This window comes from Petaurus breviceps, unplaced genomic scaffold, assembly GCF_028583685.1.
Source record: "Petaurus breviceps papuanus isolate PSGF00001 unplaced genomic scaffold, PetGlider_PUasm1.0 189, whole genome shotgun sequence".
Taxonomy (NCBI): domain Eukaryota; kingdom Metazoa; phylum Chordata; class Mammalia; order Diprotodontia; family Petauridae; genus Petaurus; species Petaurus breviceps.
This window is the reverse complement of record NW_027185809.1, coordinates 30,834,665-30,906,753: the sequence shown is the minus strand read 5'-3', so window position 1 is coordinate 30,906,753 and position 72,089 is coordinate 30,834,665. Positions and strand designations below refer to the sequence as shown.

The 72,089-nt window shown below is 40.5% G+C and overlaps 1 protein-coding gene across 16 annotated transcripts; it reads left to right on the top strand.

Moving 5' to 3' along the window:
- Positions 1-15,579: 15,579 nt before the first annotated feature.
- ABCD4 (ATP binding cassette subfamily D member 4) lies at positions 15,580-57,733 on the top strand. Of its 16 annotated transcripts, none has more exons than XR_011169047.1 (20): positions 15,580-15,710; positions 23,578-23,696; positions 29,486-29,613; positions 31,190-31,329; positions 32,062-32,178; positions 32,935-33,060; positions 34,727-34,777; positions 36,832-36,926; positions 37,178-37,299; positions 37,779-37,870; positions 40,054-40,143; positions 40,537-40,736; positions 41,740-41,831; positions 43,078-43,114; positions 43,675-43,724; positions 44,363-44,415; positions 44,999-45,075; positions 49,623-49,738; positions 49,956-50,109; positions 57,125-57,259. XR_011169047.1 is itself a non-coding variant. In XM_069092208.1 (20 exons), the coding sequence occupies exons 6-20, from the start codon at positions 32,114-32,116 to the stop codon at positions 50,022-50,024; spliced, it is 1,335 nt and encodes a 444-aa protein (XP_068948309.1). In that variant the 5' UTR covers positions 15,580-15,710; positions 19,789-19,915; positions 23,578-23,696; positions 29,491-29,620; positions 31,190-31,329; positions 32,062-32,113; the 3' UTR covers positions 50,025-51,593. The 16 variants fall into 16 exon arrangements, 15 of the variants coding, with proteins under 15 accessions (XP_068948309.1, XP_068948306.1, XP_068948308.1 ...); XM_069092208.1 differs by lacking the exon at positions 57,125-57,259 and adding an exon at positions 19,789-19,915 and having other exon boundaries at positions 29,491-29,620; positions 49,956-51,593; XM_069092205.1 differs by lacking the exon at positions 57,125-57,259 and adding an exon at positions 19,789-19,915 and having other exon boundaries at positions 49,956-51,593.
- Positions 57,734-72,089: the final 14,356 nt, after the last annotated feature.

Sequence of the window (72,089 nt, the reverse complement as noted above, 5' to 3'; positions counted from 1 at the left end):
TAGGGGGCTACGTGACATTGAATATGGTGTTCTGCCATTGGAGTTAAGAAGACTGGGTTTAAATCCTATCTCTGATACATACTCTTTTGATTAGAGTTGACAAATCACTCAATGCCTCAGTGCCCTAGCAACTATTTTTCTGACATTTAAAATTTTTATATTCCTTCCACCTCCTCTTCCCAAAGAGCCATCTCTTATAAGAACAAAAAAAAAAAAAAAGAGGGAAAAAACCGTACAACGAAATTCACCAACGGATCAATAAGGGCCGACATCAGATACATCAGTTCATGTTCTTAGAACTCCACCTTGGCAAAGAAGGTGCAGTCTCTTATCTTTACTCTGGGGTCAGACTCGGGCATTGTGATTTTATAACATTTCTTTCAATTGTTTGATGGTGGTTCTTTCCATTGACATCATATTTCCTTTTTTTTTGTCAGTTCATATCTTCCCATGACTCTCAGCACTCATCATACTTATTGTTTCTTAAACCACATTTCACAACATTTATATACTCCCAGTTGGTTAGCTAGTCATGCAGATGGTTAAGTGAAAGAGATAGAATATGAAGGCTGGTTCTCTGGTACCAATGGCCCCTAGGTGGTGCCATAGCGCACAGAGTACTAGGCCTGAAGTCAGAAAGACTCACTCATCTTCCTGAGTTCAAATACAGCTTCAGACACTTACAGCTGTGAGACCCTGGGCAAGTCACTGAACCAAAATTGTTTGCCTCAGTTTTCTCATGTATAAAATGAGCTAGAGAAGGAAATGGCAAACTGCTTCAGCATCTTTCCCAGGAAAACCCCAAATGGGGTCACAAAGAGGCAGGCATGACTAAAAAATGACTGAACAACATCTCTGGCACCAAAGTCAGCATAGTTTCTATTGACATGACACTGATACTTAATAAAAACACATTTTTAAGCTTGGATTTATTCATTGAGTAGCCCAGGTTTAAAAAAAAAAAAGCCCTGCAGTATACCTAGTACAAAGGAAAATAACAGTTTATCCACGTGAAGCCCTGGCTATTATTAATATATGTGGAAACCAGCCAGGGAGGTTGGACATTTGGACTTTTATTTTTTTTATTCAATTTTATTTTATTTTCAGGTTCACATTTTTTCCCTACCTTTCCCTTCTTTTCCCCACTGAGAAATCAAGAAAAATAAAATTTGTTACAAACATGTATAGGCAAGCAAAACAAATTCCTGCAGTAGCCATGTCCAAAAAATAATTTAAAAAAAGATGCCTCAACCTGCACTTGGAGTCCATCACCTTTCTCTCTGGAGGTGGTTGGCATGTTTCATCATGAGTCCTTTGGAATTGTGATTGGCCATTGTGTTGATCAAGGTTCCCAAGTCTTTCAAAGTTCAAACACATTTGTTTCAATAAAGAAACAAAAGTATCATATAAGAAATTGTGAATTGTTAGATACAGTTTACTTTTTCATAAGAAATATATACAGATTATCTAGTTCAACAAAGTAGTAATGATATTACTGTTCTCCCTTCTGTACTTCTTTCTGTTCTTCTGTGCATTTAAATTATTTATTTATGCTTTTTTTCATCTGTCAGTATCTACTCACCAACCATCCTTCCCTCCAGATAGAAACCCTATCTTGGAATAAATATATGCATATTTGTATATTATTGTGCATTTGTCAAGTGAAATGCATCAACACATTGGTGGTATCCAAGAATGTATGTTTCATTCCATATCTTTGGTCAATCTTCTCTCTGCCAAGAGGTAGAAGCTTCATTTCTTCATCAGTCTTTCAAAATTATGATTGGTCACTGCTTCAGTCAAAGTTCTGAGATCTTTCAAAGCTGCTTACCTTCATATTATTTGGGGAATCATCATATAAATCATCCTGCTTCTGCTCATTAACTGTATCAATTCATGCAAATCTTCTTATATTTCTCTGAAGTTGTCATTCATTATTTCTTATGGTGAAATAATATTCGATTACATTCTTATACCTCAAATGATGTTCAGCCATTCCTCAACTGATTGGCATGTATTGTGTTCCCAGTTGTTTGCCACAATAAAAAATGCTGCTATGTATATTTTTAATACAGATAGTATTTTATTTTTCCAATTATATGTAAAGATAGTTTTCACTTGCGTACATATTCTTGTATATGTGGATCCTTTCTCTTCCACCTTTACCTCCTTGAGAATATGCCTAGAAGATGTATTGCAGGATCAAAAAGTGTGCAGTTTAGTGACGTTTTGAAGGATAGTTGCAAATTATTTTTCAGAATAACCGAGCCAATTCATAGCACTAAGAATGGCTTGGTTTGTCCACAACCTCTCAATCATTAACTACTGCCATCATTTGTTATCTTCGTAGGAAACTCTTGCCTATAGCTTATAGACAAGTTGCTGATCTACATTGTAAGTCTGCAAGATTATAGATTTAGGATGGATGGGATTTTGGAGGATATCTAATTCTCTCTTTATTCTCTCCTCCCCGCATTTTTCCAATAAGGAAACTAAGGAACAGTAAAATAATTTGCTCTTAGGGTCACATAGCAATAGACCCAGGATATAAGCTCTGGTTCTATGACTCCTTTGTCTCCAAATCTAGGGCTATTTCTTCTATTCCATGCTACCCCTGATGAAATCACAAACATCTTACTTCTTTCTCCCCTCAGCCCCAAATACTCATGAGAACAAGGGGCACCAGAAGTATTAAGGCAAGATTGCTACTCGAAAATAATAAGCACATACATATGCATGGTGTCACAAAGAGCTGTTTGAAGCAGTCCCTTCTCTAGTTGTTTAGAATCTAAAACATTGTGGACCTCACCATATTAAAAAGTATATATGCATGAACAGGAAAGGGAGAAAAAAACTGGCTTAGACTCCAAGGTCCCTTTGTCCCAGTCCTTTAATTAGGCTTATGGTTAAATTATTACAGTTGCAGAGCATGTACTTTTCTGGATTAATAAAGGAAACTATAGCATTAGCCTTCCTTTTTTTGTAAACTGCTGACAGGTTGGTTTCATGGGTGGGCAAATGAGACTGAATGTAAATACTGCCTGATGACTATTTCTGTTCCACAGAGACTGTTCAAGATGAACCTGCCAACATCTACAGCAAAGTAAACAGCGAAAGATGTTTTCTGCTGGGTTTCTTATTCCTCCTGGTGGTCCCACTGTGGCCACCAAGTGCTTGCAGAAACATGTCTACCAGGTAGGGGAATGTAGCCAGCTGACCTTCCTGTCCCTAGTAATTCAACAAGAAGTCTTTCCTGATAACCCTTAACACTAGTGCCTTCCCTCTGCTGATTATCTCCAATTATCTTATATCTATCTTGTTTGTACATAGTTATTTGTATGATGTCTCCTCTTTTAGACTGTGAGTCAGGGACTGTTCCTTGCCTTTCTTTGTGTCCCCAGCACTTAGAACAATATCTGGCACTTAGTAGGTACTTAATATATCTTTGACTTGAAGCTGCCAAGGAAAAAGACAGAGAAATGGGTGTATTGAATTTTTTCTATGCACACTTAGTTCCAGCTGGGACCCTCCTCAAATCATTGGTTATTCTCTGTAACCATTTAAAATATTCTTTATTATCACACAGTAACAACCACTGAGTCATCATGGAAACTGTCTTACCAAAGTTTCCAGATGGATGAAATGGAAACAGTCAGGAAATATCTGTACATGCTTCAAAATTCCTCCATCACATAAACATACTTATTTGTTCTTTGTTCTCTAAGAGGATCAATGTATGTCTTATCTCCCCTAAAAGTAAGTGAACTCCTTGAGTGCAAAGACTTTAATTTTTGTCTTTGTGTCTTCCACATGTAACACAGTGCCTGTCACGTAATAGGTACTTAGTAAATATTTGTTGTGGATCAATATCTCTTTGAATCTTCTCTTTTCCAGGTTGACATTCTCAGTTCTTTCAACCTAACCTCATGTGACATGGGCTCAAGGCCTTTCCCCAACCTCATTGCCCTTTTGTGGACATTCTCTAACTTACCAATATCATTCTTAAACTGACATACCCAAAACTGAACATAATATACTACATGTGGTCTGACCAAGGCAGAGTACAATGGGATGGTTTATCACCTCCCTGAATAGGGACACTATCCCTTTGTTAATTGCAACCTAAGATTGCATTAATATTTTTAGCTCTCATATAAGATTTTTTATTTATATTGAGCTTTCAGTCCATTAAACCTCAGATTTTAAAAGGTGGGGAGAGACAACTAAGTGGTGCAGTGGCCCTGGACTCAGGAGGACCTAAGTTCAAATTCGGCTTCAGACAATTGACACTCACTAGCTGTGTGACCTTGGGCAAGTCACTTAATACCTTGCCTTCCCTCCTTAAAAAACAAATAAATAAATGAAGTCCTCAGATTCTTTTCAAATTGATATTTAGCCTCAACTCTTCTGTTTTGAAATTGTGAAGTTAAATTTTTTAAATTATTTTATTTTTATGGAATAAAATAAACATTTCCACAACACACGTAAAATCATTCTGTACATACTTCTGTTTATCAGTTCTTTCTCCAAATGCAGATAGCTTCTTCTTTCAAGTGTCCTTTGTAGTTAATGTGAAGTTGATGTTTAAATACTCAAATATGAAACTTTAAATTTATGCTTATTGAATTTCACCTTATTAGATTCAGCCCAATATTCTAGCCCGTCAATAGCTCTTTTATATTCCAACTCTTACATTCAATGTGCTAACTATTCCTCCAAGTTTTGTCATTTATATATTTGATAAACATGACATCCTAAGGAAGGCAGTGGAGTCCGGTGAAAAGAGCCCTGGCTCTGGAGGTAGAAAAAGTGCCTTCAGATATAATCTCTGACATGTTACTTGTATGACCTTGAACAAGTCACTTAAGTTCCTTGGGTCTTGGGTTTTTTCATCTGTCAAATGAGGAGATTAAACTAGATGGCCTCAGAAACTCCAAATAACTGAGATTTATGATCCTATGAGCTATGCCTTTATTCAAATAATTGATAAAAATACTAAACAGCACATATCCCTAGGGTTCTCTACTGAAGATTTTCAAATGAGAAAAATAGAATTTTAGCCCTGGAGGAGACTTTGAAGGCAATCTAACTTATTCATTAATTATACAGATAAAAAAATCCATACCACCTTTCCTATTGTTTTTCTCCTGATAAGCCTTCTACATCCTCCCCCATTCCTAAATCCCTGTAGGATAAAGTCCAAACTGCACAGCTTAGTATTCAAGGCCTTCCATAATGCAGCTCTAAACTTCCAGCTTTATGCTGAGCTACTTATCTAGCAAAACACTACTCTTCAGTAAATAGTTGATGCTCCTCAACCTAACTTGTACCTGCTGATCTTTATAATTTTGTTCATGGAAGTCCTTCCATCTGCTACAGTTTATTTATGTTCATCTATGGAAATCCTGCTCATCCTTGTAAGTCTCAGTTCAAATGTCACCTCCTCTATGGCTATGTCTGGTAGAAGTGATCTCTCTGTAAATTCTAAATACACTTGCTTATATCGTTTGTGTTATACTTTCGACATTCTACCTTCCATGCTTATTGTGCATGTATCTCTTCTAGTGGACTATAAGCTCTTTGAGGGCTAGGGCCCTTGTTTTATACATTTTGGCCAACTGCCACACATAGGGCTGGCAAGGAGCCCTGAGGGACACATAGGAGCCAATGTGTGCCAAGCAATTCAAATCACAATCACCATTTTCCCTCAAACCCTGAGGGAGATAGACCAGGATCCTGAGCCTAAGAGTCTTGGGAATGGTAGTGCTCCCCTCCAAGTCCACCAGACCTGCTTCTAGCCCAGCCTTCACGGTCATTATTAAGGGCAGAAATCCATGGTGGAGAGGGGCCCACCTTCCTTCTGACTACCAGTAACAGCTACCAATAGTTAGATAGGTATGGGAGCCATGGCCGTTAAAAAAGCAAGTTCAGGGAGCCAAGATGGCAGCATAGAAGCAGAAAACTACCTGAGCTCACCCCATAACCACCTCAAATACCTATAGAATATGACTCTAAACAAATTTAGAGCTATAAAACCCACAAAGTAACAGAGAGAAACAAATCTCCTGCTATAGGTAGCCTGGCAGGCTGGCAGGAAGGGTCCATTGCAGCATGCTGCCCCAAGCCAGCCCCCACCCTGACCCTCCACCCCCTAGCCATGTGGTTTTAGCCCCAGGGTGACCCCGACTAGCAGGGGCTAGAGTGGACTTCAGGAGAGTGGATCACCAGCAGCTGTGGTAGTTTCCAGAACTATCACACCAAAAATGCCAAGGACAAAGTAAAAGGTCAGTGTAGAACTCTGTTGGAACTGGGGCGATTGCATGGTCCAGTCCCTTCCCCTTGAAGCAAGAAGTGGCAGAGGTGCAGTGGCCCTGGAGTCACCACTGCATGGCTGCTTCAGAACTCCTGACCTGCAGATCGTAGGGGGACAAAGCAACTATTCATAGGGGTAATCTCTCTTGTTTTAACCTGCTTGGATCTGGATTGCTGTCTTGGGTGGAGGTCCTGGGGTGTGTGACCAGGTTCCAGAGCCTGTGGAGGCTCCTGAGAGGGAGTCCAACTAATAGCTCTGGCAGCTGCAAAAACCTCAGTGATTTGGGACAAAGCCCTCCTCTCTGGAAGCAGAGTTCAACTGTGGCAAAAAGCTAAAAAGTCAAGTAATTGAGTAACAATATGAGCAAGCAAAGGAAGGAAAGCAAACACAGCAGTCAAACCTTAGATTCTCTTTTGGGGACAAAAAAGATCAAAGCACGGAAAGGGAGGAAGACAATGAAGTACTCCTGCACCAAAAGCTTCCAAGAAAAATATGAACTGATTACAGGCCATAGAGGAGCTCAAGAAGGATTTTGAAAAGGATTAAGTAAAAAAAATGGAGGAAAAATTGGGAAGAGAAATGAGAATGATGCAAGAAAATCATGAAAAGAGAGTCAACAACCTGACTGAAGAAAATAATACTTGAAAAATAGACTAACTCAAATGGCAAAAGAGGCCCAAAAAGCCAACGAGGAGAAGAATGCCTTAAAAAGTCAAATTTGCCAGATGGAAAAAGAATCTCAAAAGCTCACTGAAGAGAATCATTCCTTAAGAATTAGATTGGAGCAAATGTAAGCTAATGACTTTATGAGAAATCAAGATACTATTAAAAAGATCCAAACAAATGAAAAAATAGAAGGCAATGTGAAATATCTCATTGGAAAAACCACTGACCTGGAAAAATAGATCCAGGAGAGATAATTTAAAAATTATTGGACTACCTGAAAGCCATGATCAAAGAAAGAACCTAGAAATCATCCTCCAAGAAATTCTCAAGGAAAATTGTCCTGATATTTTAGAATGAAAGGGCAAAATAGAAATTGAAAGAATTTACCAATCACCTCTTGAAAAAGATCCCAAAAAGAAAACTCCTGGGAATGTTATAGCCAGGTTCTGGAGTTCCCAGATCAAGGAGAAAATATTATAAGCAGCCAAGAAGAAACAATTTGAATATTGTGCAAACACAATCAGGATAACACAAGATCTAGTAGCTTCTACATTAAGGGATTGAAGAGCTTGGAATATGATATCCTGGAGGTCAAAGGAGCTAGGATTAAAACCAAGAATCACCTACCCAGCAAAACTGAGTATAATGTTTCAGGGGAAGATATGATCATTCACTGAAATAGAGGACTTTCAAGCATTATTGATGAAAAAGCCAGAGTTGAATAGAAAATTTGACATTCAAATACAAGAAGAGAAGCATGAGAAGGTAAACAGGGAAAAGAAATCATAAGAAACTTATCAAAGTTGAACTATTTTCATACCTACATGGAAAAATGATAATTGTAACTTATTAAACTTTTCTCAGTATGAGGATATTTGAAGGGAATATAAATGTGTGTATATATATATGTACATATATATGTCTATATAGGAGGGTATATGTGTGTATGAATACATATGTGAGTGTGTGTATATATGTGTATAGGTATACATAGATAGAGGGCACAGGATCAATTGACTAGGAAGGGATGATATTTAAAAAAATAAAAATTAAGAGGTGAGAGAGGAATATAACAGAGGAGATAGGGAGAGACAGAATAGGGTAAATTATCTCATATAAAAGAGGCAAGGGAAAACTGTTACAATGGAGGGGAAGAACAGGAAGGCAAAAGGGAATGGGTCAACCTTACTCTCATTGATTTTGGCTTAAGGAGGGAATGACATACACACTTCTTTGGGTATCTTACCCTACAGGAAAGTAGGAGGGAAGGGGATAAGATGGGGGATGATAGAAGGGAGGGCAGATAGGGGAGAGGGTAGTTAGAAGCACATACTTTTGAAAAGAGACAGGGTCAAAGTAGAAAACAGAACAAGTGGGGGGTGGGATAGGATGGAGGGAAATATAGTTGGTCTTTCAGAATGTATCCACTATGGAAATATTTTGCATAATTACACATGTACAACCTTAATTGAACTGCTTATCTTCCCAGTAAGGGTGGGTAAAAAGGGAAGAAAGGAAAGAATTTGGAATTCAAAGTTTTAAAATCATTATCATTATTATTTTTTATGTGCGGTGGGAAATAAGACATACAGCCACTGGTGTATGGAGATCCATCTTGCCCTACTGGAAAGTTGGAGGGGGAATGGATGAGGATATAGGAGACAGCAGATTGGGGGAGGGGGTATTTAGTGGGATCGCTGTTCTGGGGTGGCGGGTAGGGGAAAGATGGGGAGAAAATTTGTAACTCAAAATATTGTGGAAATGAATGTTGTAAACTAAAAATAAACATAAAATTTAATAATAAAAAAAGTAAGTTCATCACTCTGCAGTTATTCCAAGGTTTAGGGAATATTGGCAGATAGGAAAAAAAAATTGTGAAAAGTGTCCTATACTGTTGCTGTTGTTGTTTGTCCCTCATTTTTTTTTTTTGCCTTTTGGAGTGCAATTGGGGTTAAGTAACTTGCCCAAGGTTACATGGCTAGTTTTTTTGTGTTAAGTGTCTGAGGCTGGAACCGAACTCAGGTTCTCCCAACTCCAGGGCCGGCGCTTTACTCACTGCGCCACCTAGCCACCCCTTGCCCCTCATTCTTAAAGAGGACCAATGACACCATGAGGATGATATCTTGATTGGCTCGTGAATTGTATTTAAGTGGGGCAGAGCTGAGCAAAGTCATCAGCCTCACTATCTCCACCAGAGCCCAGTGGCAAGACAAAAGTCAAGACAACTGGCAATGGTCCAGGATGCATTGGCTCACCTTAGACATTCAAAATTAAGGTCTTTCCCAGATCTCAGTTTGTCTGAGATAAACCCATTCAATGACTAAGGGCTAGGTAAGAAATGAGACAAAGATGGCACCTATACTAAAGGGTATATGGGGAGGTGGAGCAGCATTTTCTCTCTTCTATTCCTCACCCACATTCCACAGGTAGAAGCTATTGCTTCATGGACAATATCGTGTACCAAGAGAAGGGATATGTGGGCACATGAGGCCATCTGGCACCCAGAAGGGAATGGGTCATGGTCCCAGAGATAAGATGACACAACCAATAAGTATAAAAACAATCATGAAAATGGCAGAAGGTAGAATTTGACTTCACTATTTGGTACACAGTCTAATTTCTAACATATAACCCTGCTTCTATCCAATATTACTTCATTCACAAACTGATATTTCTATGAATGGGGCATAAGAGAGACACAGAGAGAGGAGAGAGAAAGAGAGAGACAGAGACAGAGATAGAGACAATGGGGCAAGATCTATAAAAGAATATATAAATTGGTGATAGGAGGAAACTCAAACCTAGCACTTCAGAAACTTTTATTCTATATGGAACATAGAAATATTAAAGGAATTAATAAAGGTATTGAATCAGAGGATGAAATTTCAGAATTGGAAGGGAAGAGAATTGATGAAGAGAACAAAACAAAGAAAAATTACTTAGGAAGAAAAAACACAAAAAAGTGGGAGGCAGCTTGAATGATAATACAAATACCACTGTCATGTTGTGTTTTAGGTGCCAAAGGAATAAATCAGGTAGAGATGTCCTGAAAATATTTGGAGATTCAAGACCCAGATTCAAAAGGGGTGGGAGCAAGGAGAGGGTGGTTAGATACAAAGATGGCAATTTGTGAATCACCTGAATTTCTACTACTTTTAGTGGTGCTGATATCGTCATTCATACTACTTTTGAAACCTTGGTTATGTTTGGCTTTTTCTTTTCCACTTTTCATATCTAATTGGTTTTTTTAAATGTTCTAAAAATTCATTTACTTATTTTTTGCTTTTTTGTTTGTTTTTGGAGGCAATCAGGGTTAGGTGACTTGCCCAGGGTCACATAGCTAGCAAGTGTCTGAGGCTGAATTTGAACTCAGATTCTCCTGATTCCAGGGTTGTTGCTCTATCCATTAAGCCACCTAGCTGCTCCTTTAACATAATTTGTTTTTAATTTGGGGTAGAGTCAAGATGGCGGAGTAGAAACAGGACTTTGGTGGCGCTCCAGCTTCCACCTCCCCCAATTCATGTAAAAGGAGTCTCTGAACAAACTTTGGAGCTACAGAACCCACGAAATGACACAGAGAAGCTAAGCTCCTGCTGAGGACAGCCTGGGAGTGTCCTGAGGACAGCAGGAATTGGCCAGTGCTGTGCTCTGGGAACTGACCCCAGCCCTGAAGAGGTTTTAGTCCCGGGGCAGGCCTGACCAATCACCGGCTGGAGGGACTCCAGATCACCAGCAGCTGTGGTGGTTTCCAGAATTATCAACACATAGATGCTAAGGACAAAGTGAGAGGTAAGTGCAGTGTGGACTTTGGGATCCAGTAGTTGGGAGTGCATTGGCTTTTGCCCACAGAGTGAGAAACCACTGAGGAGCTGCAGTGGTGCAGCCACCCCAAATGGCAGCTTCAGCTCCTGGCCTGCAGAGCGTAGGGGGAACAAATGACCAGTCTGAGGGGTAATTGCTCTTGCTTTAACCTGCTTGGATCTGGATTGCAGTCTAGGGTGGAGGTCCTGAGGTGTGTGACCAGCTTGCCAGAGCATGTGGAGACCTCAGAGAGGGCACCCAACTAATGCCTCCGGCAGCTGAGAAAACCCCAATGTTTGGGACGAAGCTCCCCTGTCTGGTGGCAGAGTCCTACTGTGGCAAAAAGCCCAAAAGTCAAGTAATTGAGTGGCAACATGACCAGGCAAAGGAAGTAAAGCAAACAAAAGAATCCAACATTAGACTTCTATTTTGGGGACAAAAAGGATCAAAGCATGGAACAGGAGGAGGAAGACAGTGAAGTCAGAACTCCTGCACCAAAAGGTTCAAAGAAAGATAAGAGCTGGTTACAGGCAATAGAGGACCTTAAGAAGCAAATAAGAGAAGTGGAGGAAAAATTGGGAAGAGAAAAGATGATTGCAAGAAAATTATGAAACGAGAGTCAACATCCTGACTGAGGAAAATAATACCTTAAGAAATAGGCTAACTCAAATGGCAAGAGAGGCTCAAAAGGGCAATGAGGAGAAGAATGCCTTAAAAAACTGAATTTTCCAGATGGAAAAAGAATCTCAAAAGCTCACTGAGGAGAATAATTCTTTCAGAATTACATTGGAGCAAATGGAAGCTAGTGACTTTATGAGAAATCAAGATGCTATTAAACAAATCCAAACAAATGAAAGAATAGAAGGCAATGTGAAAATATCTCATTGGAAAAACCACTGACCTGGAAAATAGATCCAGAAGAGATAATTTAAAAATTATTGGACTACCTGAAAGCCATGATCAAAGAAAGAATCTAAAAATCATCCTCCAAGAAATTCTCAAGGAAAACTGCCCTGATGTTTTAGAACCAGAGGGCAAATAGAGGTTGAAAGAATCCACTGATCACCTCCTGAAAAAGATCCCCAAAAGAAAACTCCTAGGAATATTATAGCCAGGTTCTGAAGTTCCCAGATCAAGTAGAGCATATTACAAGCAGCCAGGAAAAAAACAATTTGAATATTGTGGAAATACAATCAGGATAACCCAGGATCTGGCAGCTTCTACACTGAGGGATCGAAGGGCTTGGAATATGATATTCCTGAGGTCAAAGGAGCTGGGATTAAAACCAAGAATCACCTACCCAGAAAAACTGAGTATTATGTTTCAAAGGAAAATATGGTCATTCAGTGGAATAGAGGACTTTCAAGTATTCTTGATGAAAAAACCAGAGTTGAATAGAAAATTTGACATTCAGATGCAAGAAGCAAGAGAAGCATGAGAAGGTAAACAGGGAAAAAAGAAATCATAAGGAACTTATCAAAGCTGAACTATTTACATTCCTACATGGAAAAATGATAATTGTAACTGATGAAGCTTTTCTCAGTACGAAAATAGTTTAAGGGAATATATATATATATATAGGAGGGTATATGGGCGTATGAATACACATGTGAATGTGTGTATATATATGTTTACAGGTATACATGGAGGGCACAGGACCAATTTAATAGGAAGGGATGATACTTAAAAGATGAAATTAAGAGGTGAGAGAGGAATATGATGTGAGGAGATGGGAAGAGACAGAATGGGGTAAACTATCTCATATAGAAGAGGCAAGGGAAAATGGTTACAATGGAGGGGAAGAACAGGTAGGCAAAAGGGAATGGGTCAACCTTATTCTCATTGAATTTGGCTCAGGGAGGGAATGACATACACACTAAATAGGGTAACTTACCCTATAGGAGAGTAGGGGGGAAAGGATGAGAGTGGGGATGATGGAAGGGAGAGAAGGCTGGAGGGGGAGGGAAGTTGGAAGCACCCACTTGTGAAAAGGGACAGGATCAAGTAGAAAATAGAAGTGGGAGGTGGGATAGGAGGGAGAGAAATATAGTCAGTCTTTTATAATATATCTACTATGGTAATGTTTTGCATAGCTACACTATACAACCTATACTGAATTGCTTATCTTCCCAGTAAGGGTGGGTGACAAGAGAGGAATGGAATGAATCTGGAATTCAAAGTTTTAAAATCAAATGTTTAAAAAATATATATATATATATATGCTATTATTAATACTACTTTACATGTAATTGGGAAATAAGATATAATAAGTGCCTGTGGCACTGGGGCATAAAGATCCACCATGCCCTACTGGAAAAGTCAAAGGGGGTGTGGGAGAAGATGTGGGAGAGAGCAGATTGGAGGAGGGGATATCCTGTGGGACTGCTATTTTGGGGCCGTGGGTAGGAGAAAAATGGGGAGAAAGTTTGTAACAAAATCTGGCGGAAATGAATGATATAAACTAGAAGTTAATATAGCATTTGAAAAAAAATTTTTAATTCCGAATTCTCTCCCTCCCTCCAGGCCCTTCTCACCCATTGAGAAGGCAAGCAATCATATCTAATTGGTTGCTAAATATCCTTGACACTGAAGCAATGTACTCAGTTTATCTATCCTTTCCCTAATATTCCCTTAGTCATCCCACATAGTAGTTATGTGAACCTAGACAGATCTCTTAATCTTTTGGGGTTTTAATTTTCTCATCTATAAAATGGTTTTAGTGCCTTCAGCCAAATATACTTTTGTTTTGAAGGCAATCTGAGTTAAGTGATTTGCCCAAAATATACTTTTTTAAAATTTAGCTTTGTTTGGTGTATTCTACCCCTAATCTATAGCCCATCATCCCTTTATTTTAAACCCTGTCCAAAAAAAATATATCCCAATCCATTCTTAGATGCCATTTTCCTAACCAGCTGTTCATTTTCTAAATCTTTTTTCTCTTTTAAATCTCTTACCTTTGTTTGCTAGCAATAATGAAAACACTGCCACAGACGCAGCATCTCCCAGCATAAAAAGAATTTTGAAATCACAGACCTGAGTTCTATACTTTACTACAAATATGACATGGGCAAATTACTCAACCTCCCCTAGTGTTTGTTTCCTTATTTCTAAGGTAAGTTGTAACTGATGACTTCTAGGTCCCTTTCAGTTCTAAATGTCTGATTCTGTGAATGTTCACAGCGCTTGGCACATAGTAAGCATTTAATAAATGCATATTGACTGAATGAAAAGACTAATTAATCGCTAACTATATGGCACTGTGCTGCACACTGGGACACTGCCCTGAAGGGAGTATTGAGGGAGACAATACATGTAGGAGAATAGTGAGTGGAGAAGTCAAAAAGATAAACAATACATTTCAAGGACTAATGGTAGTATTGATTTGATTACTGTATCCAGAGCAAGAAGCACTATGGAGCCTCAGCAAGGGCAATGGCAAAGGGCTGCATGGATGGCTGTGAAACATGGTCTGATGGGGCTGGGTATACTAGGCTAGTTAAAATCACTGTTCAATCACACAGTAATCAAGGCATTGAGTCCCAGAGCAGGAGTTCCAAAGCTGGGCAGATTATTTTCCTCAGGGAATGGAAGAAGTGTTTGTTGCTGTTCATCCTTTTTCTAGAAGAGGACCAATGACATCATAAGGGTGATGTCTTGACTTGCTCATGAATTGTATTTAAGTAAGGCAGAACTGCACAAAGTCATGAGCCTCCTAGCTTCTCCAGAGTCCTTGGAGTCCAGTGGCAACAGTTAAGATGACTGGGAATGCTCCAAGGTAAAAGTGGTAATATTAAGAAAAAAGGAAAGGGGGAAAAAGAGAGCAGGTAAAGGTACAGGATAGACCCTTTCGTCAGCATCCACCATCAGGCCTAGGGAAGGGGGCAAGGAGATCCATTACAGAATGTAAAGAAAGATAAGAATTGGGAGTGTATGTGGAATTCTGAGGCCCCAGGAGGAAAAACTTCTACCAAGGGTGGGAAACCTGCGGCCTCAGGGCCACATATGGCCCTCTAGGTCCTCAAGTGCAGCACTTTGACTGAATTCAAACTTCACAGAACAAATCCTTTTATTAAGGGGTCTTAGAGTCTTAGTTTATGTGTATGTGTGTGTGTGTGTTAAATCTCATTGCATGAAAAATATTATTCACCTCTGGAGAGAGAATTGATAAACTGAGTGTAGGTTGAAACATTCTCCCCCCCCTCCCCGCGGCCCCTCCCCCCGCGCCATTTTCTTTATTTTTCTTGCCTTTTTTCTTCCTCTAGCATGGTTAATATGTAATTTTTTTTTTAATGGAAAATGTTATATTGCTTGCCTTTTCACTGGGTAGGGTAGGACCTAAAAAGAGAGCTTTTGGAACTCAAAATTAAAAAATGAATTAAAAGAATAAAAAATGTAAAAATAAAAATGAATCTCATCACACATTATCTTGTCCTTGTTTTTGGCGTTTTAGATCTTATTACACACACACACCCTTTGTCCTTGTTTTTGATGTTTTCGATCCCAAATTAAAAAATGTTATCCACTTTCAGAGAGAGAATTGATGAACTCTGAGAGCAGGTTGAAGCATTTATTTTTCTACTTTATTTTTTTGTCTTTTCCTCGCTCACTTCCAGGTTTGTAGTTCCCCACAACAGCATCTCTATGACCCAAAGACTTTCCTCTCTAGGCTGTAACGCCTTCTCTATGGTCACGACCCAGGCTCCGCCTCCCATCCTAGGCCCGCCCCAGCCCCGCCCCCTCTCGGTTCCTTCCAGTCCCTTCCCCGCTCCCTAGCTCCTCCCCCCTCCTCCCCTGTCTCTGTCACCGGTTGCGCGTGCTCTGAGAGGAGCGCAGGACTCTGCCCCGGGAAGAGCCGGTGCGCTCTTCGCTGCTTGGCTGGCTTCATGACTCCTCCGGGGGCAGCACGGGGGCACACCGACCCAGCGGCCAGGTGAGCTACGCCCCGTCCCCTCCCCGGCGCCCGGGGAGTGCAGGGCACAGAGAAGGGGCGGCTCAGGGGTGCAGGATCTGGGCAGCCTGAGGCAGGGGGTTTGGGGGTGAGGAGGGGTCTGCTAAAGTGGAGAGGGATGGAAACCCAGGAGAAACAATTCCTATACTCTGGGAGCTGAGGAGACCTCAGGGTCCAGTCCTTTCATTTTACAGATGAAGAAACTGAGGCTCCAGGAGTTGGGGAACTTAGTCAAGGTCATACATAATATCACTTTCCTATCGAACTTTCAGGTAAGGCCAGAAATCCTGGGGAAGGAGGTGCTATTATTGTCCCCATTTTATGAGATTAATTGACTCTGCCAGGATTACACAGTTAGGAAGTGCCCGAGGTAGAATTCGAACTCAGTAGCCCCTGACTCCAAGTCCAACGCTGCCCACTGCACCATCCACTTAGTTACGAATACAGTAGTTAAAGTGCAGAGCTGACACTTGAACCCAAGTCCTAGCAATATTCTTTTGAATGTTCTTAGACTTCGACCAGCTTCCAGCAAAACATAGAAGAATGCTCCAGGCATATTGTTACTATGTTAATCTAGTGTTACTCAGAAACAATCTCAACCCTTGCTAAAAAGAAAAAAAAAACCTTTTAATTACTTTAATGAGCTTATTAAAAAATTTTTAAAATCCTTAAGTACCCCAGGGTCATCTGTCATTCTGAAGAATTTTGGTTTTGGCTATGCAAAAGTATCCATTCACAGAGTGCCAGCTCTATGTCAGTCATTCTTAGGCCCAGGGGAAATAAATCAATCCAGTTCTTTCCTTTGAGGAGTTTTTTTTTTCTTTTAGTTTTTTTTTTCCCTTTTAAATTTATTTATTTTTAGTTTACAACATTCCATTTCACAAGTTTTTGAGTTCCAAATTTTCTCCCCCTCCCTCTCCTCTTCCCTCCCCCCCCCAAGGTGGCATGTAAGCCAATATAGGTTCTACCTATACCTTTACATTAAACATATTTTCACAATAGTCAAGTTGTAAAGAAGAATTATAACCAATGGAAAGAAGAAAGAAGAAACCAAAACAAAGAGAGCAAGTAGTTGGCTTCAATCTGCATTCAGCCTCTGTAATTCTTTCTCTGGATGTGGATAGCCTTTTCTATCATGAGTCTTTTGGAATTGTCTTAGAACATTGAACATTAGAACATTGCTGAGAAGAGCCAAGTCTGTCAAAGTCAGTCATCACAGATACAGTGTGTCTGTAATTGTGTACAATGTTCTCCTGGTTCATCTCCCCTCATTCAGCATCAGTTCATATAAGTCTTTCCAGATTGTTATGAAGTTCGCCTGCTCCTCATTTTTTTCTTTTTTTTTTTTTTTTAAAGCAATTGGGGTTAAGTAACTTGCCCAAGGTTACACAGCCAGTTTTTTTGTGTGGGTGTTAAGTATCTGAGGCCAGAACCGATCCCTGGTCTTCTTGATTCTGATTCCAGGGCTGTGCTCTTACTCACTGCACCACCTAGCCGCCTCTGCTCCTCATTTCTTATAGCATAATAGTATTCCATTACATTCAGAGCTAACTAAGTGACTTCCCTAGGGTCACACAGCTAATGTCTAACACTGGATTAGAACTCAGGTCTTCCTGACTCCAGACCCAATGTTCTATTCACTGCTCCAGAATAATGTTTTTAAATGCATAAATTAAAATGCCAAAATTAGATAGGATTACAAAGGAACCTCATTATGTTGAAATATATTTATTGAAAAAAATTTTTTTTAAGTCCTCAGATCTGAGGTTAAGAATTTCTGATGCAGGCAATCACTAGTCAGATCCTAGATTAGATTCTAGTGTGATCCAGGAACTGTGAGTGGAGGTTTAGGGTAGTAGATTGTCTAACCCAGGGGCAGGGGTAGGAGACCTTCGGCCTTAAGGCTACATGTGGCCTTCCAGACTCTTAAGTGTGGCCTTTTGACTGAATTTTGGAACTGGGACCTACCAGTTAGGGCAGAGCAGATATTGAAATGCCCCTGGAATCCAGGTGGATGAGATCTGTCAAGCCTTGCCATCAAATAGCTTACACTTCAGTTTTTTGGCAATGTGTAGACACAAAAAAAGATCTTAAGATAAGAAATGTCACAAGGCAACTTGGAATGATTGAAATAGTATGTAGTGAAAACAACTCTAGACTTAGAACCTTAGATGCATTACTTAACCTGTAACAGACTGTAGACAGTCACATAACTTATTATCATATGTACCAGAGGTATACAATATTATGTCATGAGTTCATAGGACTAATCAATATTTTATTACATCAAGTACAGTGTATATTTATGTCCTGAAGCAGATTTTTAAACCCTTAAATTCGATTCAATCTGCATTTATTATGGACTTACTGTATACTTTTGTGTACTGGATATACAAAGCCCAAAATGAAACAGTTCTCACCCTCAAGGAACTTATATTCTACTAGGGAAGTGGAGGAAGGGAATACACACACACACACACACACACACACACACACACAAGTATAGAATGCCTACTAATGTGCCAGGCAGTAGAAGAGTATTATCTCAGTTGTTTCTCACAATAACCCTGCAAGGTGCTATTATCATTCCCATTTTACAGTTAAGGAAACTGAGGCAGAAAGAAGTTAAGTGTCTTTCTGAGTTCCTTCCTGCAGGACCGACACTATTCTCTACATCACCCAACTGCCCCTATATATAAAAATTTCTTTCACAGGCCCCATAATGATGTCCCTTAAGTGGATTTATTATAACATCTCTGTATACTCCCTCCACTGGTATGGATTACTTATCATCATGCCTTTTCATGGACTTGGAATCAGGAAGATCTGTTTTCAAATCCTGCCTCTGTCACCAGCCATGTGACCATGAGCAAAGCAAGAAACTTCTGAATTTGTTTCTTCCTTTGTAAAATGGGCATGAGAATACCTGTATTACCTATTGCAATGGTAAGGGAATTTGGAGTTGTTCTCTGCCCCTTAATAGGCCTAAGGGAATTTGAGGACCTTCCCTGATTTGAAAATGTACTCTGCCCCCTAATAGACTGAATATGATCACATGGAACCTGTGATGGGAGGAGTTTGCTGAAGGGTGGAGCAGAGCCCAACAGAGAAGCTTGCTTAGGGGGAGACTTGTTTTTCAGGAAGTCTCACACCATGTTACTTTGTAATTAGTCATTGGGTCAGAAGGATTGTGATGTCCTTTGACCCTGGAGAAGATTATATATACCTCTGAGGTAAGGTTTTACCTTGGGGCTTACTCATGGGAAGAGTTGTGTGATTTGGCCAGAGGAGATTCTGGGCAGCCATTGAGCTCTCCAGCTTTGAAAACCCAGATGTTGATGTTTCTGTCTCTGGTAACTAACCACGTAGGTATATGATGGTCAGACAGCTAGAAGCCCTGTCTGTTGAATTGTGTTGTTTTCTCTGTCTGTATTTTTGTTTGCTTGTAACTTCTGTTTGTATTCTCTGAAGTTCAGGGTGCTGACTTTTCCCCCTGAACTAGGTAAATGATATATATTTGATTAAAGTAAGATTGTTAGTCCCTTTTGAGTTACTTTCCTTTAGAAAAACAGATCAAAGAACCAATGCTAGCAGCCATCCTGGGTATACTAGGGTGCTTACTTCTTAATCTCACAGGTGTATTGTTAGGATCAAATGAGATGTGTACAAAATGCTTTGTAAACTTTAAAAAAATACATAAATGCCAAATGTTATTAATATATATGTTTGATATTTTGAATTTGTGTAAGGAACTGATGAGGAAACTCCCTTTACCAATTCAGATTGATAATTTGCAGTATTTTATGATTTGTAATTTATAGTTTTAGCTTCCTGGGATTCTGGGAGGTTGAACGATATCGCCCTGAATCACAAGACCAGTAAGTGTCAGAGGCAGGACCACAGGCCTAGAGCTAGAAGGAGCATTTGAACACATCTAATCCAACCCAGGTGTTCCTTACTCTGCGAGCCACTCTTTATCCACTATACCTATCTGCTCTCCTTATTAATATTGTTATTGCTATTTTTCTTGTTTACATTCTCCCATTATTTCCCCATAAAGGACCAATCCAGTCCACTGGAGAACCCTGGGTACCGCTGCAGCTGTAGTGATCATCCCCTGAATATGGCATATCCTTCACCTCCCCATAGAGCATAAAAAAACCTTACAAACATCACAGTGCTTTCTGGCAAGTAGGCATTTAATAATAGTTTTCTTTCTGTCTCTGTGTCTCTCTCTTTCCCCCTCTCCTTGCTTCCTTTCTTCTTTCCTCTCTCCCTCCCTCTCTTCCTTTTCTTCCTCTTTTATTATTTCCTTCCTTTCTTCTTCCCTTCTTCCCTCTCTCCCTCTCTTTTTTCCTTCCATGCTCTCTGTCCCTCTTGCTTGGTTTCTTCCTCTTTTCCTTTCGCCTTCTCTTTCTTCCTCCCTCCCTCTTCCTTTCTTCCTTCTTTTTTTCATTTCTTTCTTCTCTCATTCTTTCCCTTTTATCTCTTCCTTTCTCCACTTCTTTATCTCTTTTTTTCCTTTCCTTCCTTCTTTCCGTTCTTCCTTTTTTTTTCTTTCCTTCCTTCATTCCTCCCTCCTTTCTTTTTTTCCTTTTTTTCTTACTTATGTAAGAATGCTTACATTATTCCCCAGAAACACAGTAGACTATCTTGATGTAGATTTGGGCTGAGCTTGGTGACATTTAATTCTCAAGTTGTAGGTTACCCAAGTACCTCACTACTTCTACCTTCCTCCTGTGTCTTCTAGGCATTTTTTAAAAATACTGAATAACTGATTCCTGGGAGGCTGAGGGAGAACCAAGGATGGAGAAACAACATTTAGCTGAGGAAGAGTTTTCCTAAGGTCATTGATTTAGAACTGGAAGAGACCTCAGAGATCATTTTAGTCTGACTTCTTCATTTTATGAGACCCAGAGAGGAGTCTTAATTTTGCCCAAGGTCATAGAAGTGGTGAAGGGCATCTTAAGAATTCTGACCTGGTTCTCTGCCACCAGATTAAACACTGTACCAATTTGCGCCATACCAAGCTGGAGCCCTCAGACTAGGTTGGCACTTAATGCCTCTAAAAAACAAGAGCAGCCCTGTCTCCTCCTGGGACTGAAAATTCCATTTTGGGATTTTGAAGGGATAGTCAGATAACCTGAAGTGTCACCAATGAATTTGAGAATGATGATTATTTTCAGGCTACCCTTGGGAGGAGGGTATACCAAGGACTTTTGGTAGGTTGAAAGTGTCAACCAAAATGGATTATTTGGGGGTTTTAGTTGTCTTTGTTAATCTTTGCTCTGGCTTCCCCAACTCTGAACTAGAGATATAAGTATAAATATAATATAAAGTAGTATAAACTAGAACAAACAAGGGGAAAGTAGGAATGGACCAAGGCCAGTTAGATAGTTAGCAAAGTAGGGACCATCTGCCTGTTCACCACGTCTGCTTTCTAATTCCTAAGCCCCCAGATACTTCCAAAATGAAGGAGGGATTTTGACCATGGAATGGCAGAGCACACAATAATAACAGCTGGCATTTATATAGTACCTATAGTATTGTGTTCCAGGCACTGTGCTAAGTGCTTTGCAAATATTTTCTAATTTGAGCTTCACAGCAACCCTGAGAGGTAGGTGCTATTCTTATACTCATTTTACAGAAAAGGAAACTGAGGCAAGGAAGTGTTAAGTAACTTGCCTCAGGACTCTCAGCCAATAAGTTGTTTGAGGATAGATTTGAACTCAGGTCTTCCTGACCCCAGGCCCAGCTTTGTATCCACTTTACCACCAGCTGCATGCATCCTAAAACTTCTAAGTGATGACTTTTAAGATTTGGAGGGAGAAGCACAACACCTGCTCTGGTGGAAGGAAGAAATGTTTCAAAGAAAAAGGAAATGTATGATAGATTAAGGGTTTCATATACAACTATTTAAAAAAAAACTGGATTTTTTTTGTGTCAAAATGTTCCCATTTGTTGACATTTTTAAAAAATTTTAAATTAATAAAAAAAAAAAAGACAGGGCAGGGGCCAACTGCAGACTTTGGTACTAACGGTCACTGGTGCTGAATCAGCAGAGAATTGTTGCCAGCAGCTGATTCAGCATCAGCTGAGAATTCACCCTAGGACTAGACTTGCTTCATACAGTGATTTCATTAGTTTAGCAAACTCCCAGTTAGGAAGGTCTTCTGATGTTGATTGGCACCTGTTCTCTAAGAGGCTTATAGAGATGCCTGGATCATCAAGAAATTTAAGTGACTTGCTCCTGGTCACCCAGCCAGTCCTTGTGTAGAGTATAAAGTAAATGAAAAGAAAGAGTTGGAGTGGGGTGAATGGGAAGCATTTGGGGTTGAAGGAGATTAGAAGACTGTAGTTGGGTTCTGGGGGATTGCAGCATGCAGGGACATGTTTAGGGTTTTACTATTAGTCTTGAACTTGGGGCTTCTTCAGATTTCCCTTCCTAGATCCTTTAGCTTTCATCCTCTTTTTAAAGCAGTTTTTCCAGCTTTTTTTTTTCTTTTCCAATTTGTGACCCAAAAAAATTAGACCCATGGAAGATAGCCAGAGGCCAGATGATCAATTTCCACTGCTTTCATCAAGGCCTAAGATCAAAGGCTATGCTATCCTCGAGGTCACTTGGCAGCATAAAGAGCTTCTCTTTTCTGGATTTCAGAGAAAGTGGTAATGGAATATGTGAAATGAATAACAAAGGAAGAAAGGCATTTTAAATCTCAGGCTGGGTCCAGGAACGACTTATGGCTCCTGTTCTTATTCTCCTCTCTCTGAAAATCATGGGATTCTGGCTCACAAAATTACAGATTTCAGAGCTTGAAGGAACCTCGGAGGGCATCATGATAAGAAGGTGAAAAGGAACTCAGATTGTGGCACATGGTAATGAATATTGTGCTGGAAGAAACAGCATGTCTGAGGGACCATGGACAGAGAAGATGTCATGAACTGATGCAGAGAGGAGGCCCAGCCAAGAAAACAACATTATTTAAGAAAAAAAGAAAAGGAACTAAGAACAGAAAAATAGAGTTATTGTGACTTTAAAGGCAGCTGTGAGAAACAGCATTACATCGTGGGTAAAGAACCAACCTCAAAGTCAGGAAAAGCTGGTCTCAGGTCCTGCTTCTGACCCATGCTAGCTGTGTGACCATTGGTGCCAGTCTATCAGTAATATAGGCATCTCTCAGCCTCTTAAAACTGTAGAATAGGTGCCAGTCTGCCCTGTAGAGAGCACAGATTTTGTTAAAAAAATATTGGGGGTTTTTTTTACTTAAAAATTAGTAGAGGAGAATTTGTACAGATTTTTATGTGGCCCTTACTTTGTTGTGTTTTATATACCTGGAGCAGGTCCTTTGGAGAAGCCTAGCAAGGGGCTGCTGACCTAAGCTTTCACAGGAAGAAAGATAGCTAGGTAACCCAGTGGAGAGAGTGTTGGGCCTGGAATCAGGATAGATTAAGTTGAAATCCAGCCCCAGACACTTAACGGCTGTATGATTCTGAGCAAGTCATTTTTCCTCTGCCTGCCTCAGTTCCTTCATCTGTAAAATGGGGATAATAATAGCATCTACCCTGAAGGGTTGTTGTAAGGATCAAATGATATAATAATTATAAAGCACATGATCCCTGGCACATAGTAGGCACTATGTAATTGTTTATTCCTTCCCCTCCCTCCCTCTTTCATTCTAGCCTAATCAGCATCACTAATTCCCTACATGGGATCCTGAACATTACAATTTAGACAGACTTTGTCCGATTTCTCCCCTGGGGGGTCTCCAGTCTAAACTTGTACGAGAATTTTCCTTTGTGGGGGCATTGTAGCTTGCTAACCTTTATTCTGCATCTTCCTTCTCTTTAGGCCCCGGCTGGACCTACATTTTCTCCGACGCTTCCTAAAGATACAGTCCATCTTGTTTCCCCACTTTTCGTCACAGAATGTCTTGATGTTCTTGACTCTTCTCTGTGTCACCCTGCTGGGTAAGTGAGTGTGTGTGTACAGAGGACAGAGCACTTCCCTAGGCCTCTTTGTCTCTATGAACTTTCTTCTTTCTTCTCTTGTTCAAATAATAATAACAATTATATGGTAATAACAATTAGTATTTATAATGCTTTAAGTTTTGTACAACACTAGAAATTTTGTATCATTTAATTCTCACAAAAACTCAGAGAAATAGGTGCTGTTATTATCCTCATTTTACAGATGAAAAAACTGAGGCAGACAGATGTTAAGGGATGAGTCCAGGGTCACAGAGCTCTTAAGTGTCCAAGACTTGTATTTGGACTCAGAAAAATGAGTCTTCCTGACTCCAAGCCCAATGCACTATTCATTGCGCCAGCTAGCTGTCTCTATACAGGGTGTTTAGAAAATCTTTTGGGACACATCTTGGCATCAAAGCTCTTTACAACCTGGACTCTTTCTTTCTTTCTACTTTTTTAACCTATTACTTTTCTTCATGAACCCTATGGTTTATCTATACTGGTCTACATGTTCTTCATCTAAAACTCTACTTTTCCCATCTCATTGTTTTGTCCTGTCCCTCCCCCCTCCCCACCCATCCCACCCTCCATATCTGGAATGTCCTCCCTCTTCACATCAGAATCTCAGAATCCTTGGCTTCCTTTAAGACTTACCTAAAGGGGTAGGTCCCTGAAGCAGATAGTGCTTTCCCTCTAAGGAAAGGGTTTTTTGATGTGGGGTTCATGGACCCCCATGGGATCTGTAGATATCATGAAATTGGGTGGGGGAAAAATTACATCTTTATTTTCACTCACCTTTAACTGAAATTTAGCATTTATTTCAATTATTTTGCTAAGTTATTTCTGTAACAATAATGCAATAGTCACAACACCCACAGTGGTTATGAACATGCTGGTTGGTATAGTTGTGAATCACAAAATGTAGTAGACTCTCCACATAGAGGGTGGAATCAAAGCCTTTATTCAAATAAGAAAACCGAGTCCCAAAGCCAGAAAGCCAAAGTCATTACAGTAGCCACAAAGTTGATACACATGGTTAATGCAGTGGACATCCACATTCCCAAGTCTTCACCACAGAACAGGCTCCCTCAAGCAGGGATCCTCCTCTCTCACTCATGGTAGCTCCTCAGCCTGGTTCTCGGAAGTTCTTAGCAGAAGTTCCCAGGAGAAAGGTCTCAGCAGAAGTTGCAGCCTCCAGATGCTCACTGAGAAAAAATTCTGACTGTCCTGATGGTGCTCTTCCCTATATACAGTATAGCTCCTCCCTGTTCCGCCCCCTCCTGCTACGTCAGCAACTTCCTCCCCAGGTGTTAACTACTTCTGTGTTAATTAAATAGCTTAAACAAGGTGTTAATTTGAAACAAGGTGCCCAGCACCTGCTTACTTGCCAATCCAAAGGGGCATGGGAGATCTTCAGATTCCATTAACATTACAATATCCCAAATACATGTAAAAAAAAATTTTAACACACATTTTTAAACATTCTGAGTTCCAAATTTTCTCCTTCCCTCTCCTCCTTCCCCACTTGAGAAGGCAAGCATTTTTTTTCATTTATACATGTGCGGTCACATAAAACATACTTCCATATTAGCCATGTTGCAAAAGAAAACACAAAATAAAATGATAAAAATAGATCTGCATTCAGAGTTCATCAGTTTACTCTCTCTGGATGTGGATAGGATCCTTCATCATTGTCTTGGTCAGAGTAGCTAAGTCAATTCACAGTTGATCCTCATTACAACATTACTGTTACTGTGCACAGTAATGATTTTCTGGTTGTGTTCACTTCATTTTGCATGAATTCATATACGTCTTCCCAGGTTTTTCTGAAACCATCCTACTCATCATTTCTTTTTTTTTTTAATTTTTTTTCCCCAATTATACATAAAAACAAGTTTTAAAATTAAAAAGAAATTTGTGTTCCAAATTCTTTCCTCCTTCCCTTCTGATATAGGTTATACATGTGCAATCATGTAAAACATTTCTGTATTAGCCATTTTGTGGAAGAAAACTCAAACCCCCCAAAAGAAAGTGAAAAATAGTATGCTACAGTCTGCATAAAGACTGCTCATCATCTCTTATAGCACAAGAATATTCCATCACAATGCCACAGCTTGTTCAGTCATTCCCCAGTCGATGTGCATCCCCTCAATTTCCAATTCTTTGCCACCACAAAAAAGAGCTGCTATAAATATTTTTGTACATGTGGGTCCTTTTCCCTTTTCTTTGATCTCTTTAGAATACAGACCTAGTAGTGGCATTGCTGCATCAAAGGGGGTATGCGCATTTTATAGCCCTTTGGTCATAGTTCCACATTGTTTTCCAGAATAGTTGGACCAGTTTACAACTCCACCAACAATGCATTATTGTCCCTATTTTTCCATATCCCCTCCAGCATCTGTCGTTTTTCTTTTCTGTCAAGTTAGCCAATCCAATAGGTGTGAAGTGGTATTTCAGAGTTTTTAAATTTACATTTCTCTTATCAGTAGTGATTTAAAGAATTTTTTTCACATAACTATTGACAGCTTTGATTTCTTCCTTGAAAAACTGCCTCTTCATGTCCTTTGACCATTTATCAACTGGGCAATGACTTTTATTTGGCTTAAATTTGACTCACTTCCCTATATATTTGAAAAATGAGGCCTTTATCAGAGAAACTTGCTGCAAATCCCCCCACCACCACCAGTTTCTTGTTTTCCTTCTAATTTTGGCTGCATTAGTTTTGTTTATGCAAAAGCTTTTTGTAATCAAATTTTCTATTTGTAAATCAAAATTATCTATTTTACTTCTTGCTTATCTTTCTCTTGTTTAGTAATAAACTCATCCCTTATACATAGATCTAACAGGTATATTTTTTCAATTTGCTTATAATAGCATCCTAAAGTATGTCTAAATAATTTATCCATTTTGACCTAAACTTGGCATACTGTGTGTGATATTGGTCTATGCCTAGTATCTGTCAAACTGCTTTACAGTTTTTCTAGCAATTTTTGTCAAATGGTTAGTGATTACACCAAAAGCCTAGATCTTTGGGTTTATCAAACACTAGATTACTATTGTTATTTACTACTGTATATTGTAGACCTAATTTATTCCATTGACCCACCCCTCTATTTCTTAGCCAATACCAGATTGTTTTGATGATTACTGCTTTGTAATATGGTTTGAAATCTGGAATTGCTAGACTGCCTTCATTAACATTTTTTGTTGATTTCTTTGATATTCTTAACTTTTTATTCTTCCAGATGAATTTTCTTTTACTCTTTTCAACCTCTATAAAATAATTCTTTTGTAGTGTGATTGGTATGGCACTGAATAAGTAAATTAATTTAGGTAGAATTGTTGTTTTTCTTAGAGTAACTCAACTTACCCGTGAGCAATTAATATTTCTCCAGTTGTTTAGGTCTGTCTTCATTTGTGTGAAAAGTGTTTCATAACTGTGTTCATATAATCCCTGAGCTTGTCTTAGTAGGTAGACTCTCAAGTAATTTATATTGTCTGCACTTATTTTAAATGGAATGTCCCTTTTTCTCTCTTCATGCTGAGTTGGTAACATATAGAAATGCTGATGATTTATGTGGGTATATTTTATATCCTGCAACTTTGCTGAAGTTGTTAATTGTATGATCTAGTTTTTTAGTCGATTCTCTAGGGTTTTCTAAGTATACCATCATATCATCAGCAAAAAGTGATTATTAAGTTTCTTCATTGCCTATTTTTATTCCCTCAGGTTATTTTTCTTATCTTACTACTAAAGTTAGTATTTCTAGTACAATATTGAATAATAAGGATGATGATGGACATCCTTATTTCACTCCTCATCTTATTGGGAAGACTTTGTCCCCATTACAGATAATATTTGCTCTTGGTTTTAGATTGGTCCTACTTATTTTAAGAAAGACTCCATTGCTTATTATTCTTTCTAATGTTTTTAATAGAAATGGGGATTATATTTTGTCAAAGACTTTTTCTGCATCTGTTAATATAATCTTATGTTTTTTGTTGTTATTGATATGATCAGTTATACTGATAATTTTCCTCTTATTGAACCAGCCCTGCATGGTCATAGTGTGATCTTTCTGATATATTGCTGTAATCTCTTTGCTATATCTTATTTAAATTTTTTTGCATCAATATTCATGAACGAAATTGGTCTATAATTTTCTTTCTCCGTTTTTGCTCTCTTTGGTTTAGATATCAAAACTATATTTGTGTCATAAAAGGAATTTGGTAGGACTCCTTTACCTGTTTTTTCAAATAGTTTTTATAGTATTGGAGTTCAGTGTTCCTTAAATGTTTGGTAGAATCCACTTGAGGGCCCTGGGGATTTTTTTCTTGGGGTTCATTATGAATTAAAAAAAAATTATTATTTTGAGATAAGGTTTTATAGAGCTCTTTACCAGACTACCTAAGTGTCCATGACAAACAAAAAAAGAATCTCTGCCCTCATTCCTTCCATTTATTCTGTTTACCTTGTGTGTGTTTATTTATATATGTTAATTCCTTCACTAGAATGTATACTTTTGAGGGCAGGATTTGGGTTTATTCTTTCTTTTTATCCCCCATACTTGGCTTAGTGCCTCCCATCCAGTTAACCCTTGATAAATACTTTTTGAATAATTGGTTGGTTGATGGGGGCTTGAAGAAGTCAAAGACTTGGAAGGGATCCTTACCTGAGTTGTCTGTTATTTGCATTCCTATAATGGGAATGGGAATTTGAAGATCTTCCCTGCCCTTAATTGGCAGACTGTAATCTTATGGAGTCTGTGGTGGGAGGAGTTTGCTGAAGAGTGGAGCAGAGCCCAGAGGAAGCTAGGAGTGAGAGCAGTTGGATGGAGGGAGGAGAGAGGGCGAAGGCAAGGAGACAGCTAGGCTTGTGAGTGTTTGTGAGAAAGCTTCTTTGGGATGGTGTTGATCCCTGTGAAGAGGTAACCCATAAGGAGGGTTAGGGTTGCCCTGGAGACCCCAAAATACCAACACTCCGGGTCCTGCCAAATGAATTCGACTCAAGTCTTCTCTCAGCCAAAGAAAAGTAAAGTTTATGAAAAGTTCTCTTGTATTAGACACAGAGTAAGTCTTGCTAGGTCATTCTGTGGCACTCTCACTATTCTATGGCGCTCTCACAAACATGAAGACAGGATGGGGTCTTATATATAGAAAGTGTGGGAGGAATCTAGGGGTGGTCTAGGGGAGGAGTTTGGGGAGTGTCTTCAGGAGGAGTTAATGAGGTCAATGAGTGATTAAGGTGGGGAAGTAGCTGGAAGCTACAGACAGTGGTGGGCTAGGCCAATTCAAGGGTGTATTGATATTTTGATAGGTGGGAAGTCTAGTAACTGAGGGTGGGAAGTAGATAATAATGGAGGGCTAGGCTAGTAACTAGGCTAGAGTTAGTAGTTAGCAGTTAGTAACTAGGCTAGAGGTCTGGGCCCAGCCACAATGTAAGGCTTATTGCCTCATCAAATGAGATGATTTAATCAAGAGTTCAAGGGAGGTTCCCAGAGCCTGTACCTCAAGGACTCAAGGAGAGCTCGAGGGGGCTCCCAGAGCCCATACCTCATCATCTGCAGTGTTATTGTGTGTAGATTTCTTTGTTGCTATGATGATTTCAGTTTTCTGGTGTTGGGATTTGACTTTCTGGTGTCTGAATAAATAAATGTTTTGCTTCTGTTTTCCATATGGAGATACTGTTATATTTTGCAATTAAGAACTATGCTGGCAAATTCACAGTCGCTATGAATACTGTAAATATTACCTAGGCGATACAATTTCCCATATGTTTCTTCCTACAGAGCAGCTGGTTATCTACCAGGTAGGACTAATACCCAGTCAGTACTATGGTGTCCTAGGAAACAAGGATCTGGATGGATTCAAGACCCTGACATGTCTAGCCCTTGTTCTCATCCTGGTCAACTCCACAGTAAGAGGTCCCTTGGTCCTGTTCCTGTTTCCTTCTTCCCTTCCCTCTTTCCCTGTTTCTGCCCTTGTGTTTGGAGCTGGGTGCCCTCAGGGGATTAAATTGACTAAGGCAAGGGGAATGGGATAAGGTATGATTGAGCTACCTCCTTTTGGTGGGGAAGATCAAAAACCCACTGTGCCATGGGCCTGCTTCTGCCTGATGAATTGGGTTTTGTTGTAAACTCCTCCCTTATTTAATCTTCAACCAGAGTGCAGAGTGGCCACATGGGCATCGAAATGCTATGGAAACTTGTAGCTAAGCACAACTTGTTGTGAGGATCAAATGAGATAATAATTGTAAAGCATCTCACATACAATGCCTAGCACACAGTAGGTCCTATATATGTTAGTGATGATGATCATGATAATGGCTTATTTCAGTGTCAGTTAAGAGCAAAGACAGTTATACCATTTATCTTTCACTCTGGGTTGTTCAGAACACTTTTAAGTTACAGGCTTCCTTCCTTCCCCTTCACAATATCCAGGATACAGGGAGGGGGCAGGGCTGCTTCTCTCCATACTATAAAAACTAACACAAAGTGATACATCCCATATTCCACCACAAGTCAGCCCATTTCACTGGTATTTCTTTGGTCAGTATGATTCATCATCACTCGTTTTGTTATGGAATACTTCTATTATACTGAGGCCTTTATTAAACTTGAGAAAGAGGGGTTGAGGGTGAGAAGAGAGGAAAAATAAAAAAAGGAATTAGTTAGATAATGATCCCTGTCCTCAGTGAACTTAGAGGCACACATATATTAAATTTGCTTTTAAACACTTTCAACACAATCTCTCTCCCTCCCCCAAATGGATTTTTTAAAAATACAATTTTGAGATTCCATTGATTTAGGGGGACTCCTGATAAGAAAACTCCCTCTCCTGACACATCAGCCCCAACTGTGCGATTCATAGTTTTAAGAGTGTTGCTTGGGGGTACTGAATGTTTAAGTGATTTGTCTTAGGTCCTACAGCTAGTATGTCAGAATGCCTTCCTCACTCCGAGACTAGCTCTTCACGTCTTTGTTTTGTATTCACTTATTGGTGTGTACTTTATTTTCTCCCCATTAGAATGTAAGTTCTTTCAGGAAAGAGATTTTTTTCCTTTGTTATCCCAACCCATAGCATATCTTGATGAGCCACTTGACATGATACAGGGAGAAAGTTCCTAGTGGACACAAAACAAGGAATGACCCAAGTGGGTTGAGATAAAAACGAGGGAGGCTTCTTTCTAGATTTGAGGTTTGAGCTACATCTCAAAGGAAATGATTTTTCTCATAATATTCACCCAAAAGAGGTAGTTTTTAGGGGTGGCCAGGTGGCTCAGCAAGTAAGAGCACCAGCCCTAGTGTCGGGATGACCTGGGGAATCGGGGCTCAGATACTTAGCACCACACCCAGAAAGTTACTTAACCCCAATTGCTTAAAAAAAAAAGGTAGTTTTTGTAAAAGTACTTAGTATAGTACCCAACAAATAGTGGTACTTAATACATGCTTATTCCCTTTCCTTCTCTTTTCCTCCCTTTCACCTGCCTACAGCTGAAGAGCTTTGACCAGTTTATCTGTAACCTGTTGTATGTGAGCTGGAGGAAGGACCTTACTGAGCACCTTCATTGCCTTTACTTCCAGGGCCGAATTTACTACACCCTCAACGTGATTCGAGATGACATCGATAATCCGTAGGCTCCTTTCACTATATCTTACCTAGACTGGTCTCCCCTTTATTTTCTGCCTTTCTGGGTGTCTGGTTTTTCTCATTGGAGTTGAAAGGAAGCCATGTGGCTGTGAGAGTCCAGTTACATGCAAGGACTTTTTCTTTCCCAGTTCCCTTGCTTGATACTCCTCAGTCAGGTACTTTGGGGTTCAGATAGGAATTACCACCCAATGCCAGGTGGAGCTCCAAGAGAGAGACTTTTAGTGGGTGTGCTTCCAATCTCTTTACTTCCTTTTTTTAGTGTTCTTCCCCTTCCTCCTCTGCTCTGTGGGTTAACCCAAATTATAAGTCCTGTGGCTATATGTGTACTTGTGAGGACTGAGACATATGAAACACTTTTTTCTTGGCTCAAATAATCCAACAGACTCTTGGTTGGTAGATATTGCTGCTCCCATGTCTTGGTTATCAAACTTTGTCAGACTGAGGCCCCAAAGGAGAACTGTCCAGAAGTAGGGTCTTATTTTAAATTCAATGAAAACTTCTCAGAGAATCCTAGGTATTGGTGTTCCACCTTCAGAAACCAGCCTATACCTGGCTTACATCTGATCTTGAGCTCATTTCCACTAACAGTTCAGGATGAACAGCTGTGGATCAGGAGGAGGGAGGAGAAATTGACTTTTCTGTCCTTTGGTCCCTGTGATCTCCCTCCACAAGGTTCCCTGGTTCATACTGCTCTCTTTTCTCTCTTTGGATATAGGGACCAGCGCATTAGTCAAGATGTAGAGAGGTTCTGTCGGCAGCTCAGCACCATGGCCAGCAAGCTGATCATCTCCCCTTTCACCATCACCTACTATACATATCAGTGTTTTCGAAGGTAGGGCCTCTGGGGAAGGTTGGCTTTAAATAATCTTTCCCTGATGTCCCCTCTTCTCCAAAATGTCCTGTTCCTGAATGTTAAGGGTTCCAACTGCCAATGTTTTCCTGTGCCAAGGTCAGGAAATGCTTCTTTCTTGTGTTCTTTAAGACCATTCATCCTAGAGAATTTCCTGGCTTTCCATATTTGGGATTCCAAATCTCCTTTTTGCCAGAATATTTAAAATGTGTTAATTTTAAAGTTCCCATTCCCATAACCCAAGAATTCCCATAGTCCTTGAAAACTGACTGTGATTCTCTTTTCTGGTGCTGGGGAATGGGCAAAATTCCTCTTACTTGGGATCTGGGGAGCAATATGGAGGTAGAACTCTTGCTTGCCTCTGGACCTGGGATACAGAAGCAGGGAATTGACAAGCTTAGGAGGGAGGGAATGACCTATGTTAATATCTTTTTCTTTTTCCTTTGAATAAAAAATATTCTACTTTTAAATTTTTTTTATTGGTATACCTTGGTTTTTACATCATCTTTCTTTCCAAATATAACCTTCCCTTTCTTATCCCCACTAAGCCATTCCTTATAACAAAAAAAAAATTTAATTCTGCAAAATCAACCAATCTACATGTCAAAAAGACAATATTCCCAATCAAAGTCACTCATCTCTGCAAAGAAGGAAGGAGGTTATCTCACCTTTTCTCTAGGGCCAAGCTTCTTGACCAACACCATTTAAATTTTTTTTTTTAACTTTTTGCTCTTTCAGCACGAGCTGGCTTGGGCCAGTGAGTATCTTTGGTTACTTTGTCCTGGGGACCGTAGTGAACAAAGTCCTGATGGGCCCAATTGTTTCAAAGCTGGTGCAACAGGAGAAGCTAGAAGGAGATTTCAGGTGGATGCTCTTTGGTATCTTTCCTCTCCTTTGCCATCAGAAAAGACCCAACATCTTACCCAACCCAGCTTACCCATTTTACCACCCATTCCTGTTTGTCTTTTAGTCCCAGTTTGGAGGCTCTGCTACCTGCTTGTCCTTTCCAGGGTACCTTTGGGGAGCTAATCACTAGTAGAATAAACAGTTCAGCAAAACTAACCAACAGATTTTAAAAGTCTGAAATTATATAAAGCAGAAAGATTGCACAGAGAGCGGAGCACAGGACTGGAAATCAGGAAGACCTGAGTTCTTATCCAGCTCCAAACATTTAGTAGCCATGTGACCAAGGGCAAGTCACTTAGTCACTGTTCACCTCTTTTTCCTCATCTGTAAAGTAGGGATAATAATAGCACCTACTGGGGCGGCCAGGTAGCACAGCGAGTAAGAGCACCGGCTCCAGTGTTAAGAAGACCTGGAGATCGAATCCCAGGCTCAGACACTTAGCACCCACCCAGAAACACCTGGCCGTGTAACCTTGAGCAAGTTACTTAACCCCAATTGCTTAGGGGCGGCCGGGTGGCTCAGTGAGTAAGAGCACCAGCTCCAGTGTCAGGATGACCTGGATCAAATCTGGGCTCAGATACTCAGCACCACACCCAGAAATAACTGGCCGTGTAACCTTGAGCAAGTTACTTAACCCCTATTGCTTTAAAAAAATAATAATAATAATAGCACCTACTCCTCAGGTTGTTTTGAGGCTAGAATAGATAATATTTGTAAAAGTGCTTTGCAAACTTTAAAGTACTATATAAATACTAGCTGTTATTCCTTACCTGTATCCACTCCCCTGCAAAGAAGGTGAGGAGGTGTCTTCTCATATTTGTGCGTACTGGAGGAGGGGAGTTATTAAATGGTTATTAAAATTTTGCATTGTTCAGCTTTGGATAGTTGTTCTCCCTCCCCTCTTTTCTTTCTTGTCTTTCCCTTTTTCCTTTTCCTTCTCTTTCTTTTCCTTTTTTCCTTCGTCTCTTCCTCTTTCTCCTCTTCTTTCCCTCCTTTTTCTTCCTTCTTTTCCTTTTCCTCTTTTCTTCTCTTCTTCCTCCTCTTCTTCCTTCTCTTCCTTGTTCTCTTCCTTCTCCCTTTTCCTTCTCCTGTACCTTCTTTTCCTTCTCTTCTTCTTCCTTTTCCTCTTCTCTTTGTTCTCTTCCTTTTCGTTCCTTTTCCTTCTTTTCTTCCTTCTCCTCTTCTTCTTATTCCTCCCTCTATTTCCTCTGCTCTTCCTTCTTCCCAGTTATGTGCTGCCGTTCTCCATAATGTTTTCGTGGTTCTTACTTCCCTTTGCACCACTTCATATAAGTCTTCCTTCAGCATAGCCTTTAAGAAACCTGGGCCACCTCCATGCCACAATATTCAGCAGCAGAGTAGAACTTTAATTGATGTTCCCTTCTGTTACATTTTTTTTCAGATGAGGAACATAAATCAGTGCCTTATAACTTACTTCTCATTGTGAGAATACAATGCTAAGAGTCACAAGTGGAATTGTGTTTTGGTAGGGAGGTCACTTGGAGCTCTCATCTTGTCCTCCTCTGTGGCTCAGAAAGAGCAGCACACAGTGGAGCCAAGAATAGTGATTCGCATGTTGTCATGAGTCTTGTTCACTGACCTTTGTTTCCTCTGGTTCATCCAGGTTTAAGCATGTGCAGCTTCGGGTGAATGCTGAGCCAGCAGCTTTCTATAGGTAATACAATGGACAGATGTGTGTTTGTTCCATGTCTGTGTTCTTTAGGTGCTCAGGGGAGCATATGCTGCCATGAGTTGCGAGTTGATCTGGTTAAATTTCCTGGCTGATTCCATCCTTCCAGAGTCTCCCTCTTCAGGGAACTTGAAACAGCCTCATGAGCTGCCTTCATTCTACCCTGCTAGGTCTGTTAACCCATAAAGACCTGTGCCATTTGGTGCTACCATTCCATATTAAATGTGAATGAGCATGACTCTCTTCTGGCTTACCTTCCAGAGCCTGGTGTCTAATGTTGGTTGTGTCAGTAGTTCTTTGGAAGAGTAATGCCATGAGTCATTCTTAATATGGTGGGAGCCACCTGGTGGCTTGTTTTGGGAATTTTTGCAAAAACCTCTAAGCCACATTTGTAATACTCTGAGGAAATGGGTATAGAAACCACTATTCAGTAATAGCTCATAGATCTTCCTGCTCCTTTAAAATTTTTATTTATAAAAATGTTTTTCTTATTAGATTATATATTTAGAGCTGGAAGGGACCTTTGGAGATCATCTGGTCTAACCCTCTCATTTTACAGAAAGGGATATGGGAGTCCAAAGAGTTAAGTAAGTAGCAGAGCCAGAATTTGAACCCAGGTTTTCTGATTCCAAATCCAGAGGTCTTTCCACTCTGTGAAGCTGCCTCCCAGTTCACCTGGGGTTGCACAAATCTTCACCCAGGATCGAACTATTATGGCTTACAAAGTACTTAACTCTAGCTGCAGATGGGGAGATCTCTACCTTGGTGGACATGTTTTTGATGAAGGACTCAGAGGTGGTCAGTGCAGTTTAGAGGTTGGACTGAGCCTTCTGGTGACTTTGACCATGCCCACCATTTTGTTGTTGTCCATAAAGCATTGCCCTGTTGTTTCTATATTTCCACTTGCAAGATGAGAGCATAAATATTGATGATGTAGTAGCTAGACTCCTGAAGCCAGTTATTTGCTTTTGCTGCTTTAGAATGTCATGGGTTGGGAGCCCAGTCTGTCATAGACCTGACTCCAGCAAAAACTTCACAAGCTGAACAACAAGGGGTGTGTGTGTGTGTGTGTGTGTGTGTGTGTGTGTAGTATGGTATGATGGATAGTGTGTCTGGAGGACTTGAGTTCTAATCCTGTGTTAGCTGTGTGACCCTCTTTCAGCATCAGTTTCTTCATTTGTAAAATGGAGTTAATAATACTTTCAGTACTTAGTTCATAGGGTTGTTGGGAGGATCCGATGGCTCAGTGTAGGCAAAGTTCTTTCCAGATCTTAAATCCTACATAAATGCCTATTCTTATTAGGAAATCACATCCTTGAAGGTTCTCTAAAGGACCAGCCTTAATATCCTTCCTCCACATCCTGTTTAAACTGAGGCTCAGGGTCTGTTCTTTGGACAAGGTTATGTAAATTACTGAGGTTTATTCCCAAAGAAGAAGGGAACTACTCTTCCTTACTCTTTGCCTTGCTTGGGCCAGAATAATAGGTCTGTCTAGATGCTCAGGACTCTTATTTTATACTGTTCTCTGCCTCTTTCTTTAATGCCCCTTGCGGCCACCAAGAAGCTTAGAAATGTGTCTGAACCATCCCCAGCCCTGCAGGGTAGAGTTGGCTTTGGTCCAGGCCTGTACTCCCCCATGAGTGGCTGGTGGAGAAATAAAGTTCCCCAGTTCTTAGGGAGGGTCATTTGGTTCTTCCAGGCCCTCTTGCATACCCCAGCTACAGGAAGAGAGAAGCTTCCTGTTATTTTCCTCTGATCACCTTTGGTATGGCCTTTTGTTGCCACAGTCTAACAAGAAACCTCTCTAATGGGAAGGGCCAATCAATCAACAAACATTAAACACCTACTATGTGCCAGGCTCTGTTCTAAGCAACAAAAGCCCCAGACACTGAGGTCCCTCTGGTGAGTGGACCCTGAAGGATGGGGTGGGATGGAGTAAAGAAGGTGCCCAGTTAAAATATAAGAGATTCCTGGACCCTCAGATAGCCTGAGTAAGACCTGACTGGGACCCATAATACATCATGGCTTTGCTTTTTCAGAGCTGGGCATGTGGAACATGTGAGGACGAATTATAGACTGCAAAAACTGCTGACGACACAGAAGGAGCTCATGTCCAAGGAACTTTGGCTCTATAGTAAGTGAAGAGAGCTCTGCTTTCTGGGATACCAGGGGCTTCAGGGTACATTATTGGGGTGTTCCATCCCTTTCACAGTTTTCCTGAAATGGTGAAAGGAGATGGTCATTTCCTCGGTGGGCTGCTGACTTCCAGCTTGGGCTCCAGGAGAATTAGGAATCAGCTTCTGCCTCTCTGTCCTCGGGGCAATGGAGTTATGCTTACTAAGTCCAGAGAGTGGTTGAATTTTTAACCCAGTCTGTAATATGCAGTTGGCATCAACACCTTCGACTACTTGGGCAGCATCCTGAGTTATGTGGTTATTGCGATCCCCATCTTCAGTGGCGTCTTTGGAGACTTGACCCCAGCAGAGCTAAGTGCTCTGGTTAGCAAGGTAAGCTGTTAAAGACCCACAAGGGCCCTCACCCTTGTAGGGGATAGATAATGACTAGGAGAACATGGCCCCATCCAGAACCTCTCTCTCTTTTTTTTTTTCTGGTTTGGCTTTAGGTTATTATGGGTCCTGTTGAGGGTGGTCTGTCTGGTGCCCAGAAAGAAAGAAGAGAACCCCAAGCCCAGGAAATGTATGTGTGGAAGGGAGCTAAATTGAGGGCTAGGAACTGTATATAAAGGGAAGAAGACAGTGGAGGAAAGAATGGGTTGTGTCATCTCAGGTCATAGCTGTGCCAAGACTGCCTGACATTTCACCAAGACCTTCATGGAATAAGCTCCCTAGTCACAGGGCCACCCTGCTGATCCAGCACTCAGTCAGTTAACAAGCATTCATTAAGCACCTGCTGTTTGCCAGGTATTGTGCTAAACACTGGTCTTTGTCCCAGAACTGACCAGATTTTTCTCCATGTCCTCCCCCAGAATGCCTTTGTGTCCATTTATCTCATCAGTTGCTTCAGTCAACTCATTGACCTCTCAACAACCCTCTCTGATGTGGCTGGCTATACACACAGGTGAGACTCAGTCCAGCTTCCTTTTGATTGGGGTCCAGAAAAAAATCAGAAAGTTGTAGGCTAGGGAAATGTGGTTCTACAAGGGAAGTGAAAGGCTTGCTCTTATTGATGTGTATGACTCCCAGAGTTCCAGTCTCCCGAGACCAAGCACCTATCTGTGGAGCATTTTATATTGGATTTCTTATAGATATCTCAGATTCAACATGCTCAAAATAGAGCCTTTATCTTTTCCCCAAAACCTACTTCAGTTTCTAATGACACACACTGCTGTGGTTTCATGACTCCCGTATCCTCACACACACTTATTCCTCACTCTCACTTACCCCACATATCCAATTATGTATTAAATCATCTTGCTTATACTTCCACAACAATTCTCAGATCCATCTTCTCTCATTCACACAGCCACTACTCTAATTGAGGCCCTCCTCATTGGTCTTCTGGCCTCAAGTCTCTTCCCTCTCCAATCCATTCTCCACATAGATACCAGAATGACTTTCCAAAAGGAAAGAATCTGACCCTGTCACTCTTGTAGTTCAGTCCTTTTTCAGTCATGTCTGAGTCTTCAAGATGTGATTTAGGGTTCTCTTGGCAGAGATCCTGGAGTGATTTGCCATTTCCTTCTCCAGCTCATGTTACAGATGCAGAAACTGAGATAGACTTACCCAGGGTCACATAGTTATGTATGTATCTTAACCATGCACACATACATGCACACAAGTATATTGTGCATGTGTATGTGTGATATATGCATACATATTTTGTGTGTTTTTAAGTATGTATCTGTCTTCTCTGATAGAATATAAGCTCCTTCAGGGCAGCTAAAAGCACTTTTGTCTTTGTGTGCCCAGTGCCTGGCACATAATAGATAGGCAGGTCATTTATTAAGCACCTACTATGTGCCAGCACTAGTATAACTACCGAAGATATAAAGAAAGGCAGAAAACAGAATCTGCTCTCAAGGAACTTGTAGTCTGATGGGGGGCGGGGGGAGGCTGGGGGAAGCACCATGGAAACAACTATGTACAAACAAGCTATGTATCAGATAATTTGGAAATAATCAATAGAGGGAGGGTATGATCAAGAAAGTTTCTTACCAAAAAGGTGGGATTTTAGGTCAGACTTGAAGGAAATCAAGAAATAGAGATGAGCTGAGAGGTAATTCCAAGCATGGAGGACAGATATTGAAAATACCCCAAGTTGGGAGATAGGCATCTTGTGTGAGCAGCATCAAGGAAGGCAGTGTCACTGGATTACAGAGAATGTGCGGAAGAGTAAGGGGTAAAAAAAAAACCTAGACTTTAAAGGCCAAAAAGAGGGTCTTGTGTTTGATTCTGTAGAGAAATAGTCACTGGAATTTATTGAATGGGGTAGGGGTGACATGGTCAGACCTGCACTTTAGGAAAATAAATTTGACAGCTGTGTGGAGGGTGGGCTATAGTGGAGAGAAACTTGAGGCAGGAAGACCAACCAGCAGGCCATTTTAATGGTCTAGGTGTGAGGTAATGAGAAAATCATTGTAGAGGCAATATCAGAGGAGAAATGGGGACATATACAAGAAGTGGTGTCAACAGGCCTTGGTAACAGATTAGATAAGGGTATAAGAGAGTCAAGGATGGTACCCATGTTGAGAGCCTGGGTGATTAGGAGGATGGTTGTCCCCGATAGTAATAGGGGACTTAGGAAGAGGGAAGGATTTTGGGGAAAAGAAAAGAAGTTTAAGGGTGGCTAGGTGGTGCAGTGAGTAGAGCATCGGCTCTGGAGTCAGGAGGACCTGAGTTCAAATCCGGCCTCAGACACTTAACACCTACTAGCCTTGTGTCTTTTGGCAAGTCACTTAACCCCAATTGCCCTGCCTTCACCCCTCCAAAAAGAAATAAAGATAATGATTTTAAACTTAAGTTTAAAGTGGAACATCCAGTTTGAGATGTCTGATAGGCAGTCAGAGATGCATATTGAGGTTAGGACTGAATAAATATATCCGAGAATGGTCTACCTAGAAATGATAATTGTATCCGGAGGGGGGGGGGGTAGATGAAATCACCTAATGAAACAGAATAGAGGAAGAAGAGAAGAGGACTCAGGCCAGCCTTGTCTGTGACACAAGAGAAAAAGGCAAAGGGATGTCAGCTCATTTATGGCTCCTCCAGACAGAAAACCCCAGGATTTCCTCTCTTTCCTAGAATTGGGGAATTACAGGAGACCCTGTTGGACATGTCTTTGAGGCATAGAGATTGTGATTCAGAAGACCCAGATGAATGGGATTTTAATGAGTGAGTAATGGTCATGAGCACTTATATTTGTGGGGATTTACCCACATCTAGGCCACAGATTCAGCTGCATCTCAGGTATGTACTTGCTGAAGTGCTAGTCCTCAGGAAGAATTATCTTCCTCACATTGAAAGTTCACTGTTACTAGGCAAGGTCTCTCCACTACTCCATAAAGAACTCTTGGGGGTTAACATGGCATGCCTCCCTGGTTTCTGAGGGAGCTTAACAATCCCCTTCCAGTGCTCCCAAAAGAGAGATATGGGAACCCCTGAAAAGAGTGACTATCTTCTAAACAATGTGGATTAAATGTCAGTAAACAAGGGGCTGTGCTCGAAAACCTGTCTCGAAAAAATATCATTGTTCCTTTTCTTCCTTCTACCTGTGTCTGACTTCAGAGCCTCAGGATCAAAGGTAACAGACACCGCCTTTCTCTTGCACCGGGTCTCCATTTCAGTCCCATTCTCTGACAAGCCTCTGATCAAGGATCTGAGCCTGAGAGTTTCCGAGGGGCAGAGCCTGCTGATCACAGGGAATACGGGCACTGGCAAGACCTCCCTGCTCAGGGTCCTGGCCGGCTTGTGGGAGAGCATGCATGGTGAGGACTGAGCCTTTTTGCAACTCGAAATCTCTGAGTTGAAGGTGGGAAGGTCCTAGGCTACCCATCAGGTAATCCAGATACTAGGATCCCCAAACCCTTCAAGTTAAGGAGACTGGGGGATAGGAGAACAGAAGAGATGGGGGAAAGGTAGAGTAGCAGGTGTTTTTTTGTTTGTTTGTTTTCATATTAAACCTATTTTCACATCAGTCATGTTGTAAAGAAGAACCAATAGGAGAAACCATGAGAAAAAAGAGACAAAAAGAGAGAGAGATCGAGTAATATGCTTCAATCTGCATTCAGACTCCATAGTTCTTTCTCTGAACATGAATAGCGTTTTCCATCATAAGTCTTTTGGAGTTGTCTTAGATCCTTGCATTGCTGAGAAGAGCTAAGTCTGTCAAAGTTAGTCATCTCATAATGCGGCTGTTATTATGTACAGTGTTCTCCTGGTTCTGCTCATTTCACTCAGCATCAGTTCATATAAGTCTTTCCAGGTTTTCCTGAGGTCTGCCTGCTCATCATTTCTTATAGCACAGCAGTATTCCATTACATTCATACACCACAACTTCTTCAACCATATCCCAACTTATGGTCATCCCCTCAATTTCCAGTTCTTTGCCACCACAAAAAGAGGTGCTATAAATATTTTTGTACATGTGGGTCCTTTTCCCAATTTTATGATCAGTTTGGGATACAGACCTAGAAGTGGCATTGCTGGGTCAAAGGGTATGCATATTTTTATAGCTCTTTGGGCACAGTTCCAAATTGTTCCCCAGAACGGTTGGATCAGTTCACAATTCCACCAACAATGCATTAGTGTTCCAATTTTCCCACTTCTCCAGCATTTATCATTTTTCTAGAAGGTGGTTTCTGTCCCACTTGGAGTAAGGACCTCAGAAACTTTGTGACTCGTCCTTCTGCTAAATCAGCACACAGATTGAGTGCCAGTCTTTCCTTTGGATCCGAAAGTGGTGATAGTGCCTCTTTTGGGCCCTTGCAGGTACTGTACAGATGTTGACATGTTTTGGTCCTCACGGAGTACTGTTTCTGCCACAGAGACCTTTCTTCACAGATGGGACCTTGCGTGAGCAGGTCAGTCTTGTTAATACTTTCCTATTCCCTACCCCTACCTCACTGGTTGGGGAAGTTGGTCACTGTATCAGAGGGGAGATTCAGCCAGCAGGAAGTTGGTTGGAGTGTTCCCATGGTTCTACCTTTCAGGTCCCATGGGCTTCTTGGTAAATTTCATTCAGTTTTCATTTACACACATCTACTAAGTGTACACTATGTTGGATGTTGAGTGAAATATAAAATATGATTCATGATCCCTGCCCTCAAAGGGCTTTCAGTCTGTCCCTCTCTGCCCTGGAGCTAAGGGAAAGAATCATAATAACAAATAGTCGACACAGATACAGTGTTCTAAAGATTGAAAAGAGCTTTGCCTATGATATCTCATTTATGCCTCGCAATAGCTCTATGTGATAATGGAGACATTATTATCTCCATTTTTTTTTTACATAAGGCTACAGATTCAGAGAAATTCAGTGATATGGTTGCAGGTAGCCAGGTACTGTGATGTCTGTTTGACTTCAAGGCCTGGACACTGTCTACTGTGCACACACATTTCTTCAGTGACCTTGTCCCTGTGTTGCTTCACCCCTGACCTGACCCTGACCTTTTAAATTATTCATATGATAAACTGGTAAGACTTGCTGTCAGAAAAGATTTACAAGCTCTTGGTGCTGTCCTAGAGTAGAATGGAATGCCTTGGGAATATTGGGTTCCCCTTCACCTAGAGATCTTTAATCAAAGGCTGTCCCTTGTCATCAATTTAGAGATTACCTAGTCCAAACAACTCATTTTAAATATGAAGAAACTGTGACTTAAAATAATTAAATTACTTTCCCAGTGTCACAGATGTATTCTGACTTCAAATCCAGTAGTTACTTCCCAGTAACCCACACTATTATGATAGAGATTCCTATACATGGGCATAGAATGTCAGGCCTGGAGTCAGACTCCTCTTCCTGAGTTCAAATCCAGCTTCAGACACTAGTTGTGTGACCCTGGGCAAGTCACTTAACCCTGTTTGCCTCAGTTTCCTCATCTGTAAAATAAGTTTGAGAAGGAAATGGAAAACCACTCCAGTATTTTTTCCAAGAAAACCTCAAATGGAATCACAAGGAGTTGGACACAACTAGAAAACAACTGAACAAAAACACCTACCAGTTGGACTAGATAACTTCAAAGGTCCCTCCCAGCTCTGAGAGTCCATTCTCTTCCCCTGGGAACTAGGACTCTCCTCCTGTGTATGTAAAACATGATTTTGCTTTTTCAGGTAATTTATCCTTTGAAAGAAGTCTACCCAGTGTCAGGTAAGCTGAAGATGACACATCACAGCAAATCTCCTCTGTCTTTCTTCTCTCTCTGTCTCCTCCTGGTGTCTCTTGTTAGTCTTTTGCAATGGAGTCACCACTCAGGGCTTCTGGTTGAAGTTGGGCTTCCTTCCTGCTTCTCCCCGCTTGGTGTAGTATGTTTGGCCTCCCCCGAGTCTGACCTTTGTTCCCAGGACGGAGGTTCCCACTCACAAGGCATGGAATAGTTATCCTTCTCTTGATCCTCTTGCCACCTGATGACAGTGATGATAATTAATAACAATAGCTTGCATAGACAGCGCTTTAAGGTTTGCAAAGTGCTTTACACAGTTTCTGCATTCAGGTCAGTGCAGGGTTTCTACCTTACCGAGTCTCAATCTGTCTTGAGTTCCAAGGAGACCTTTCCTCCCCCAAGGCTGCCCAGCACAAGCTTAGGTCATAGCTAATCTAAGAAGGATGAGTCTTCCTAACTCCAGGCCCAGCACTCTATCCGCTGCCCCACTTAGCTACTCTACTTTGTCACCTAATTGCCTGTAACTTGGGGGAAATCTATTTTCTAGGTTCTGCAGATGACGAGAGAATCATGAGGTTCTTGGAATTAGCTGGCCTGGTGAGTCCCTCCGGGAATTCCTATGAGAGTTAGCTCGGGGTCATTTTGTCTTCCCTGAGAAGCCCCAGAACAGTGAGAGTGATAATAATAGCTAGCATTTCTATAGGTTCTTAAGGTTTTCGAGGTACTTTGCATATGCTGTCTCATTTGATCCTCACAACTCTGTGAAGTAGGGATTATTATTATCACCATTTTGCAGATAAGGAGACTGAGGCAGGGAGAAATTAAGCAACTTGTCCAGGGGTCACACAGCTAGCAAATGTCTAAGTCCAGACTTAAACACAGATGTTTCTGACTCCAGGTCCAGATCTGTCCACTACCACCTAAATGCCTCCCATTGAATAGTGTCTGCTTGGCAAATTATTGCTTCTGGATACCATGAGGCTACCCTGCTGCCTTTAGAACGTGACTGGTAGCGTTCTGTGCTTCTGCTGTGAAAGGCAGGGATCTGGGCAGCTGGGATTTCCAGGTGTGCATCTATTTCTGGAGAGGAGAGTAGAGATGAGAATACCAATAGGATAGGTGATAGTTAATGCTAGACTCGTTTAGTCAGTCACCTGGAATCTAGTAAGCATTTACTGTATGCCAGGTGCTAAGCACTGTTTACTGACATCTTCCCATCTCTCTGTGTGTTTCAGTCGAGTCTGGTGGCAAGGACAGGGGGCCTGGACCAACAGGTAGACTGGAACTGGTAAGGATGGATTAAAAAAAACCTATGTCCTTTACACACATGAATCATTGTCACAGATACCAGTTCTGAGGAGTGTCCTAATTACAGGAACATCTAGAGCCCAGCATCTAAAAGCTGGGAAAATGTTCCTGGATTCTGCCAAATTAGAATGGGCAATTACCTTCAGGCTATTAACTCCTAGTGGGCTTACACATCATGATATTTCCCCAAACAATGTAATTTTGCAATAAAATTGTATATACATTACAGTCACACATCATCTTAATATCATGAGACCCCTCTCTTTCATCATTTGGCTAATTGACTGTTTACAGCATCATTCCCCTGAAAATAAATACTCAGGTGGGTTCCCGTCTCATCTAATTTCAAGTTTTTTGGAACTAGTTTTTAACCTTAGGACAGATGTGTCTGGAATTTCTCAGTCTACTTAACCCCCAGGTTTCATTCAAGGTAGGGAAATGGGCTCTTTTCCAAAAGTCTGACCACTGGAGCAGTCTCTGAAGTCATCTCTTGGATGCCTATAATGAAGGGAAGAAAGTGGTTTTTCCCTTTTAGCCCCATCTGCCATCTTTCTGCTCCCCAGGTATGATGTTTTGTCCCCAGGAGAGATGCAAAGACTCTCTTTCACCCGGCTCTTCTATTTGCAACCTAAATATGCAGGTAAGAAATAACCCACAGCGGAAGTGGTGTCAGATTGTGTAGTTGTGTGCATTTGTGTGTGTCCTTGAGTATGATACATGTCCTGTGGTAGGAGGTAGCATTTTGCCTCATCTCTCTCACCTTCAGAGGATGAGAAGTAACACCCCAGGCCCTTCTGTAGGCTCTCAGCCCTTGTGGTTAGTATTTTGTTTTCTTAGAGAAGCTCAGAACATTTTATAAATTCAGTCCTGTCATCTTTGTACCGTTTGTGACAGCTGGAGCCAGGGGCAGGGGGAGTGGGGGTGGAGTGGGATGTCAAACCCTTAAAGTGGGCAAGGATTTTTATTCCAGGCTGCTATATCCAAGGAGGGCAGCTGGACATGCCCACTGGGACAGTACAAAGGCTATGACAAATGGGGAGTTTTAGCATCATAGAATTTTAAAACTGAAAGAGAAACCTTAGGAAAATCATGGGGTCAAACCCTCACATTTTATGGATGAGGAAGCTGTCAAAAGAGAGATAAAAGGGCTTATCCAAGGTCTAAGTGCCAGGCAGTGGCATAATCAGAATCCTTTGGCATGGGATAACTTCCCTGGGGATAGTACCTGTTACTGGGTTGTGTTGTTCCAATGCTTGGACCTTAAGGGCTCTTAAGAGGCCTTCAGAGTATAATATAGTCTTGTAACTGGCTAATGGATACCTAGAAATGGCCCTGACTCTTGGTCTTTTGTCATTGACCTCAGCCTATATTAACATTTTTGCTTATCATCAAACACAAATATCCAATACATTTTTTATTTACAGTTTGTTTTTATTTTACAGTTATTATTGTATTTATAATTTCATTTCATTATTTAATGTGCATGTTATATAATAGAGCATCTATAAACATATTATATATTTAACTCTGTAGTGTAATATATTATTATTTACTTATTAACTCTAATGATAAATATTCATCTTTATCCTTTCTACAAGGCCCTGCATCCTAGGATAGGTGATGCAGTGAGTGGGTTAGTCTTAAGAGTTAAGAGAGACTGAACTAAAGGTTCCACTGACACTCCCTCTAGAGAAGTGGACCTGTCAGCTTCCCTTATTCTAAACCTTTTCCCTCCTGGAATTATTATCCTCCCTTCTACCAGAAATAGGACTGGCCAAACAGCACTTGACCCTGGGTACTTGAGGTTAGATGACATCAGTCAATGATAAGGAAACTGGGAAGTAGGGGAGAAATTCAGAAAGGAGACCTATTCTTCATTAAAACATGGTATAGATAATACTACCATCTCTTCATATAATGTAATTATTTTATCATTTACCTCATAGAATTGTTTTGAGGAAAGTGAGTTTTTAAAAAATGTATTGCTATCTTGCTTATTTATATTATATATAATATATTAATATATTAAATTATATATAATATATTAAATAAGTGGAAAATATTTGTATATTCCATATAAGTATTTTCTATCCATGTTTATATAAAAATGTTATATAGACATTTCTAGATTTTGGTTCTGTATAGATATTCTATGTCATATATTAAATATGCTAATATTCCATATAGACACAAATATGTGTATTCCACATAAACATATATTCTACATTATATACATGGCATTTACCATAATGTATTTATAAAAATGTAATATATTCAAATATAAACATATTTATATATTTAATATTTATAAAATATATATGATATTAAAAATATAAATATATCTCTCCTCCCCTTCCCTACTATCCCTTGTGGCCATCCCTTTTACCATTAGTAAAAAAGAGAAGAAGAAAGCAGTTCAGCAAATCTAACTCTTCAGCTGAGTCTGATAGGATATATGGTGTTTTCACTTACACAATCCCCCACCTTGGCAAAGAAGGAAGAGAGGGATATTTATCTTTTCCCCATTATAATCGAACAGCATTCAGTTGCATTTTTTTTGTTGTTCTTTCCATTTCCATTTTGTAGTTATTTTGTATGTTGTTGCCCAGGTTCTGCTTAGGTAGCTCAGTGGAAAGAATGCTGGGCTTGAGTCAGGAAGACCAGAGTTCAAATTCAGTCTCAGACACTGACTAGCTGTGTGACCCTGAGCAAGTCTCAACTTCAGTTTCCCCCTAGATAAAATGAAGATAACAAAAGCATCTACTTCAAAGAGGATCAAATGAGAGAACACATGTAAAGAAAGCACTTTGAAAACCTCAGAGCAGGAAAGCTGTATGAACTCTTTTTATTCACTCACAAACTTGTTTTCTGATGTTCATGTCTCTCTGCGTTCTGCACTTGCTGTTTTCCTGTTCTTTGACATCAAATGCTGTACAGATAACACCATTGAAGCATTTTTCATAGTGAAAAAAAAAAAAGAAAACCTCAGAGCAGGGCAGCTGGGTGCCACAGTGAGTGGAGCACCGGCCCTGGAGTCAGGAGGACCTGAGTTCAAATCCAGCCTCAGATACTTAACACTTACTGGCCATGTGACCTTGGGCAAGTCACTTAGCCCCAATTGCCCTTCCCTCCCCCTTCCAAAAAAGCAAAAAATAGGTAAATAAAGTTAAAAAAACAAACTTCAAAGCAGTATGTAAATGCTGGCTGTTAGTACTGTTACTTCAGGCTTCATAAAAGCCTTCCCATGCTTTTCTGAGTCCTTGAAGGAGAGTGTCTTATAAACTTTATAAGTACTATATATTTTTTAAATGCATTTTATTGCTATCTTTTGTTTTGATATTACCAAGACTATCCTTTGTATCTCTCCCTTATATCAAAAAAAATTTTTTTAAAAAGGAAGGAAGAGAAAAAAGTTCAGCAAAAACAATCCAAAAATAAATCTGTTCTTATGATGTAATATACAACATTCATGGAGCCTCCCCAACCCTTCATTTCTGCAGAAGAGCCAGGGGAGGGGTGTTCTCATATTTCTTCTTTTGAGCTGGACTTATGCTTTTTAACTTCAGAACATTCAGTCTCTTGTTTGTGGTGGTTGGTTCTGTCCATGTACGCTGTTGTAGTCATTTCATAGATTGTTTTCCTGGCTCTGCTCGCTTTCCCTCAGCTCCTGTAAGTCTCTTTTTAAAAAAAAATTTTTATTAGTTTCATTAAATATTTCCTAATTACATTTTTTAAAAATGTAACATTCATTTTAAAAAAATTTTTGAATTCCACATTTTCTTCCTCCTTCCCCCACCCCTTGAAGAAGGCAAGTACTATGATACAAATTATACATGTGAAGTTATCCAAAACATATTTCCACATTAGCCATGTTGCAAAAGAAAACACAAATCTCCTAAGTCCTATGGGGATGTTATTTTTTTTTTAAATCAGTTGGGGTTAAGTAATTTACCAAAGGTCACATGGCTAGTTTTTTTGTGTGGGTGTTAAGTATCTGAGGCCGGAACCAAGAACCAATCCCACATCCTCCCAACTCCTAGGCGGGGCGCTCTTACTCACTGTACCACCTAGCCGCCTCGGGGATGAATTATTTTTACTCTTAGAAAATCAAACTGCTACCAGTTAAGGAAAGATGTTTCCCTGTTGTGTAAAGCAGCTTGTGTGATTTCTTTCAGTGCTGTCTGAGAGGCAGCTAGATGATCCGGTAGAATAGGGCACTGGCCATGGAGTCAGGAAGACCTGAGTTAAAATGTAGCTCTAGACATTTACCAGCAGTATGACCCAGGGCAAGTCATTTACCCCTGTTTGCCTCAGTTTCCGCATCTGTAAAATGGGGATAATAATAATGCCCCCCTCCCCCACCTCCTAAGGTTATTGTGAGGATAAAATGAGAGAATACTTGTAAATTGTTTTGCAAATCTTAGAGCAATATATAAATGTGAGCTATTACCATTAGTGGCTCGAGCACTGGACCCAAAAGCAGGAAGACTCAAGTTAAAGTTCTACCTTAGACCTTTATAGCTGTGTGATTCTGGGGAAGTTACTAAACCCCTGCCTGCCTCAGTTTCATCATCTGCAAAATGGGGATTGTTGTGAGGATTGAATGAGAATACAAAGCCATGTAGCGAAAGAAAACACATCATGTAAGTCTCTTAAATCTTATAAGGATGAATTACTGTTAAGAAAATTGAGCTGCCACTGATTAAGGGAAAAAGTTTCGCTGTTATGTAAAGCAGCTTCTGGCTTCTGCAAACCTAAAGCAATTAACATAATTAATTCTATCATTGTTGTTATTAATGCCAGCTATTATTGCCTAGCTTTGACACAGATAGTGTAGGAAGAAAATATGCTGAGAAGGACTAAGGCTATCGTGGTTGGTCATCACAAAATGTTGCTGTTCCTGTGTACGCTGTTCTCCTGGTGCTTACATGTGCTGAATACTTCACAAATGTTATTTCACTTGATCCTCCCAGCAACTCTTTGAGATGGATGCTGTTATTATCCCCATTTTGCAGTAGAGGAAACTGTGTTAAACAGAGGCTAAGTGACTTGTCCAAGGTCACACAAATAGTAAGTTTGGATTTGAACTCAGGTCTTCCTGACTGCAGGACCAGGGCTTTATCTACCACATCACTTAGCCTTTGGTATAAGAGAAGAATTAGAGTCTTGAATTCTTGATTTCTTTAGTGTTAGATGAAGCCACAAGTGCTCTGACTGAAGAGGTGGAAAGTGAGCTGTACCGAATCTGCCAGCAGCTGGGCATGACGCTGATCAGTGTGGGCCATCGACAAAGTTTGGAAAAGGTGAGGGGTCGGGCTCCTCCATAACAGAAGCTTGTACTGACCAGGCTTCCATGTCCAGTGGGGAGGGAAGCGTGAAGAGCAGGGAGCCAAGAGCTATGGAGTGGGAGGAAGGGATGGCCTGACAGGGCCTCTGGACAGGGCGGAAGCCTGATGTCATATCACAGCCATCCTAAGGTCTGGTCTCTCTGCTGTGGTGGTGTTGTCTCTTTTCTCATAGTTCCACTCTTCAGTTTTGAAACTTTGTGGAGGAGGAAAATGGGAATTGACCCTCACCAAAGAAGAATGAAGCATAAATGAAGTTGGGCAACTTCAGGAAGGAGCCAAGCCCCAGACGGGTTGTTTATCCAGAAGTGACCAGGAGAACTGATTGAGTAAGATAGGACTAAGTCCTTGAGTAGACTTCCTGTGGATAAGAAGTGTCTGCTGCTGCTACTGCTGTTGCCTTAACTTTGACACAATCTTTAGTTGGTGCTCAGTCCCTACCTCCAGTGCCTCTGGGGAGAAATCCCCCAGCCTCAACTGAGACCCTGTACCATTGAAATGCTTAGCTATACAAGTACCTGAGATCACGTTTGCTAAAGAAACCATTTTCAGATTCTCAGATACTGGTTCTCAAAGAGCACTGAATTGGGCCTTTTCTTCTGGTTCTGGCTCTGCCACCAACTGGGCCTCAGATTTCTCATCTGTAAAATGAAAGGGCTGGATAAGATGGGGGAGGGAAAGAGAGGGAAGGGAATAAACATTGTGTGCCAGGCACTGTTCTAGGTGCTTTTTACAAATATTATCTCATTTTTTTGGTCTTTTTTTGGAGGCGGAAGGTAGGGAAATTGGGGTATTAAGTGTCACACAGCTAGTAAGTGGTAGGTGCGTGTGGCCAGATTTGAACTCAGGTCCTCCTGCCTGCAGGGCCAGTGCTCTATTCACTATGCCACCAGCTGCCCCAATATTGTCTCATTTTATCCTCCCAACAACCCTGTGAGGTAGGTGCTATTATTATCCTCATTTTGCAGTTGAGGAAACTGTGGGAAATGGAGGTTTAAGGGACTTGCCCAGGGCAACATAGCTAGTAGAAGTCTGAGGCTGGATTTGAACTCAGAGCTTCCTGATTCCAGGCCTACAATCCAAGTACTGTGACAGTGTCTAAACTTCCCAAATCACTAGAATCCAGAAATGGGAACTAACTAGGTGGTGACTTAAAAGTTTTAAATGTTAAATCTTTAACTCTTCACTTTTAATCGTATAATCACACAAAATTTCAACTAGTTTTTTTTAAGTTACTCATATAATTGTTATAAAATGTAAAATTCTAAACCTAACAACTTTCTTAGCTGGTTCTCTTCAGATTTTTAATAGTCAGCCTTTAATGAACAATAACAGTAGGACTTTTTGTGAGAAAGAGCAATGGCCCTTTTGTATCCTTTTATTTCTTGGAAACTACAGTCCTGAAGTCCCTTCATCCCTGGGTTAGAAATCACATTCATTTTAATGAGGGTTATGAGTGGTAGTGGACTGGGGAAGACATTTGCCTTCTAAGCATTAATTTTCTCTGGTGGTCAGCAGGGACCAAGAGAAAGAAACTGAGTAGTGCCACATTATTTGGTCATAAGTCAGGTAATTTCCCATTTTAACTTAGACAATGTGTTTTTCACATGGCTTGAAGGATTTGAAATTTCCCCTTCTCTTTGCTTACTCAGATTCTTAATTCCATTCAGATTTTAATCATATTTTGCTGGGACAATTTTAAATGTCAACCAAGTAATACAAAGAGGTTATATGTATGAAACTGTGAATTGCCATTACATATATATGACTATTTCTTTTGACTAATATATATTAAATATATATTTAAATTTTACCTTGCTTGTCTGTGTCCCTCTTATGAACTTCTGTCTGATCTCTTCTATGTATTTTTAAGTATTTAAATATTTTATTGACAGCCTTTTTTTGCATCCCCTTCCTTCACTTTCCACACCACTTGCTCCCCTTCCCAAAATAAAAACCTTTTCTTATAACAAATAAGGATAACCAAGCAAATTAAATTCATACTTGGTTGTGTTTGAAAATCTTATTCTGAAACCACAGTCTTTTAAAAACTCTCTGCCAAAAGGTAGGTCATTGCATTGATCCAGAATCATATACCTTCCAAATATTCCTTCACTTCCTTGACATTGCTTGAACTATTTCAATAGCCTCTTTTTTTTTTTTTGTAAATAGCATCTTATTTTTTCCAATTACATGTAAAGATAGTTTTGAACATTCATTTTTATAAGATTTTGAATTCCAAATTTTTCTCCCACCCCTCCTCCCTCCCCAAGAAGCAAGCAATCTGATATAGGTTATACATGTACAATCATGTTAAAGATATTTCCACATTAGCCATGTTGTGAAAGAAGAAACAAAATAAAAGGGAAAAACCACCAAAAAAGTAAAAATAGTATGCTTTGATCTATATTCAGACTCCATAGTGCTTTCTCTGAATGTGGATAGCATTTTCCATCCTGAGTCTTTTGGAATTGTCTTGTATTATTGTATTGCTGAGAAAGGCTAAGTCAGTCATAGTTGAATAACACAATATTGCTGTTACTGTGTATAGTGTTCTCCTAGTTCTGCTCAATTCATTTTGCATCAGTTTGTGTATTTTCAGGTTTTTCTTGAAATACACCAGCTCATCATTTCTTATAGCCCAGTAGTATTCCATTATATTCATATACTACAACTTGTTCAGCCATTCCCCAATTGAGGGGCATTCCCTCAATTTCCAATTCTTAACCATCACAAAAAGAACTAAATAGCCTCTTCTTAAAAATTAAAGTTTTATTGATATTTTTACATTGTTGTCACTTCCTGATGAGTCTTCCCTGTGAGAACCCTTCCTCATAATAAAACAGTACAATTAAGCAAGACAAATCAACAGAATGCCTCATACAACACCTATAATTGACCAGCTCTCTTCTGAGAGGAGTTATTCAATCTCCAATATCAGCCTTCTGAAGTGTGCGTTGTTCACCATCTTGGCCAGAGTTCTCATGGCTTTTACTCGGACAGAAGTCTCTCCTGACTCTTTTCACTAAACCATGATGCCTATTTCCAATCCATTCTGTCATCATGACATGCAAATGAAATGTTACTTCTCTGCTCAGAAATCTTTAGCAACTTTCAGATCAAATTCAAAACCCTAAGAAATTGTCAAAAATGTATTTAAGTGAATAGAAGACAAATATCTGACCAGTGTGCTTTTAACAAGGAAGCTTACTCTAAGCATATACTTACAAGAGGTATTATTAATGAGTTTAAAAACATGTGTGTATGCATATATATGCATATGTAGTTGTGTATGTGTCTGTAGAATATTCCATATGTAATTACATAAAAATATGTTTTCAGTATTATATTTTCTTTTTGGAGGGGGGAAGGCAAGGCAATTGGGTTTAAGTGACTTGCCCAAGGTCACACAGCTAGTAAGTGTGATCAAGTGTCTGAGGCGGAATTTGAACTCAGGTCCTCCTGACTCCAGGGTCAATGCTCTATTCACTGTGCCATCTAGCTGCCCCTCAATATTATATTTTCAATATGATATATAATGATACATAGATAACCAGATGTTTATTATAAAAGATAATGCATAATTTATAAGACATTAAACCATAAAATATTCCATAGTAGTTACTAGTATTACTCAGAATTTAATATATTCTTTTTTTTCTTGCTCTTTGAAGGGAAGTTGGGGTTAAGTGACTTGCCCAAACTCACATGGCCAGTAAGTGTGTCAAGTGTCTGAGGCCAGATTTGAACTCAGGTCCTCCTGATTCCAGGGCTGGTGCTCTATTCACTGCACCACCTAGCCGCCCCAATATATTTTTTTCCAAACAATTTGATCTACTTTTGGAAACAGATTAACACACCATAAGCATCTATTATCTTTTTTTCCAACTTTATCCTGAATTTGTCCCTAGTCAGCTGCTTATTTAGCCAAAGAAAACTATTTTCATAATATACCAAATATTAAAGGCACTGGGATTTCCTTTTTCTATGAGAGTTGCTTTTGTCTTCAGTAGCTTCATAATAGGTCTCCCTGCTTCTGCTTTTAACTTCTGCTATCCAACCTTCTCACAGCTGCCCCATTGATAACTTCTAATGTACAGATCTGCTGTATATCATCTAATTTATAAAATCATATCTAATGTACCAAGGAGCTCACCCCTGTACTCTGAAATCTTCATTGGCTCCCTGTTACCTCTGGAATAAAAGACAAAATCCTCAACCTAAGAATCAAAGTCTTCTTGCTTTTCTGGTCTCATTTCATGTTACTCTACTTCTCAATCTTTTCCATTTTAGTCAGCTGTTCCTTAGATACAATATTCTATATCCTTCATCCTGTTGTGTTCTGTATCAGTAATATATTTCTTCTCTCCCTCTGCCTCTTAGAATCCTTAACTTCAAAGCACAGTTCAGTTACAACCTCCTACCTGAAACCCTTTTTGTCTTATTTGCTTTATTACTTTGGATATACTCTATATCTTCTTATCTCTTCCTTATAAAGAGGAACCGTTTCAGTTTTGTCTTTGGATCTCCAGCTATATGCTTTGTAGATAGTAGGTGCTTAATTGATGAATGGAGTTGAATTGACTGGAAGTTTCCAGTTGAAACTTTCCACCAATTTTTCATTAAAATTCATCTATTCCATGGTATGTGTAATTAAGTCACTAATGTCCCAATCTGGACTTGTTACAATTAGTTAAACAAAAGCATTAGCTCTGCTCTAAGGACAAAAGACTCCTTAGTCCCTCCAAATTATTTCACCAAACATGGAGAAACCACTGCCAAAAAACCATCTGTTCTTCCTCCCCCTCCTTTCAGAATGAGTAGGAATAAAAGAAATCTTTTGTCCTCTAGCAGTTTCCTCAAACTGTGGTTATAGGGCTCCCTGGATTTTACTTTTGGTCTCTCTTCCTGCCTTTGTATGTCAAAACCATACCATTGAGAGAGAACTGAAAACTAAGCCCAACCCTGTCTCCCAATTGGTGCTACCCTCTCCTCCCCTTTGGAACCCACACCTTCTTTCTGAACTCTTGACCAAAAAGATCAGAGAGCAAGCAAAGTTTCTTGGAATAACCAGTTTATTTCTGGAGTTTCACCTTTCTACTTTCATCTTTCTTTATGTCCCATCAAGGAAGCTAATGATTTAATCTGTCTTTGATTTCTTCAGTAAAATTAGGCAAAAGTATAAAGTTCCTCATGACTGGCCACATATATACCTTGTCTTTCTTCCTCCCTCCCCAGAAAGCCAAACAGAAACCTTCAACTCTCCGATTTCTTAATAAGTCATGGCTAAGTGCAAAGACCTAGGTTCCAGTCTCACTCTGACTAGCTAGCTCTGTGACCTTGATCAAGTCCCTTAATCTCTTAGTGCCTGATGACTCAGAATCATAGAATTTCAGCTTTTGAAAGAGACCTTAATAATTATCTAATCTAAGCCATATTTGAAAAGGAATCTCTGCTTAGAACATCACCAGCAAGTGGTCATCCAGCTTCTTCTCAAAGACCTCCAATGAGGAATGATTCTGCCACCTCCCAAGGTTATCCCATTCCACTTATGAATTGCTCTAATTGGAATTCTTTTCCCTTGTGTTAAGCCTGACTTTATAATCTCTTTACAATTTCTACCCTTTGTTTCTAGTTCTGTCTCCTGGGGCTAAACAGAATAAATCTAATCCCTTTTTTTTATAGTGATAGCCCTTCAGGTTCTTGGAGATCGCCTTTATGCCCTGCTTCCCCCAATATTCTCTTCTCCAAGGTCAGATTCCTAGGACATATCTACCAAGATAGGGAGTCAGCAAACTATGGCCTAAATGCCAAATCTGGCCTTCCAACTCATTCTTAGCTCACTGGCCATACCAAGAATGAGTTAAGAATGAGTTACAAAAGCATTACCGTAGGTAATGGGGGCAGCTCTGTGGCACAGTGCATAGTGTACCAACCCTGGAGTCAGGAGGACCTGAGTTCAAATCTGACCTGAGACACTTAACACACTTACTAGCTATGTGACATTGGGCAAGTCACTTAACCCCAATTGTCTTGCCTTCCCCCCTCCAAAAAAAAAAAAAACAAGCAGGTAGTGGGCCAGATTTGGCCCACGGATCATTGCCTATTCCTGTACTAAGTTATAGATACATTAGGATTTAAGTGGTAGAAGAAATCCACCACCCCCCCCCCAAAAAATAAATGAAAAAAAAATTCCCCACTTTGATTGAATCATCTAAGCTTCACTTTTCACAACATGGCTTCATCCTATCTTTCTTGATTTATTTTACATCACTCCCCTTCCCTCAGGCAACCCGACCTATTTGCTATCCTTAATGCATAACATTCTGTCTCTCATTTCTGAACCTTTGTGCATCATGGGCAAGTCACTTAAATTCTCTGGGCTGTTCTGTAAAATGAGAAGATTGGACTCTACAGGAAGGACTTTCCTAGATCCATTTTCCTATGACTTAGTTCTCATGAAGCCACAGTCTCAAGATAGCTTTGCACAGAAGTCATCCTGTATGTGTGTGCTGCTGGTCTAAGGGGACCTCTGAAGGGGTTTAATGAGCCCTATACATTTAGCACTTCTAAAAACTGACCTCATCATGATGCAACTGGACCTGGCTTTGGCTACTAAACACCTCCTTAGAATCCACGTTGCCTCACCTCTGATTGGAGGGCTGGAGGCTAAAGTACTAAACTCCTTCCAAAGCCTCAAACTCTTCCACTGAATCCCAGTGATCCCCACACCTTTTCAGTTTCCTTTGTTTATTATCTCTCCCAATTAGATTGTAAACTCCTTGAGGGCAGGAATGGGTCTTTTTCTTATTTGAATTCCTAGTGCTTGGCCTTTAGTAGGTACTTAATAAATGTTAAATGACTGTTGATAAAATCTATACCAGAGTTTCTTAAACTGTGCATCTGACTGTATACCACCCTCTGTTTAAAAAGTGCTGATTCTACCAATATACCCGTCATCTCCCCAAAGTGGTGTTTCAGCTTTTTTATGGAATTCCTCCACAAATGGGGAAGTCTCAGCATGTCAAAGTAGCCCATTCTATTTGCACACAGCTCTGATTGTTAGGAAATTATTCTCTCACTAGTCCAAATCTGCCTCCTGGTAACATACACTCAAACAACAGATCAGAATTTGTTCTAGGCCCTCGGACCTCATGATCAGTGTTAGGGGACAAGGCCTAAACACCTGTTTCCCTGTTCTCTTTATCAGCCGGGGAAGTTAAACTACCCAAAAGTAAACTTTCATTCTATCACATACAGACCTCTGTGGACAATGAAAAACAAACAAGGAAACAGAAAACAAAATTAAAAAAAAAAATCCTTTATCATTATTTTCCTCAACAGATCATTTGCCAAGAAAATTGCTGTCAAGCTCACTCCTGAAGATGTCTGATGTTTCAGCCCAGGGCAAGAAAATCTTTAACCAACCTAGAGAGATACCAAAGATGATAAGAAATAATCCACACAAAAAAAGAAGAAAAGTGAAATGGGTCAAAGTCCCTGTAATGGGAATGTAAATTTGTAAGATCTTCCCTGCCCCTAGGCTAAAGTGCACCTGGAGCCTGGGGTGGGAGGATTGTTTTTCAGTAGATACTTCTTGATTGGCCAATGAGTCAATAAGATTGTTACATTCTCTGAGCCAGGGGAAGGTTATATAAACCCTGATGTGTAGCTTTGTTTTGGGGCTCACTTTGAGAAGTGTTCTGTGATTTGATGTGGATTCTGGGAAGCTGTTGTCCAGAGACCCCCGGCTTTGAAAAAACCCAGATGTTGAAACCCAGATGTTGACTGGGTATGGATGTAATGGTTGGACAGTTTGGAAATCTGTCTACTTGATCTGTTTCTGTCTTGATAATTCTGTCTGTGTATTCTGAAGTTCGGGGTGCTGACCTTTTTCCCCTGAACTAGGTAAACGATACATGTTTGACTGATTAAAGTAAGCTTGTTAACCCATTTTGAGTTGCTTTCCTTTATCAAAGCAGATCCAAGAACCTGTGGTGGCAGCGAACCCTGAGGATGCTTGGGGTGCTTGCTGCTACAGTCCCCTTCTACCCAATCAGATCCCCAAGCTTGGCCTGCCCCTCCTTTCTTCATCTCTGAATTATGTGGACTGATTCACTAATATAAAGGCAGGTCTCTTCAGGATAGAATTATAAAACTTCATAGCAGAAAGCAACCTCAGAGATCATGCAGAGGTTCTTAACCTTTTTTTGGTCACAAATCCCTTTGCCAATTGGTGAAATCTATTGACCCTTTCTCAGATTAATGTTCATTTAAATGCATAAAAATAAAATTGATAGAATGACAAATCAAATCAACAAGCATTTATCAAGTACCTTCTAGAAAGGCAAAAAATAGTCCCTACTTTCAAGATGCTCTAAGTCTAATGGGGGAGATAACATACAAACAGCTATGTACAAACAAGATACATCTGGGATAAACTGGGGTCTCAGAGGGGAGACAGTAAGATTGAGGCCTGAGAAAGGCTTAAAGTGGGACTTTAGCTGAGACTTGAAGGAGGCCAGAGAAGCCAGGAGGCAGAAATGAGGAAGAAGAGTATTCAAGGTGGGGGGACAGCCACGTTGGGAGGCGGCGTCCTCTTCCAGGAAGTTCCAGGAGGCCTGTGTCACTGGCCGAAGGGATGTAAGGTGTAAGGAGAGTGGAGGCTGGGGAGGGGGAGACAGATTATGAAGCAGCTTTGAAAACCGGAGGACTTTCTACTTCATCCCGGAGGTAATAAGGAGTTGATGGGGTACGTGGGTGCCTGTGCTTGAACCTCAGTTTGTAAAATTACATTTCTCCTTAGCCTCAAATCTCCCTAGCCTCAAAATGCTGTCTCTCTCTTCCTGATATAGTAGCCAACTGCACCTATAGAATTTAATAGTTTGATCCAACTGTGTACTGGCTGAAGCAGCTGTGTACCTATATGTGTGTGAGATATGGTGAAGACCCCTCATAAAACCTTTAGGCTAGGGGACCCTCATAGAATTAAAAGTTGGGTTTTCAACTCAGTTTTTCTGTAAAAACAGGCTGCTGACCCTGAAGTGTTCCAGGAGAGGAGGATAGGAACACAGGATGTACACACATCTGTATGGTTACCCAGGTGAAGAGACTAACAAAGATGGGAGTTGTACAAGAATTCTTAGATTACTAAATCTGAAGGCTAATCATATCTGCTTAGTTCCTTGCCCAGTTATACTGTAAGGGCAAGGTGACCATGAAGTGTTATAGGAACAAGGACAAGAACACAGGCTTTGATCACATTAATCAAAGGAAAAGGGGGCCTCAAAAATTGTAGGAGTGTGCCAAAGTCAATGGACTGCTAAACTTACAAAGTAACTGCATCTGCTTACTATATATATATATATATATATATATATATGTCATCACTGTCCTTGGGTTAGATTTATCACATTTCAATTGTGCCCTCAAAGCTCATGGGAATGAGCAGAGAGGAAGGGGACTAGGGAGGGGGATTGTGATTAGGTAATGGGGCTAGGGCTATAAAAGTATGTATCTTCTCTATGCCTGGCACCATTTGACACTGAGAATGTATTGAATGCACTCAGTGTGAGTTGTCCTTTTCTCTCGAGAATCATAATAAACTCCTTTCTACTTTCTATCTTGAGAAGCCTCTGAGTTTACTTTGGGTAAAGAAGGGTCTTTGTTACTCCATATATATGTATCCTAGATTCAGTCATATGTAACTCCCTAGCTCATTATATACATCCTGAATCCCTCATTAGCTTGGGATATACATATATCCAACATCCATCTTGTCAAACACCACATCAATGGGTGGCAAGGTTGGTCAGCCCTTACTGCTAGCTGACTTAGTGATATTTTAAGCCTAAAACCACACCTCCATGCAGCCCCAGTCAGGCTATTTACCAGTGAATTCTGGGCAGTATGCCTTCGAAGTAGATATTAAAAGTGCAAGTTCCTTTAAGAACTGACCACTCCTTAATTACTCCCTAATCCCACCCTGACTCACTACCTAGCATATTTGGCACTTGTTATACTATAGAATATCCTGTATAAACTTTAATTGTACCCCTTTAAGTTTGCAGTTTCCCTAAGAACTTTGCCTGCTGTGTAGTGTAACAATAAATCTTTGCCACCTTGACTCAGAGAATGCTTGAATCCGTGAATTCATTCCAGACTGATTTCCAGGGACTCTGGTTATTGGGGTTCCTGGATTCCCTGAGCCCTTGACCCCATGAGTTTATTGAATGGGGGTGGGGGTAGAGGAAGGGGTTAACATGTTTGGCCTTGAACTTAAGGAAGATGAATTTGACAGTTGAGAGGAGGATGCACTGTTAGTGAGGAGAGGCTTAAGGCAGGGAGACAAGCCATTGTCATAGTCTAGGAGTGAGGTAATGAGGGTCTGTACCAGGCTGGTGGCAGTGCCAGAGAGAAGGTGGTATATAGGAGACGTGTTGCCAAAGTAGAATCGATTGGACTTGGCAACTAACTGGCTATTGAATAAGAATTCCTTAGGGGGCACCATGACTTGCAAGTGATTTGGAATTTATACCTCAAGAGATAGAGCATTGGGTCTGGAATAAGGAAAACCTGAGTTCAAATCCAATTTCAGACACTAGCTATGTGACCCTGGGCAAGTCACTTAACCCTGTTTGCCTTAATCCACAGGAGAAGAAAATGGCAAACCCCACCAATATATTTGCCAAGAAAACCCCAAGGACAATATGGTCCACAGTGTCACGAATAACCTGACATGGCTGAACAGCTCAGCAACAAGTAAGAACCCCTAATCTATTCCAATCCACCTCCAGAAAAAGAACTGAGGAAGTCTGAATGCAGTTTGAAGCATACTTTTTTTGCTTTCTTATTCTTGGGTTTTTGTGTTATTGTTTTGGTCTTCATTTTTTTTTGCAACATTGGCTAATATGGAAATGTTTTGTATGACTGCACATGTATAATCTATATCAAATTTCTTGCCTTCTCAAGGAGTGGGGAGGAGAAAGGAGCAAATTGGAACTCAAAATTTTGAAAGCAAATGTTAAAATTTTCATTTACATGTAATTGAGAAAAAGATAAAAATATATTAAACAGGTGAAAGTTTAAAAAAAGAACCCCTGATCTAGAACAACCCCCTTATTTTACAGATCCTAGGAAGGAAGCCCGGAGGGGTTAAAGGACTGGCTCAGCCATGGGGTGAGTTGCAAAGACTTACTTCTTGGTTTAGCACTGTCCCAGTAGGGAAAGAGGTCAGGCTTTTTTTTTTTAATATCTTATTGATGTTCTATATACCCTACTGTCATTTTCCAATTGAACTCTCCCTTGTAACAATTACACATCAGCAAAACAGATGAACACATTGGCTTTGTCTGACCATGTAAGCCTTATACCTTTAGGCAGAAATTGTCTGTACTGTGTAAGTGACTAGATCTAGGAGCTACTGCTCACAGCATGACAGCTACAAAAAGAAAAGTGGTTGACAGATGGGGATGTGGGATTTTAAATGACACAGATTATCCCAAGGAGTGGTAGGAGTAATATGTCCCTACCAGTTTATTTTGAAGGGAATTTCCTTTGGTGTTAAGAAAAGAAAGAAGAAACAGGACAGAGTCATTAACATTCTTGAAGTTGTAGGATCATAGCTTTAGAGTCAGAAGGACCCTCAGATTTCATCAGGTCAACCCCCTCTTTTTACAAATGACTGAACTGAGGTCCATAGAGATTAAGTTACTTACTTAAGGTCATACATATAGGAAGTGTCAGAGATAAGATTTGAATCCAAGTGAGAACTAGAGTCTTTGAGTACTTTATAGTTTTTTAAAAGTTACCAACCCAGACACCTTGGGCAAGTTGGTCAGTTTGAACAATTAGGCTTCCAGAGAGTAGGATTTCTATTCTTCTTGAGACTTCCTTAAGTCTTCCTTAAGACTTCTTAAGTCTCAAGACTTTGGAATTGGTTCCAAATAAAATAAAGAACATACAATCAAGTATTAGAAAGGTTCCAGCAAGGATTATTTAAGAAATTTCAAGGGGTGGCTAGGTGGCAGTGAATAGAGCATCAGCCCTGGAGTCAGAAGGAGTTCAAATCTGGCCTCAGACACTTAACACAAAAATTATCCATGTGACCTTGGGCAAGTCACTTAATCCCAATTGCCCTACCTTCCCCCCTCCAAAAAAAAAAGAAATTTCAAGAGAGACTGACAATGGAGCCATAAAGGAAAACACACACACACACACACACACACACACAAACACACACACACACGCACACGCATCCACAAAATAGGTTCTGAGTCAGAAACACAGCCAGGAGAGCTAACAGCAAATCTCTTGATCTGGACTGAGGCTATCAGTGATGCTAAGATTTGGTTCAGTGAGGTTCTGATCCATCTCCGAGGCGTCTCCTAGTGTAAGGTAGACCTGACAGACCTGTTTTTATCAGGACCCCTGCCCACATTCCATTCTTCACTTGCCATATCGTTGATAGCTCAATCTATATCAATTATATCTTTTCCCATTATCTTTGAAGTCCTGCATTGATAACACTAGAAATGAAGATAGTTTCCCCAGCTCATCAATAAATCAGTCAATCAACAAGAATTTATTAATTACCTACTATGTATCAGACACTGTACAAAGGGCTGGAGAAACAAACACAACAAATGAAACAATCCCTGCCTTACAGGAGACAAGACACAAAAATACAAGTGCACAGAATAAATACAAAGTAGTTTAGGGAGGACACTAGCAAATGAGGGAATTGAGAAGGTAGTGCTTATTGTTGCTGTTTGTCCCTAGTTCTAGAAAAGAACCATGACATCAGGAAGGTGATGCCATGACTTGCAAGTGAATTGGGATTTAAGTGAGGCAGGGCAGTGCAAAGTCACCAGCCTCACTTTCTTCTCCAGAGCCTTCTGGGTCCAGTGGCAAGATATAGGTCAGGACTGGAGATGGCCCCCAGGTAGTGCTTGAGCTGAGTCTTGAAGAAAGTAAGGAATTCATTGAGGTGGAGGTGAGACTGGGGTGTATTTCAAGTATGGGGTGTGGCCAGTGCAAAGATAGGAGCTGGAGGGTTATGAAAAACTTTGAGAAGGCCCGTTTAGATAAATGGTGGTAGGATACGGGAAGGATAGTAATGTATAATAAGGCTATAGGTTAGGCCAGGTTTTAAAAGGCCTTGGAAACCAATCATTAGAATGTATCTATTTTATCCTAGAGGCCATAGTGAGTCACTGGAGATTATTAAGTGGTAGAAGGACATGCTTTAAGCCTGTGTGACAGCAGGGCCATCTTCAGTCATCTCCATCTATACCTTGCCACTGGCCCTATATGGCTCCAGGGGACAGAGTGAGACTGGTGACTTTGCTCTGCCTTCTGTCACTTAAATCCAATTCACTTGTAAGTCATGGTATCACCTCCATGATGTCATGGTACTCTTGAAAAACGGAAGACAAGCAACAGCAACAACAATTACTTTGACAACTGTGCGGACGATGGATTAGAATGGGGAAAGACTTGAAACGGGAGCAATTAGTGTTCCAGACTAGAGGTAATGATTAAAACATATTTTTAGACCTGTATTACAATATAATTGGTTTTCTTTACATTTATTTTATGCATTTAAAAAAGTCCATGGGTTTCATAAGATTGTCAAAGGGGTCTGTGATACAAAAAAGAGTTAAGAATCCCTGATCTAGGGGCGGCCAGGTAGCACAGCGAGTAAGAGCACCGGCTCCAGTGTTGAGAAGACCTGGAGATCGAATCCCAGGCTCAGACACTTAGCACCCACCCAGAAACACCTGGCCGTGTAACCTTGAGCAAGTTACTTAACCCCAATTGCTTAGGGGCGGCCAGGTGGCTCAGTGAGTAAGAGTGCCGGCTCCAGTGTCAGGATGACCTGGATCAAATCCGGGCTCAGATACTCAGGACCACACCCAGAAATAACTGGCCGTGTAACCTTGAGCAAGTTACTTAGCCCCTATTGCTTTAAAAAAAAAAAAAAAAAAGAATCCCTGATCTAGACAAAGGGACCTCTGCCCCGGGACCCAGGGGAGAAAAGGAGTAAGGATAGTTAGAGACTTTCTGCACCTTTTCCCTGTCCCCATGGAGCCCTCTAGTGGTCCAAAGATAGAACTGCAGGTGCTGACTTTGACCCAAACTCTCAACTACTTTCTCCATCTCAGCTCTGCTCAGCCAGTGGTTTCTGACATTAGCCCTATCATCTAACTTCCCAGTCTGCTGGTAATCACCCTCCCGGGAGTCATGAGCACCATTTCCAAATAAATAGAAATTCCCAACTCAAAGAAGGAAAAGAGCCAGAAAAACCTGCAGATCAAAGAGACTCAAATTGGTCTCCTGTGATTTGCTTCTCATTCATCCTCTCTTTTCCGCTGATAAACCATTATCTGCCTTTATTCTTCTATTTTAATTCATTCGTTAAGCAAGCAATTTTTATGTGCAGAAAAGTGCTTAGCTTTAAGGCTTTAAGAAAAAGGCCTTCCACTAAGGAGACTACATTCTATTGGGAGAAATAGTATGTATAGAGATATAGCCTACACCCCAGCTTATAAACCCCATATTATACCAATAAGTGAATACAAAGTTTATTCAAAGTAATTTTGGATAGTCAAATTAGTGCCAGGGGGCCAGCCTTTATTCTCTCTTTTTTTTTTAAGAGAATTTAAATATGCATTTTTTAAAATTACCTTTTGAGTTCTAAATTTTCTCTCTCCCAGCCCCACATTAGAGAAGACCAGTGTTGGACCATACAACACATACTTCCCTGTATCAGTTATTTCTCTGGAGGTGATTAGCATCCTCCTTCATAAGTCCTTCTTAGTTGATCTGAATATTCGTATTACTCAGACTAGCTTAGTCATTTACAGTTACTCTTTGAACAATATTGGATGATCTCAACTTATATTCAGCTATTCAGGAAAAATAAAATTCTATATGTACAGAATACTGTATATACAATATTACTGTATATACAACATTCTCTTGGTTCTGCTCCTTTTACTCCATTACTTCCTGCAAGGTTTTCCACGTTTTTATAAAATCAACCTGCCCATCATTTCTTTTTTTAATTTAAAGTTTTATTTTTCCCAATTATATGTAAAAATAATTTTAACGTTCTTTTTTCAAATTTTGAGTCCGTAAACATCAGCATCCCCTACCCACACGACCAGAATTGTCTCAGAGAATTATACATGGGTTTGGTAACCTATGGAGAAGCTTGTATTTTTAAAATTTTACTAATACTAGATGACATATATGTCAATCTATAAAATATTTATTAAGTTCTTCTTTGTGCCAGGCATTATGCTAAGTACTGGGGAATACAAAAAGATTCTTCCTCTCTCCCTCCCTCCCTCCCTCCCTCCCTTCTTCCCACCCTCCCTTCCTTCCTTCCTTCCTTCCTTCCTTCCTTCCTTCCTTCCTTCCTTCCTTCCTTCTTTCCTTCTTTCCCTCCTTCCTTCCTTCCCACAACAACCCTATGAATTGCTAATAACTTATGGGTACTATTATTATGCCCATTTTGTGATGAAAAAACAAGCTTGAGAGAAATTAGGGTCACAGAGCCAACAAATATCTGAGGCAACATTTGAACTCAGGTCTTCCTGACTCTAACTACAGCATTCTGTCTACTACTTGTATTCATTCATGCCCCTCAGAATTCCCATGGTCTGAAGTTCTGAAAGGTTGACCCTCCTTCTCTCATAGTCTTAATCTCCATGAGGATATCTGAGTGGCCAGGAACTGGCAACTCTGAATCCTTCCATTTGGAGGATCTCCTTGACCATCTTCAGTGGCATTGGCCTCCTGCCTTCACAACTGGAAACAAAGGCAGGTGTCCATCAACTGTGGAGTAACTAAACAAATTGTAGAACATTAACGTAATGGAATGTTTTTGTACAATAAAGAAAAAATAAAATTAATTCAGAGAAGAATGATTTTATAAGATTATATTAGATAAGATTATTAGGTGTTATAGTACATGGTTTTCCCCATCCCCCAATCTCAAGGAAATGAGCAGACTGCCGGGTCAGCTCCACCCTCCTCCCCACCCCCCACCCCCTACTGGGTCTCCTTCCTTTCCCAGTCAGCTCACCTGCATAGAGGTGGGCAGGCTTCTGGGTCAGGGAGACTTGACGCTGGTGGGAATTTCAAGGTGTGTACTGACCAATCACTGTTTTTGGCCTCTGCAAGTTTCTGTTTGGGTAATACCTAACTGTTGGCTGCGTGGGCTCCCTTTAAAAGCTGAGGTTTTACCTGAGATCGCTGCTGTACAGACCTGTGACAGTGACAGCCCTCCATGTGGCCTGATCAGTCAACATGGCATTCAATAAAGTGTCCAATTCTAAATTGTTACTTGGGTCTTGCTTGCGTTATTCTGGGCACAGCATAGGTAAGATTCATGATAGTCCCTCTCATGGAAAGTTGTAAAGGAAGCTGTAAGCTTATAGAAAAACTCATGGGAAAAATACTGACAATAACATTATTCAAAGGTTAGTGCAGTTATGTTCCCCAAATGATATTTTGCCTACTGCCAGCTTGTTTTTTCTCCCACAAAAAAGCACTGAAAAGGGGAGGGAGGGTAGGTATCATTTGGGTAATGGTGGTGAAGTCCAGATAGACACAAGCAGAGCTGAGAGGAGAATGGAGCATGGCCAGCTTGAGCCCCTTCCCAAAATGTATGCCTTGGAAGGAACTTGCCAATGGGAGAAGGGGACCACGATGCTGAGGAATGTTGAAAAGTGAGAAGGCCTTGGGCCCCAAGGGAAGTTCCAAGGTTTGAGGGAGATTCTGATCTTATTCAATGGCTTTGGATTTTGTAACCTCTTAAAAAGAATGAGGAGAATCCCTAAAATGTTACATCCTTTTCAACAAGCTCCCTGCAGCGTGTCTCTTCCCAGAGTTATAATACCTAGTACTCAATGTATCTTTCCTCCTTCACTGTTGTTTCTCTCATCCAAAGCTTCATTTTCTTTTAAAAAATAATTAATTAATTTTTAGTTTTTAACATTCACTTTCATAAGATTTTGAGTTTTAAATTTTCTCCCCGTCTCTCTACATCTACCTCCCCAGGATGACATGCCATCTTGATGGAATCCTAATGAAACTGCCCCCAGCCCCAATATTCTAACTTCCTTATAGACCCCACTGAACAGCAGGCCCACTGTACCTACCTACCCACTCACACCCCCGCCCCCATTCTTCATATGTTGCCTCCCTGCTCACTAGAACAATAGGTGTGTCAATGCTCTCAACCACAAGCACATCTCTGTAGTCACAGGACCACAATATTCCACCAGTCAGAAAGCAGCAGCACCAGGATGCCCAAGAAGGATGTGGACCCTAAAACAATAGAAGGGACTTTCCCTAAGTAGGCATGTGCTGCAGTAATAGTAAAGAACTGGCCTAGAGTGAACTTATGATGTAGACAGGCTTATTATAATATCATTACCATATATACATACTCCAATGGGTTTTTCTGTATGCACTGTGGGTAATCAGTTCCACTGTAGCTGGGATCTCTCCCCTATTACCTAATCCCTTAATAAACCCCTCCTACCTTTTTAATATTCATAATTTCTGTTATGTAATTGCATCTTTACCCTATAAAATTCCATCTTGGGACATTTAGGTGGCACAGTGAATAGAGCACCAGCCCGGGAGTCAGGAGGACCTGAGTTCAAATCTGGCCTCAGACACTTAACACAAAAACTAGCCATGTGACCTTGAGCAAGTCACTTAACCCCAATTGCCCTACCTCCCCCCCTCCAAAAAGCAAAAAAAAAAAAAAACCCAAAATAAAAAACTTAGAACTCCATTTTGCTTTCTCTGAAGTTGCTGTCTCCTCTTGGAATTTAGCCCTCTCCGTGACAGACATCAATCTCAATAAGTGTCTATACTTGGATTAGAGGTGGTCTGACTGAATTCTTTGAGATGGTTCCACAACCATACATCATGAAATTACAACAATCTGATAGAAACTCTACTTATACCTTCATATTAAATACATTTTCACATTAGTTATGATGTAAAGAAGAATAAGAACTAATGGGAAAAACCACATGAAAGAAGAAACAAAACAAAACAACAAAAGAAAAAGAGAGCAAATAATGTGCTTCCATCTGCATTCAAAGTCCACAGTTCTTTCTCTGGATGTGTGTGGCATTTTCCATCATGGGTCTTTTGGAGTTGTTTTAGGTCCTTACATTGCTAAGTTTATCAAAGTCAGTCACTGCCCATGTGGCTGTTAGTGTGTATTCATTTTCTTTGAAAAAAAAAAGTTCTCCCATTCTTCATTCCCTGCTCCTCCCCCCTTCCCAGATCCTCTTTGTAGCAAATAAGTAAAATCAAGTAAAAAAAAAATCACCACCCTTGCTATTTTTGAAAATGTCAGTCTTGTTCTACACCCCATATTTATCACTTTCCTCCAAGAGGCTGAAGCCTGCTACCTTATCAGTCTTCCAAAGTCACTCCCCATTGCTTCCAATTTCTGACTCCCTCCTCACTTGCCTCTGTGAGTACCTCTGTGTCCATTAAATCTTCACCAATTTGACTTATATTACAAACACCAATTCTAAATCAGTTAGAAGGCATTTATTAAGCATTCATAGGAGGTAGTGGAATGAAAAAACAAAAATCCAGCCCCTGTCTTCAGAGAACTTACATTCTATCCAAGAGACAATAGCCTCCTATGTGCCAGCCAGGAAGCAACTAGGTAGTTCAGTGCTGGGCCTGGTGTCAGAAAGATCTGAGTTCAAATCTAGCCTCAGAAATTTTACTAGCTGTGTGAGTGACCTTGGGCAAGTCACTTAACCTCTGTTTGGCCCTGGAGAAGGAAATGGCAAACCACTCCAACATCCTTGCCCAAAAAACCTCTATGGACAGTATTGGTCTAATATATTCCACAGAGTCATTAAAGAGTCTGACATGACTGAACAACAACAAATGTGTCAAGTATTGTACCGAGGAAGCAAACATATCTGCTCTCTTTTGAGCCTTACAACAACCTGGGAAGGTAAGTACTATTATTATCCTCATTCTGCTATTGAGGAAACTGAAGCAGGCAGAGGTAAATTATACTGAGGTACACCGAATAAGCCTAGCAAATACAAAATATTTATGGTTTTCCTGCAAGCTCAAGAGCATGACAAATCCAAGAAAGAACCTCTATCTGTTCAGCCTCCAGAACTGCTGTTTGTCCTTCATTCTCCAAGAGGACCGTGGTATTAGGGAGATAATGCCATGACATGTCAGTGGATTGGATTTAAGTGAGGGAAGGCTGTGCAGTCACTAGACTCACTTTTTCCTCCACAGCTATCTGGATCCAGTGGCCAGATATGATATCTGGACATTAGAGATGGCCCAGGATCCAGTAGGAGGCCTTGGCCTTTTCAGATTAAGGTCTTTTTTTTTCCTTTGCTTTTTGGAGGGGGAAGGTAGGGCAACTGGGGTTAAGTAACTTGCCAGAGGTCACATGGCTAGTTTTGTGTTAAGTGTCTGAGGCTGGATTTGAACTCAGGTCCTCCTGACTCCAGGGCCTCCTGACTTCACTGCGCCACCTAGCCGCCCCTGAGTTAAGGTCTATAACAGGTCTTGGTTTGACTGAGGTGGTGCCCATTAAGTGATTAAGGATAGGTAAGAAATGAGGCAAAGAATGGCCTCTTTACCTAATTTTTCTTTTAAATGTCTCTGGAGGAGAAAGTTAGGCTTGTAACTTTGCACAGCCTTCCCTCACTTAAATCCACTTCACTTGCATGTCATAGCATCACCTCCTTGATGTCATGGTCCTTTTGGAAAATGAAGGGCAAACAACACAACAAGAGTACCAGAGAACTATGAAGGAGGATGAAACGTAAAGTTTACATTCTCTTTGGGCAGAGCATGGGCAGGTCAAAGTGTGATGCTGACCTGCTCACTGGCTCCACCGAGATACCTCTGTGGTATCTCTGCCTCAACATTATATCTTTGTATCTAAGGACAATGTATACTAAAGGCTGGGATGGACAGCATATGAAGGAAGTGATCTGAAGTAGAGAAATGATTGTAAGGTAGGAAAGAAGAGCTTCTTAGCTCTTTGAGGACCTGGGACAATGCCTTATGTTTACTCTATCTGGGCATGTTGACCCAGGATGATCATAGATTAGGAACTAGAATCAACTTTAAAGATCATTGAGGCCCACCCTCCCATTTTACAGATTGGAAGGCTAGAACTTAGAGACGGTCAGTAATTTGCCCAAAGTGACCGTAGCAGAGTGAGGATGCTAACTATAAACCCAGCATCCCAATCAATAATTTGTACTGAATTAAATGGTGAAGTGAGTTTTCTTGGCCTGGGAAGAGACTCCTAGGCAGGAGGAAGAATCAGAGGAAGTGGGTGGAGATCAGTTGAACTATACCCATGGCTTTTACCCTGAGGCATCTAGGTGCCAGCAGTAGATAGAACTGGACCTGGTGTTCCTGGAGTCAGGAAGACCTGAGATCAAATCCAGCCTGAGACATTTACTAGCTGTGTGACCTGGGGTAAATAATTTACCTCTGCCTGCCTCAGTTTCCTCAACAGTAAATGAGGTAATAAAAGCACTTACCTCCCAAGGTTGTTGTAATACTCAAATGAAAGCAAATATGTTTGCTTAGCACAGTTGTGCTAATTTGTTGTGGTTCAGTCATGTCAGACTCTTCATAACCCTGTGGACCATATTGGGTCAATACTATCTGTAGGGTTTTCATTGGAAGATATCCTTTCTAAGGAAGATATCCTTAAGAAAAGAAATACCCCTTAAGAAAAGGATTTGTTCTGGAAAACTTGAACTCAGTCAAAAGGCCACACCCAGGGATCTAGAAGGCTACATGTGACCTCAAGGCCACAGATTCCTCACCCTTGCAGTGAGAGTTGGCACTAGCATCAAGTCCAACCACCTCAATCCAACTCAACAAGCATTTATTAAGTGAATATATTATTTGCAAGGCAGTGCTCTGAATTAGTTTATTAACTAATTCACTAGCTATTATAGATCTTCCCAGGTTTTTCTTAACCCTCCCTTTCATAATTTCTTATGGGATAATAATATTCTATTACTTTCCTATGACATAATTTGTTCAGCCATTCCCCATGTTCAGCCGTTTCCTTTTCCAGGGGTCAAGTGCCCTGATCAGGGTCACACAGCTAGTCTGAGGCTGGATTTGAACTCAGATCTTCCTGACTCCAGGCCCAGTGCTCTATCCACTGAGTCACTTAGCTGTCTGGCACAAGTAGGTACTTAATGCTTGTTTCCTTCCTTCCTTTACCCCATAACATGGCAAATGTCAGAAAATGTCTCGTGAGTTGGGACACCTGGAGCCAGCACTGACTCAGACAGGCCCAGCCAGGGTAAAACTGGCACCATTACCATCCTGGAGAAGTTTAGTTCTAGTAGTACAGGAGGCAAAGTCAATTAATGAACTGTCAGCCCAAATATTGATAGCTCCTCAGTCTGCCACAATAGCTTATATTTATGTACAGCTTTAAGGTTTGCCAAGCACTTTACATATATTACAATCTCAACCTCAATATGGTTATGGGAAGATGCTTATTAATACTAATATTAGTTTTGACATTTAATATCTTATGGCCTAAGGTAGGCTTCTCTCTTATTATGAGCAGAGGAATCCCTGCAAATGAATTGATTTCATATTAATTTTCTGACTGTGAGTTTTGCTGACTGTCTAACTAAAAATTCCTTCAGTGGATTTACCCACTCAAACTCAGAATTTTAGAGATGGAAGCAAAGGAGTGCTGGCAAATGTTTAACAACCAGCTCCTTAGGAAAAAAAAGGTACACAGCACACACTTTTAAATTTAATCTGCACGATTACCATTTTCTCCATCTCTTTCTTAAGTCTAGACAATCAGCAGTACAATAAATCAAGCCCTAACTTGTAGCATTTGCTCATTTCTGAGGTATAAATACTCATGCTGAAAATTTAGCAATCTCATCCAAAGCTAGTAGAAACCTATGGCTTCAAGGTTACATGTGGTCCTCTAGGTCCTCAAGTGCGGTCCTTTGACTGAACACAAATTTCACAAAAGATATCCTTAAGAAAAGAAATACCCTTTAAGAAAAGGATTTGTTCTGGAAAACTTGAACTCAGTCAAAAGGCCACCCCCGGTGATCTAGAAGGCTACATGTGGCCTCAAGGCCACAGATTCCTCACCCTTGCAGTAGGAGTTGGCCCTAGTATCAAGTCCAACCACCTTAATCCAACCCAACAAGCATTTATTAAGTGAATATATTATTTGCAAGGCAGTGCTCTCAATTAGTTCATAGGAATCTTC

Coding starts and splice junctions, on each gene's coding strand:
- ABCD4 (XM_069092198.1), top strand. CDS start 15,664: ATGACTCCTCCGGGGGCAGCACGGGGGCACACCGACCCAGCGGCCAG. Junction 33,061..34,726: donor AAGCTAGAAGGAGATTTCAG/GTGGATGCTCTT, acceptor TGGTTCATCCAG/GTTTAAGCATGTGCAGCTTC. Junction 36,927..37,177: donor CAAGGAACTTTGGCTCTATA/GTAAGTGAAGAG, acceptor TGTAATATGCAG/TTGGCATCAACACCTTCGAC.